Here is a 72089-nt window from a genome sequence, read left to right on the forward strand (position 1 = left end):
GCGGTATCAGTCAAACCGTCCAGTGTATTTGTGCCGTACCCAAAGTGTTCCCTCTTTCATGTCGAGTAGCTTTTCTGGGCACACAGGACTCGGGAAAAGCTGAGTGTTTGGCTAACGCTAAGCATCGCCAGTACTGCTGACAGTAACTTTCGGGATTGCATGCTCACCAATTTCACGGCCCGAGAAATGAAGACCAATTCACTTTATTCTTTTTCTGCTCCTGAAGGACTCACAGATGGAAAGCTTTTTCCTCCCCTCCTGTAATTGTTCTCAGGTAGCTTCCAAGAATGAATTTTAGCCGGCCCAAGTTTTCAGGGGATGCGCTCAGGCGGATGGCCCTGGATCATCATCATTAAACAGGCTCCTTTGTTTACGCAAAGCGTGTCGAATTAACACATTAGTAATTAATGGGGTATTGAGAGGGGCACTGCGGGCCCCGTGCTCGCTGCAGTTGGGGACTCGCTGTGCTATTCTTAGAGAGGTGAAATGAGATAGACGGGGTGCAGTGGAAGTTGGCGTCTCGGTCCGGAGCCAGAGCGCTGTGTCGGAAGTGTTATTGTCCTTGTAAATTTAAGCACGGCAAACGTCACAGCTCTACCTGCTCTCTTCATCTGGATATTTATGGAACAAATCCAGGCTGATTTCCTTCCTTTGGAGTAACCTTTCTAGAACCTTAGCCATCACACAATCTGCTGCATGCCCAATTGCTTAATATTTCAATAAATAGGCTCTTTTTGTGCTATAAATATAGAAACCATAATAGGTCACCTATATAAAATGGTTTGTAATTTTCAACAATCTGATTTCACTTGTATCTTACATTGCCAGAAATAATGTGGTGACCCAACTTCCATAGTCCTCTGAAAAATCACTTTGACCCATTTTAGATGTAAAAGAGTACATGTTCTCATTCTTTTCATTGCAAACAGCACAAAGGTTACTGTGCAATGTATTAGACTGTTATATCTGTGATGGTGTCTCAAGACTCCCTGCAATATGAATGTGGTGCTTAAAAAGATGTGGTAATTTGTCTGAAATGAGAGCTCTTTGATGATGATGCTGCTTGGCCCATGTGGCTCTTCTCTTCCAGACCGGCTTCGATTCAGACACTGATAACGGTTTGCATCCTTTTTAACTTTGCGTACCCAGAGCGACAGTAGAAAACCCTGTGCATTAAGGGCATTTGAGTTCAGTTCAGACGGATAGAAATCAGCGCCTCGATTTCTGTCAGCCACTCCGGAGCAGCGCAGCCCGCCGCCATACCGAAGGTGATTTTCAGGAAAGCGTACTGGGGGGTAGTGGCACCACGATGAAGCGAGGGAGGTGGCAAAGGAGGGAACCGCCTGTGAGCCCAGGCAGAAAGCGCAAACCCCCAAGGCTGAACACGCTGTTTGCTAATCCTGAGAAACACTTACACACCATATTTAAGCATAGCACAAGCCGCCAGTAACTCAGAGCGGGGGTGTGTTCTACTGCTTTTACTTTCGTACTTATGCCCCCAAGTCACAAGTCCGATGCTCTACCCGTTATGAGAACGATTTGCCCACCCAGAGACAAATAGGTGAAATCAGTGCTGTTTCAGTGCCGGCTCTGCCCAGAAATCCCTCCAGGCAATTCCTAGACTTATGCTCCTAATCAATGGCCCACAGGCATCCCAGCCTTTCAGTAATAAATCCTGTAGCGTTGGTATTTATTTGATTTCTTATTTTGTTTTGAAGTTTCCCATGGCGCTGTCAAGCACTTGGTGCGCCTTACATATTTCAGCCCCCGCCCGCACCCCACCCATGTCACCCCGCTGTATTATATTACCATAGATATTTTTTCCAGATAAGTAGATCAGCATTATTGATTTCAAAGAACCCTATACAAGTTCAACACATTAGTGTGTTTGACTTCATTGAGTAGTCTGCTGCCCTACAGCTTCTTGCCTGCTCTCTGGATCATTAGCCACGGTTTGCCGCTAAATAATGCAAAATGAACTGAGAAATTTCCTGTCAGACAGGACAACAAAGGGGGAAAAAATATTCTGCATTAATTAGTTCTAAACAAAGAATTAAATAATTTACCTGCAAGGTCCTGATTAAACTCATTCTACAAAGCTTTTTGTCGGTAACCCCTACAGAGAATACAGAAAGCAGAGGTGGAAGAAGCATTGTGTTAAAACAAACCTTCTAATCATTAATTTAATGCGCAGAGATGATGAAAAAAGTTTAAATATATGTCAATTCAGTTGCCATCGATGGCCAATCTTTTATTCCAGGGGGCTTTCACTGACAGTGCAGTAATTAGAATTTCTTTTTTCCTCGGCTTATCTCGCACCTGCAGAAGTGTCTGATTTATGCAAGTTGCAGCCGGGGCATTCAAAACGGGCCGCCTACGAACAAAGTGCACTTGCCTCGGATTTTGGAAAAGGACCTCATTCGTGTCTTGGGCTGGACACCACTTGTCCACGTAGGCTTACGGCCAAAAGGAAACTGTTACTTCTGTATTGGATTTCGACGGCGATGAGGGCATGTGACTATGTAACGGGGAAGGGGGTCGATGGTACATCTTGGCAGCTGTTGTTCCCTCCTCGAGCCCTGGTCCTCTTTGTGTATCTCTATCAGCTGCTCACTGATACAGCAGTGTAGCTGAGCCCCCAACCCGAGCAGGTGACTGCTTAGCTGGAAAGAAGCCCTTCGCTCTGCCCCTCCCCCCCCCCCCCCCCCCCCCGAAGCGTCACTTAGCGTCAGCACATAGAGAGGTGTGGGCTAGGGGAGGAGTCATCAAAATCGCTCTGGAGGTGGGGTGTTAATCATTTGCTCGTTCCCTGGCCAGCAATCGATTTACCAAACTTTATCAAGTATAGCCTACTTCCGCAACCGAGATTGTCAGAACGCTATGCATTGATTGACAACATTATTCCACAGAGAATCAGAAGACGGAAAAAAAAACCCAGAAAGCCAACAGTGGGAAGCCTGCAAAATTACTCCTAAACCGCTCAAGGAAGGGAAGACGATGCTCCTTACAAACAGGCCAAATAACAGGGTTAGGGCATACATTAGGGTATACCATAGACATACAGTACAATTTTATAGTATAAGCTACATAATGTTTGTATAAAGCACATGAAAAGTTGTCAAGGTACAGAATAGGCTAATCAGGTTCCAGTAACCCAGCTGATTGAGGCTGCAGATTTTAAAGGCTCTGTGATGACTACAGTGTTAGTCTATTGTATGGCATGCGGAAGCTCCTTTGAGCATCGCCTGGCCTGGTATCAGTGGTAAGGGGAGTCTTTTATACTATAGCATGCATGTTGCCTTACGCAAAGTCCACATTCATCTTTAATCTTTACTTCCTGCTGTTTCTTACTCATCACTTAAAAGGGATAATAATCGTATCATTTTAAATAAATGTGACTTGTTACTTTTTCAGCACTGTTTTGCATTTAAAATGTACAAAAGAATGTGCAGTGTAAATATGGAATGTTTTAGAAATGAATCCAGGTGGGGTGCGGGATACAAACAGTCACACTGTTTTCTCTGGAATGCTAGAAAAGAGGAAGTTACATTTTGCTAATCTTTACTTATTGAGGGAGGAAAAGCTGAACTATAAATATTTAAATTTGGAGTATCTTAGTTAACTTTCAGGCATATTGTAACAGTCTCACTTGACGGAACACAGAATCCTGTCCAATTGAAATAATTACACTTGTGCTGTATACAGAAATGTTCCTCTCTGATAAAAAAATGCATTTTACGTCCCATAAAATCACATTTCAGTGCCATTATGAGCTGTGTTTTAACAGCTGCCCAAGAAAAGCACTCTCTCCCAACCTGAAGACTGACTATCCTCATTAAATTCAAATTTCCCATTCACTGCAGTATCATTTTTCGTGTCCAAACTTTGCAGTACGTCCTTTGGTTTGTACAAACAAAAGGTTTGTAAGGTTATTTCATTACTCTAAAGGTAAGGCCAAGGCATCAGGTTGTGTGACTGTTCTGCTGATGCTCACTGCATCTCCTGCAACTGAGAGTTATTTGAGTAGGTATTTGCTTTCATATTAGAGAAAGATACACAAACAGGTAGAACATTCATGTAATTAAGATTCAGATTAACAAAACTGTGCTCAGGGCACATTTTCGTCATTTCTTTAATTGCTTCTCCAAGAATCATTTACCAACATGTTTGCTTATATCTGACAGCCTCTGTACTGGGCCAGAATCTCTACACACCTGCTGAAAAGTTAATTGACCTAATAAGTTCAGTATTTTTGTGATTCCTCTCTTTATCTTGCTGTTTATCTCTGCTTCATCTCCCAGCACCTAGAGCACATATAAGTGTAAGCGGCCCGGCCTTACTATAAAAAGAGAGAAGGTTAGAAATGGAGCAGGCCTCCGTTACATAAAGGCAGAAGCTGGCCTGATTTGAGGGGAATTCAGCATCATTCTTCATTGATTTAATTAACCATGCAAAATGCACAACAGCCTTCATCAGACAGCTAAAGGAGGCATCTCTGTCCCAGCTCTCTTTGAAAACAGTCGTTATAATTATCTGCGTTGCAATAATCATTTGTGCCGGAAGGCATAACACACAGTGCAAAGGAACGGCTTGCAATCCAACACCTTTCCAATTTTTGCAATATTTACAAAGACTGGTGTTTATTTAGGGGGGAGGTGGTGTTCTACTCATTGTTGAGTGTTAAATTACATGCATGCAATGCAGTGGGATTGAGTGCATTCTTATGATGCATTGGGGAACCAGATGCTTTTTCTGGTCCAACTCATTTTCAGTGGGTAGCGCCGTTTTTTTTTCCTCCTCAACAATTTAATTCTGAACACAAGCATCACAGACAAATTAACTGAATGAAAATTGCTGAGAGTAAAGGAAATTAATATAAACATAATATTTTTTCTTCTCTAAGTCTGTACAATGAAATGACCCTGAAAACGTGAGCTAATTTAACAGTCGAGCAAATTTAACTCCCATCAAAGCCATTTGTTTTGATGGAAGGTGTGGCAGACTCTGCCATCTGGGAAAAGCATAATCAGCTGGCATTTCTGTTCCTTTTGATGAAGCTGCATGCCAGGTGGTGATCTCCTCATAAGCCAAAGGGTCTTTATTTTAGTCTACAGCTATATGATGCACGGATCATACACTGAGATGGAAGATCCTTCTTCATTAGTCATCATGAAAAAAAGTAATAAATAGAATAGAAATATCTATGATATATAAACATGTAAGAAACAGGACACTAAAATCTAGATGTGGACATGACATATAAAGCAAAAAATATACAAACACCTGATTATGGTGGTAAAGATTGGACAAATAGGCAATGGTATTAAATAAACAGATGAGGGAAGTTGTAGGAAACAGTCACAATGGACTTTAGTTTCAGTTTGCTGATCATGAGATGTTGTGAGTCTACTTCAGAGACTCGAAAGGCTGCCAAGCTCAAAACAATAGCATAGAAGAAATGCCATTAAGCTCTGACAGATTAAGCAATGAACTAATCCGGTTTTGCAGTTTGGATAGGTCGCTATCTACACTATATTGCTAAAAGTATTGGGACACCCCTCCGAATCATTGAATTCAGGTGTTCCAATATAACTTCCATAGCTACAGGTCTATAAAATCAAGCACCTAGATATGCAGACTGCTTCAACAAACATTTGTGAAAGAATGGGTCACTCTCAGGAGCTGGTATCATGATAGGACGCCACCTGTGCAAGTCCATTTGTGAAATTTCTACGAAATATTCCACAGTCAACTGTTAGTGGTATTATAACAAAGTGGAAGCAATTTGGAACAACAGCAACTCAAGTTGTCGACCACGTAAAATCACAGATTGGGGAAAATGCATGTGCACAGCGTGCAGAAGTCGCCAACCATCTGCAGTGTCAATAGCTACAGACCTCCAAACTTCATGTGGCCTTCAGATTAGCTCAACAACAGTGAGTAGAGAAATTCATAGCATAGGTTTCCATGGCCGAGCAGCTGCATCCAAGCCTTACATCACCAAGTGCAATGAAAAGAGTCAGATGCTGTGGTGTAAAGCATATCATCACTGGACTCTAGAGCAGTGGAGACATGTTCTCTGTCTGGCAATCTGATGGATCTGCGGTTGCCAGGAGAACGGTACTTGCCTGACTGCATAATGCCAAAGGTAAAATTTGGTGAAGGGGGGATTATGGTGTGGGGTTGTTTTTCAGGGGTTGGGCTTGGTCCCTTAGTTCCAGTGAAAGGAACTCTTAATGCTGCATCATTTGAAGCCATTTTGGACAATTTCATGCACCCAACTTTCTGGGAACAGTTTGGAAATGGCCCCTTCCTGTTCCAACATGACTGTGCACCAGTGCTCAAAGCAAGGTCCATAAGGACATGGATGGGTGAGTCTGGTATGGAGGAACTTGACCTGCCTGCACAGAACCCTGACCTCAACCCGATAGAACACCTTTGGGATGACTTACAGCGGAAACTGAGAGCCAGGCCTTCTTGTCCAACATCTGTTCCTGACTTCACAAATGCTCTCCTGGATGAATGGTCAAAAATTCTCATAAAAACCTAAACCTTGTGGACAGCCTTCTCAGAAGAGTTGAATCTGTTACAGCTGCAAAGGGTGGGCCAACTCCATATAAAAGCCTATGTATTAAGAATGGGATGTCATAGTTCATGTGTGAGTAAAGGCAGGTGTCCCAATACTTTCGGCAATATAATGTACCTCTAGTAATATGTGAGAAATTCAAATGGCTCCCTTCATTATATATACTGTACCATATGCTTTAATGTCTGCCGAGTCTTGCCCTCTTAACTAATCAGAAAGACGATTTTCAAAATATCAACATGTTCCATGCACAAAAATATTAAATGCATGTTTTTTTCTTTTTTGCATGCTTCTCAGAAAGCACTTTGTGCCCATTCACCAGAGGGTGTTATTCAGTTTTTATCCCCTTTTTTCCCACTTTGGTATTATGAAAAACCTTTTTCGGGTGGTGCTAAAAGCGATGTTTGTCACAAAAGTGTTAACAAAATGTGGAATTAATATAATATTTATTCCAGCCTATCTGTTTGGAGTTTTCAGGCTTGTGAACACAAGCATAATGTGTGCTGTGGGGCAAACATGGTGGGTAAGGCGCTATATAAATGTAAATTGAACTGAAAATTTGTATTCATATTCTGCTTTTTTACTGCCTGCTGTTAGATGAAAAACTTCCATTAGAGGATGTTGTTCTCATTTTTTGTAAGACTTGCTCCAGCCAAGATGGTGACCCCGGAGATGGAAGGAGGACTTTGCTCAGAGTAAGAGCTTAAAAAAGCAGCAAAGAAATAAACAGGGAATCAAGATGGGTGTCAAGACAAGGGAATAACAAACAGAGTCAGACATCAAGATCTGTGCTGGTGGACCCCACCAACCTTCAGCCAAAAAATGGCAAACTCTGCCATTCTTTCAGGTGACACAAAAAATCCACACTTTTATATAAATCTACAAAACAAATATATTAGCAAAACCCTAAATAATTATTTGAAAGTACTGTGACAAGGACAAGCTATAATGAGGTTCCCAAAGGGAGCATAAGAGCCAGAGCTGCACAGAGCTGCCCGAGATCCCATTGAGGCCCAGGCTACGCTGCTGTTTACGTTGGCATGCCACTGGCTGCCATAACAAAGGAAAGGAGGAGCGAAACGCTAATCGACTTTTATACAGCCTGCAATGTTGCCAAGTGTAACTTAATTTAGCAAATTGGACAGCATTTTCGGGGTCTCCCACGGTGACAGTGACTACTTTCGCACACCAAGAGCTGCAGTCACAGCCTCACCAGCCAAAGACGTGTAAAAAGCCAGCCTGACCTGAAGACCTAAACATGTGGCAAGAGACTTTGGAGGGGAGGGACCTGGGATTTGGTTTGGGTAGCTGCCTTTTAAGGAAAGTGAGGTGGCATATCAGCAGGGTGGGGTATGGAGAGGGTGGGGTATGGGCAGGGTGGGGTATGGGCAGGATGGGGAATGGACAGGGTGGGGTATGGACAGGGTGGGATATGGGCAGGGTGGGGTATGGACAGGGTGGGGTATGGACAGGGTGGGATATGGGCAGGGTGGGGTATGGACAGGGTGGGATATGGGCAGGGTGGGGTATGGACAGGGTGGGATATGGGCAGGGTGGGGTATGGGCAGGGTGGGGTATGGACAGGGTGGGATATGGGCAGGGTGGGGTATGGACATGGTGGGATATGGACAGGGTGTGGTATGGGCAGGATGGGATATGGGCAGGGTGAGATATGGGCAGGATGGGATATGGGCAGGGTGGGGTATGGGCAGTATGGGATATGGGCAGGATGGGATATGGGCAGGGTGGGATATGGGCAGGGTGGGGTATGGAGAGGGTGAGATATGGGCAGGGTGGGGTATGGGCTGAGTGGTAGATGACCTACTCAGTCAAAACAGGGGAAAAAAAACATAATTCTCTATGCTGCACCTACTAGGACAGGGTTATTCAAATCAAGGTCCTCCAGGTCCGAGCACTGCTGGTTTTCCAGCCTTCCTTTACCTGTCAGTCAGGTGTGAAGCCTCTGACCAATCAGAATCAGCAATTATTAAACTAACTACCTGTGAGAACTGAAAACAAGGCCTGGATTTGAAATTGAGGTCCAGATTTGAAGAACCCTGTACTAGGACCTAGAAGGCCAGCAGCAAATTGAGCGACATCGGACAGACAGAATTATCTGGAGCTAGAAACACCAGCTTATTACAGACAAGCAGAAAGGGCCAGATGGAGACACATGATCCAAAGCTGCAGAGTCACCTGACCCTCAAGCCCCAGAATGAACAGCGGCCTCACAAGGCTTCTAAAATCACTACTTTACAGCATGGATACAGGCATTATGCTTGTGGTATTGTAAAGCTATTGAGTATATGTAAACTACACCAATGAAAGTCCCTTTTGTAAAACAGTAGAATGAATGACATGCTTTGAGAAATCATTGGTATTACCTTACTTGTCATTAGATCCCTGAATTGTATATAAGGTCATAATACATTATTAATGATAAAACACAGCTAAATCAGGTCAATACACTGACCGGATAAGGGTTTTTCTTTTTTTAAGTTGCAGTGCATTGGATTCTATAACATATTATAATGATAAACTGAAACATTTGAAAATAAACATTTTACCTAAGACAAACATGTATCAACATTTCCGCACGGAAAGCAATGCAGCACATTGTGTTCGCTTCTAAAAGCACATAGTGAAGAAACAGAGTAAAATTTCATAAGGTCATGGACACATCTGCTCCAAGGCTGCAGAAACCAGTTAATAGCATCCTGGTATCAAACATATTCGTCTGCAGGATAATCATACCACATCGGCGACTGAAGTACTTCAAACGGCCGATATTACAGAAATCAGCTGGCAATGATACGACAAAGGCCCTGCAGAGAAGCGCGACGGTCGGTGCATACCAAGCGCCAGCGCAGGCCCAAAGCAGCGCAGGCCTGTCTGCTACACCACCAGCCGAAGGGCCTCGCTTCCCGGGTCTGTGTTCAGCAGGAGCTTGAGGGTTGTAAACTCCGTCGTCGAAACTGGCTATATCATTTCTGTTTGCTTAATAGGATTCATTTTATCAGCAGAAATTGGAGCAAAAATGAGTTTGCCACATATCATGCAGTGGAGGTAATGATGATTATTTTCCAGTCATCAAAAGTAGGGTTGTTGCAACATTAATTAAACCTCAGAGCAATAAAAAGTAAGTACTTAATCTAGTTACAATGCATAAGAATGCAACGTCACATAGACAATACTGAATATTTCTTGCACAGCAGAAATTCTGCTACATATTACATATTAAACCACAAAAAAAGAGAGATTAAGAACTTTCAGTACAATGATAGCTTGGTACTTACCTCTTCCACATACATTATCAGAGAAATGATGCAAATTTGAAAGAAAGATCTGAAGAACATCATGTGAAACATTACTAGATATTGTACTTTTGGCATTAAAGTTTATCTTGTAGGAATTTCTGTAAATTATGTAACTTAACTGGGATTGCTATTGTTGGATAGTTAATTTCCATATTTCAGATGAACAATGGCCCCATATAACTATCAAACTTTTTGAGGAAGGTCATCCTTCCTGCATCTTGTGGAACGTCCATCACTGGCACTGTTAGGTCTGGTGTTGGATATGCCTCTTGGATCCACATCCACCAGCATCAGTGTCTTTAATGGTACTGCCTTGCAAAACCAACCTCCATCTCACAGTGATGGCACAGTATGGAGGATGTTTGGAAAAAGGCTTAAACAGCAGCTCCAAGTGTCAGCAAAGCTCCCCACGCTAGTGCATTGGTCCTCGGCGTGACCATCAGAATGCTCCTGGCCACCGCATCCAGAGCTGGGGCCTGTAACGCCTTACCTCGCCTTGCCTCACTCGACTTTCAAATTGTCCTCAGTGCAGGAGACTTGTCGTGTGATGCCCAATAACCCCAAAGTCCAGCAGGGGGAGGCGAGAATCCGCACTCGCCGAGACCTTTGGGTGGAGGGCATGGAGCGTCGGCGAGAATCCGCACTCACAGAGGCCTTCGGGTGGAGGGCACAGAGCGCCGGCCAGAATCCGCACTCGCAGAGACCTTTGGGTGGAGGGCACGGAGCGCCGGCCAGAATCCGCACTCACAGAGACCTTTGGGTGGAGGGCACGGAGCGCCGGCGACTATCCGCACTCACAGAGGCCTTCGGGTGGACGGCACGGAGCGTCGGCGAGAATCCGCACTCACAGAGGCCTTCGGGTGGAGGGCACAGAGCACCGGCCAGAATCCGCACTCGCAGAGACCTTTGGGTGGAGGGCACGGAGCGCCGGCCAGAATCCGCACTCACAGAGACCTTTGGGTGGAGGGCACGGAGCGCCGGCGACTATCCGCACTCACAGAGGCCTTCGGGTGGACGGCACGGAGCGTCGGCGAGAATCCGCACTCACAGAGGCCTTCGGGTGGAGGGCACAGAGCGCCGGCCAGAATCCGCACTCGCAGAGACCTTTGGGTGGACGGCACGGAGCGCCGGCGACTATCCGCACTCACAGAGGCCTTCGGGTGGAGGGCACAGAGCGCCGGCCAGAATCCGCACTCGCAGAAACCTTTGGGTGGAGGGCACGGAGTGCTGGCGAGAATCCGCACTCACAGAGGCCTTCGGGTGGACGGCACGGAACGCCGGCCAGAATCCGCACTCACAGAGGCCTTCGGGTGGACGGCACGGAGCGCCGGCCAGAATCCGCACTCACAGAGGCCTTCGGGTGGACGGCACGGAGCGCCGGCGAGAATCCGCACTCACAGATGGCTTTCGGGTGGACGGCATGGAGCGCCGGCCAGAATCCGCACTCACAGAGGTTTTCGGGTGGACGGCATGGAGCGCCGGCGAGAATCCGCACTCACAGAGGCCTTCGGGTGGACGGCCCTGTGACGCTTCTCTCTGAAATAAAATAGTGAGATGGGTTCTTTCCCAGTATTGAGTGTTTCTGAGAAGCACTGAACCGTGATGTTCTTCAGCAAAAATGTGCAGCTTTACAAACAACTGAACTATAAACCATAAGTTTTGATTAGAGGCATCTGATTAGAGCTTGAAAATGAAATAAAGTGCTATCCCATGGGCATAATTCACTGGCATTTGCTGAGCGACATCACATCCATGGGGTAATGGAAGAGAAGCTTTTTCACAAGTGACTTTGTCTTTTTTTCATAATGAGATAACTGGCATTGTGGAGGTGGATCATCCACACGGAGCTTTGTGGCTGCTCTTCGCCTGCCATCACAACAGTTCCTAAAACCACGTGCTGGCCCCCACTGGGAGCAAATGGCCCAATTAATAAGAAACTATCAGTAAATAACAGTAATTTCTACACATTTTGGATATTATAGATTATGTCAACATTTGAACTTATTAGCTGTTATCAAAATGGCAAATGTACATATCTTTATTTAGAAGTATGTTCATAAAATAAAAACTTTACCTTTGCATTATCACAGCTACTGCCAATGCAGTTTCTCGAACGCATTTTTACATTGTACTATAAAAGAATAGCTTAACTGCATCATCAAAGGTAAATAACGCTACTGTATATAGCAGTGCGTGCGCATTGAATACCGCTAATGGTGGTTTTGATTCACATGCATCTGTTGCTTCGGATTTCCTTGGGAAGTCTCGCTTTCTCCACTTCTCGTAAAATTGAATATAATTAAATCCGGACAGTGAGCAGGATCTTCCTTTGCCGCCGCAAGCATATTTCGCTCCAGCCCACTTCACATCCGTCGCCCTATCTAGGCTGATTGTTTGTTGTTCTGAATGTCGCGTATTTTGCCTATTCTCCGATCGACAAAAACTTTTTAATCTCACGATTAAGTTTCATTAGCGACGTTATTGCAAGCGATTCATTTATGATTGATAGTGATCTATAAAGCTATTTTTCGTTATTTTGAAATTCGAGTTCAGATAGAAAGCACTATAGCCTGCAAAAATTATATAATTGCAATATATCGGATGTATTTTTTGGCATATTTGTACTATATACAATTGTCAGTTAGATAGCCTATAGGAAATTTTACGTTAAATGCAGCAAATGGCTGAAACGTTCACGCTTTAAAACATTTAAACACATTTGACCAAGCCTGTGAACAATGAAAAATGTACAGACAAAATAAATTTATTTATAAATCCGCTGCGGTTTTCAATCAATCGGCTACACACACGTATTCATCTTAAGTGACCGGTGTCTGGAATAACTTGCCAAATCACGTACAAAACTAAGCGAGTCGTAGGTCCCGCCCTCGAGGGAAAGCTGCTACGCCTATTGGATGATACTCGAAGGCGGGGTTGGTCCCCGCTCCTATGACTGGCTGGGAGCAGATCAGTAATAATGTTAAATGCACTCTGAGGTGAACGGAGTTTGTCAGTGAGAAGCACAGAGAGGAAGGCATAGGTACGTGTGCATGTGAAACTGCTACTTCAAGGTCCTCAGCTGTTGATTTCAAAAGAAATCCCATATACTGTTCGATGACACGAGGTTTTTCCTTTTTTTTAAGAGAAAGTGCAGATCGGATCTTTCACTTTGTCCTAATCTCGTAAACGCTGGACTTATTCAGCGCAAGGGCAATGGCATCACAGAGGTGTTTTACCCTGCATCAATGCAGCATGCGAGGTGTTTGATCACACCGTAAAAGTCCAGTCGGAATACACATGTATATATCCCACATGGATTAAACATCTCAGAGATGACTGGCAGGGGAGTGATGTGATCCGTGAACTGGAAAACGCGTTTCTTTATAATCACACGGAAAGGACCCGGCAGGACCCGACTCATTGATATTGCAGGCATACTTTCTGTCCTACTTGTATACGCGATATAATATTTCACAGCCTGTGGCTCTGCGACTCCGATCAAGGAATGAAGGACACAAATAACTGATCAGGAATTTATTTCTTAAGGTAAGACATCGCCTAAAATTGTATTCACTGAAGAAATCCTACTGATTATTGTATGTGTGGATAAGTTGTCAGTGAATGCAACAGCTTGTAAAATCTTTCTTTTCTGTTGTGTGTGTGTGTTTCTTATTGACTATTTTTATTTGTGAAACTGACTGCTGAATATTTAAGAAAAAATTATGCTTAAGCATTCTCTATAATTACATTATAATGATATAATAATAACAATGAGTTGCTATTTGGCAGTAAGATTTTTTGGTGTTTGTATTGGAAGACATTTGTAATCGTCACATGTCTCTAAGACGGCTGAATATTATTACAGTTTAGCGTCAATCGTATATTATTAAGCATCTCCAAAGATATTTTTTTTTGCTAAACATATATCGTATTCTTTTCAAGAACGACATCCAGTCCCGGACGTGCACTTTATATTAACAAATACGCATTAGTATGCATTGCCATTAATGATTTTTCTTTCCTGTGCCATATGGTTTAAAAAACATGATGCTTGTGATCCTTTTGAAAGAAATAATAATAATTATGCATACTACTGGGAGCAATAGTTTTTTCCCTTTCTGTATATAAGCAAAAAGGCAGATTTATTCAATTTCACAAGTGTCAAATACGAGCCTGCTATAGTAATCCTACCGCCGTGCTTTTTGTACTAATTGAATCATGTTATTTTTCTGTTTATTTCAGAGGAGCGCTACAATAATTTCGTTTTGTGAAAGTCGGATTTCGGCTAAGCTTCCGATGAGAAAAGACGTTCAGCTGAATTTAAATTGGACACACATCACCCCCGCCTTTAATTGAAATAGTTCTGGGAAATGAATTGAATGCAAAAAGGCATATTTTGAGTAAATTGTGTTTAATTATGAGCGGAATGCCCCGTTTGATGGCAGTTAGATGTAGAAACTGTCAGCTCACGGAGCTAATCAACAGGTCGAAAGCGTGAAAAGGCATTGAAAAATACAAGCGCTCAAGTACAAGGGATGCATCTCTCTGTGCCGTTTTTCCTGTTGTTATGGGCTCAAGCCCTGACATTGAAGAACTTGAATTATTCTGTTCCCGAGGAACAGGGACCGGGAACCGTAATAGGAAACATTGCCAAAGATGCTCAAATTGGACCCGGTGAGAGGGGAAAGAAGTCCAACTTCAGGGTGTTGGAGAATTCAGCCCCTCATCTTATTGATGTGGATCCCGAAAGCGGACTGCTGTACACCAAACAGAGGATTGATCGAGAAACCATGTGTAGGCGGAACCCCAAGTGCCAGCTCTCTCTGGAAGTGTTTGCCAACGACAAGGAGATCTGCATGATTAAAGTGGAAATACAGGACATAAACGACAACTCGCCGAGCTTCCCGTCTGATCAGATCGACATTGACATAGCCGAGAACGCGGCTCCAGGCACCCGTTTCCCGCTAACAAGCGCTCACGACCCAGACTCCGGGGAGAACGGCTTAAAAACATACCAGATCACGCGGGACGATTACAACTTGTTTTCTCTGGATGTGAAATCGAGAGGAGATGGCACTAAATTCCCAGAGTTAGTTATTCAGAGACCTTTAGACAGGGAGGAGCGGAGCCATCATACACTCATACTGACAGCAACTGATGGAGGGGAATATCCAAGATCTGGGACAATGCAAATTAATGTCAAGGTTATCGACTCCAATGACAACAGTCCTATGTTTGAGCAGCCGTCCTACGTGGTAGAGATTCCTGAAAATTCACCCCCTGGGAAAGTGTTGATAGATTTAAATGCGACGGACCCAGACGAAGGCAGCAATGGGCAGATAGTCTACTCTTTCAGTGGTTACGCACCGGACAGAATCAGGGAGCTGTTTTCCATTGACCCTAGAACAGGTGTCATAAAAATTCAAGGGGAAATAGACTATGAGGAGAGTCCAGTTATAGAGATTGATGTACAAGCAAAGGACCTGGGACCAAATCCAATACCGGGTCACTGTAAGGTGACCGTTAAGGTTGTTGATAGGAATGACAACTGGCCTTCGATAGGCTTCGTCTCTGTTCGACAGGGAGCAGTCAGCGAGGCTTCCCCACCAGGAACGGTCATCGCCCTGGTCAGAGTCACAGACGAAGATTCAGGAAGACATGGGCAGCTCCAGTGCAGAGTGCTTGGGAATGTGCCCTTCAAGCTGGAGGAAAATTACGACAATTTCTACACCGTAGTAACAGACAGACCTTTAGATAGGGAGGTGCAGGATGAGTACAATGTGACTATAGTGGCCAGGGACAATGGAATTCCCCCCTTAAATTCGACCAAATCATTTACAGTGAAAATCCTAGATGAAAATGACAATGCACCCCGTTTTACCAAAACAGTTTACCTGCTGCAAGTGCCAGAAAATAACATCCCGGGGGAGTATCTAGGTTCAGTTCTAGCTCATGATCCTGACCTTGGTCAGAACGGAACTGTGTCCTACTCCATTCTACCATCTAACGTTGGTGATGTGTCCATCTACACGTACGTGTCTGTCAACCCCACTAATGGTGCCATATACGCTCTAAGATCGTTTAATTATGAGCAGACAAAATACTTTGAGTTTAAGGTCCTGGCAAAGGACTCAGGATCTCCTCACCTGGAGAGCAATGCCACAGTGAGAGTCAGTGTCCTGGACGTCAATGACAATGCTCCAGTCATCGTCTTGCCCCTGCTGCAAAATGACACGGCAGAAATCCATGTCCCCAGGAATGTGGGGGTGGGACATATCATCACCACAGTGAGGGCGGTGGACAATGACTATGGGGAAAGCGGTCGTCTGACCTACGAGATCTCGGACGGCAATGAAAAGAACTTGTTTGAGATAGATGCAGTCACTGGGGAGGTAAGGACCATCCACCCAGTGTGGGAGGAGGTAGCTCCAGTTGTGGAGCTTATAATCAAGGTAGTAGATCATGGGAAGCCAACCCTTTCTGCTGTGGCCAAACTGATCATTAAGACTTACACGGGACCTCTGCCAGAAGGTGAACCTCGAATCAACGAGGAGCAGAATAACTGGGACATGTCTTTGCCCCTCATCGTTACTCTCAGTATCATTTCTGTTATGCTATTGGCAGCCATGATTACCATCGCCATCAAATGTAAGCGGGAAAACAAAGAGATCAGGACCTACAACTGCAGAATCGCAGAGTACTCTCACCCTCAGCTGGGCAAGAACAAGAAGAAGAAGATCAATAAGAACGACATCATGCTGGTTCAGAGTGAGGTGGAGGAGAGGGATGCCATGAACGTCATGAACGTGGTGAGCAGCCCCTCCCTCGCCACGTCCCCCGTGTATTTTGACTACCAGACACGCCTGCCGCTGAGCTCCCCCAGGTCAGAGGTCATGTACCTAAAGCCCGCCGCCAGCAACCTGACTGTTCCTCAAGGACACGCTGTGGGCTGCCAAAGCAGCTTTACCGGCCCAGCTAGCAGCAGCACAGAGTCCCAGCCTAGCAGGATGTCAATAATCCAGGTAAGGAGCAGAACGTTGGTCTTCTGTCAGTCCACCTCTCATGTTCCCTCTCTCACATGCTTATGTATATACATACATACACACACACACACTCATGCACATATATATATATATATATATATGTGTGTGTGTGTGTGTGCATTTTTGGAAAGTACAGCAGCTTGACATTTCTGATCCTTGAGTTGCACATGAATATGTAAATGAATTATGTACATGTTTGTAAATTGCAGTATTTCAGTTTAAATTATGTTGTTTTTAAATATGTGTTTTTAAATATGAGTATGTCAGATAAAAAAAGAAAACTGGCATCTGCAATCTGTGCACATACATACACGCTTACATACATATATACGGCTTGTGTGTTTCCCGACTCATTCCTTTCAGTAAGGTGGTTTTCCAACTGTAAGAAGAAAAACTATATATATATATATATATATATAAACAGAAAATTCTTAAGGCAGCAGCACTTAGATTGTTGTTAGGACCCAGAGAAGGTTCCTGTGTTTTCCACATTTTTGGCTAATACCTCTTTGTGCAAAGCGATTTCACTAAGCCGCTGACAAGCAGCACATATCTGTTGTGCTAAGCCTGTTTTAAGTAATTTGGAATCTGTCATGTCAGACAAGGCAGAAATCCTGCTAAAAGCACTGTAGCCCAGGTATACATATACAAACTACAAGATTATGGGGTACAAAAAGTAATTGGGCTCTTTTTATGTCCATGCTGCCCCTACAAAATACTCATTCATTTCTGCTTATATTTTTAAAAAGTGGCTTACAGTTTTGTTCATTTATGGAGCTGGATATTGTACTGGTGGAATTTGGGTTACGTATCTGGTGGCACCAGCACAGGACTGGTCTATTTACCTTTTTTGGACTGGTCTATTTACAATACGCAAACCTGCTATGAAATAAACAGGGAATTTTGCTACTATAGATTTACTGTATTTAAGGTCAGTGAGTCAAATTTTTGTTATATCTGCTGTATAAGTAAACCAGAAGGACGAGTCACTGTGCTAAAAGCCAAGGAGATGTTTCTCCTTCACATAGCCGTCTGTCATGCAGCGACTCTCTCACTCTGAGCAGCAGAGTAAAACGGCGTGTTCCAGCACCCAGAAGCAGCCGTCCCCTGCGCACACGGCACACGCTCTCCTTCAGCGCTGGCAGCCTGCTATCATGTTTCTGAAAATGTTTAGACTACAAAAAAAAATGAAAATTCATTGCAGGTGATCACCTGTACCTGGGCAGACTGCTTAGGGCAATATGCAAAGGGGAGAAAGACCTTGTTTTCTTTTATCGATTCGTGCGTTTATCGTTAAGCGTGCGACAGTGGAAATGCGCAAATATGGATGCACAAGGGCACCTTGAGACTTTCCGGGCCCACACTGAGCCAGTAGTGACGGTGTATGGGAAATCAGATGTCCGGGTCTCTGACCCCAGCTATACTGCCCCCAGCTGGTCTGATTGAAATGCAGCAAGCAACAAACAGCATAGTTTGGGAAGAATTATTCATATCAGCAATTGATGGAACATAATGATACTTAATTCAGCTTATGGTATTACAGCATATTATTTACAGTTGAACCAATGTTAAAATTAAGCTTGTCTGGGATCCCGCACAAGCAATGAAGGGGATTTACAATCTTTTCAAGTCACATGCTTGATTCAGAATCGCAGCCCACAGCCTTTTGGCCTAATGTCAAATCTCACGCCAGTGTTGAGTAAATTTGCAAATTGCAATGTTAGATTTTTGTTGATTTATGTGAATGTTTTGCAATAATAGTCCTTACAAAGTGGTTCGAGTTTTTAAAAGCATGCAGGCATTTCTTATGCTATAAATTCCTCTTTTGTGAATTTCCCAATATTCAACAACAAGTATTATTAAATAAAATTATGTAGGGGATTTGTATCCTCATATTTCCATTAGTGCCCTTGTGTTTCCCATTGGGTGACATTGAAGACGCTGAAATAGACACTGAAATCAAGCTCGTACTGCAACATGTGAGGGGGAAAATAATTACTGTGTAACTGTCCTCTAGGTGGTGTCAGTTTTCCTCATGGCTAGCATGCAGTCCTCTTAGCTGCAGGCACACATGGTAGTATGTGGTTAATAGGAACCTCTGCTTTATGTAATTGCTGGTAATGATATATGAAATTATGTGCATCTTAGTGAGCCCTCGGGAAAGCTGCTCAGTAGTGCCACACTCTGAGCTACATCAGACGCAAAAAGGAACACAGCAGTTAAGCTCTTATCTGAAAACCATCCGCCGTTTATCAGTTCTGCCCGGCCAAGGGGTCAATCGACTCATGCAAGGTCAAGCTGACAGGCAGGTCAGTAATTCACTGGAGGACCTTGCAGAACTAGCAATTACAAGGCTCCGTTGATACCTGTGTTCAGCATTGCCACTGTTCTGTATGCAAGAACTGTCGGTGATCTCAGCCGGACAGTAAATTACTTATTGTATTGCATTGTACTTCTTGTATCTATTAACATTCTTTGCATTGATATGTACTCCTGCACTTTTTCACAGTTATCAACCACACCTGCATGCTTTATAAAGCATTTGGACTATATGTGACCATTGTCTCGCCTTGTCTTATCTCGTCTTGTCCTAACTGTGTCTGTATTTACTGTATGTATGAGAGCCACTGACAAGCGGACATGCATTCTCTGTGTGTGGGAGCATACTGGCCAATAAAGATGATCCTGATTCTGAAGGTTCCACGTGAATCAGTGAAGCAGATATCACCAAATGGGGCAAATCATCGATTCGACACAGCGCAGTCTCAGGGGGAATGCCAACATGATAATTTAATCATAGCGTCCCCTTTGGCTTATTTTCGGGTGTATTTTCTTTCTTATTTTAATGAAAATGAAAATAACTTAATATATTAGTACATCTCTATTGTATGTCTTTCAGTAACCAGCTGATATAAGTGTTTTTGGATGTGGAAAGAGGCTGTACTGTTCTTCTGGCCAAAATGTGCGCGAGAACAAGCACATGAAAAGAATGTTGTCTCCTCTTTAGTGTAAAAGCTACGACAGTTGTTCGATGTTAAAATAAATCTAATGGATCGTCCCCATTGTGTATGAGGACAAACAAGGCTGTTTTTAGGGATGTTTGCTTTTATTTTAATTTTTGTTTCCCTGGCATTTGTGTTTCAAAGGGAAAACAATTACAGCAGTTGTAGTGTTTGTGTCCCCGTGGTACTGCCATTTACGCGGGAGGGCGGAGCCTGTGCTGTGGAGGCATTGCTACAGTTAGGTTCCATCAAATACGGAACGCGAAATAAAGAGAGTCTCCCTCCATCATTCAGAGGGTTTTTTTTTCCAGTTGCCGTGGACATGGAACTTAACTGCAGCCCTCAGCTGAGGCGCAAGTTTATGTTTATGAGTGTCTTGTGCTGTATTACTAATGGTCATCTTTTATATAAATTATCAATAACAGGGAGATGGGCGGGGCCAGCCTCTGATGGCTTTGTTGGAAAATGGTTTGCGGCATCATAATTCTTTTTCTTCTTCATTATTATTATCATTATTATTATTATACAGGGCAAGTGGTTGTGTACTCTGCCTTAAGGGATCCTTGTCTTGGCATCTGAAAATGGAGTACTGGATGTTTTCTGAAGATGGATGGCTGGTCTTTAAAAATCAATTAGTCAACAAAATAAGGAATTAATTAAGAGTTGTGTTATCATTATCCTCTTGATCCTTGCCTCATTGTGGTCGGCCCATGCTTGTCCCCAATCAGATCTTGATTGTTTAAGGCTCTTAGAGATCATCATTCCCATCAACGACCAAGACATTTTCTTATTTAAATCATTAAAATCATTTACCACCATTAAATTCTCTTAATAGGTGTAGTCATCTAAATACTTGATCAAAACAATTATAGGTCTCATCCCAGCCACATTTTGTCTTTTGAAATAAGCAGGTTTGTGGACCAAAATCTTTTCTTCATCGTGGTATTGGTAAATTAATCAACAGAAATGCATTATTGTCATGCAGACTTTGCTTTACAGCAAAGGGTTTTATTTAGTAAATATACAGGTAGATGGAGGCATGGATGTAGAAAAGCGTAGTATCATTTTTCTTAAGTTCCTGATAATCCACAACACAAACATTTCTCATACATTTCTAAGCCTTGCTGTTTTCCTGGAGAAGCATCTATGAGTGAATGGAGGCCAGGCTTGAACTTCCTCATCTCTCATAAAGTAAAATCACGCTTTTTCTAAAAATTGTATATTTTGTAAGTGTACATACTCATATTATTAAAGAGATACACAATGCTTACTAAGAGCCAAGAAAGACCTTAACCCCGTTTTATTGGGAATTTTATTTAGCACAAAAACTAAAAATAAAAATCAGAAATGTTGTCCTTGTTTCCATTACAGCAGAACAGCATGATTGATAACACACTGACATTTCATTTCGTTTTATTGATCCCTTTTTTCATCCAGAGTGATGTTTGTCCACTGGACTCTAGCTGGCGCTGATGAGTAAATCCTACTACACATCTGTATGGCTCTTACCATGTATGACCTTCTAGCTGCTTGGTTATATGTCACCGTAGTCTGAAATTCCCAGAAATGTTGCTAAAAAAAGAAGGAAATTGTACATGGTTAATTTGAGACTGTGAATCAATTTTTTTTTTTGTAATGAATTTTATTTATTTAGTAGAGGATTTTGTCCAAAGCAATGCACAAATGAGGAAAGTCTTGGGTCAGAGCTAAGCTCAGCCTGGCTTTCTGGAACAGAAGGGGTCACGGCCTTGTTTGGTGGCCCAGCCGCGTTATGGTTACTCTCCCAGGCACCGGATTTCAGCCTGCGACATAGATCCGTAATGCGTAGAGCTACACTCCTCCCCACTCCTTCACCATTTATCCTAATATGCAGTGGCAGGTAACTCATTTCTAGTCTAGGTAAACTTCTGTTCAGCTTGCCTCGTAGCTGTCAGCATGTCATGTTGTTTAGTTCTCTTTCTCTCTGTCCATTCAAGCATTTCCTTTTGAAAACAGCAGAAGTTATCCGGTCGGATGGTATCCTTTTTCGATTGGATATGAAATAGAAGTTTTTCAGATAACCTTTTCCGATAAAGTAACCTTGTTATCTATCTATCTATCTATCTATCTATCTATCTATTTTGGCCATAAGTGATGTCTGTTACAACAAATGAACGTTATTCTACTCGTGACTCATCAGTCTAACTGTGAAAATAAGCATGACTCACTCACCATAACTGCCCATGAATATAAGTATGCAGTTATTTTGGTTTTTTTTTCTTATACTGAAACAGATATTTCTTGCAAAATTTTATGTGAAGGTAATGCTTTATGTTGCTTATTGACATTTCCAGACAGGTCATATGATCCTTTTGTGGTGGAGTACAGGTTTGCCCTGCCTCGTCCTGAGCCAACAGAAAAATCCATCACAGATCTGTTGGCTTCATTTCCTTACTGTTTTCCTTGTTTCCGTTCTTTTCCAAAGTTTGCTACGCATGTTGCAAGTTTAGCTCTGGCTCAAATGGATAACTGACATCACCTGGCATTTATTTTGTTTATTTGTTGTTTTTCTTTTGACGGATTTGTCTTCTTTCTTATTTTCCTATGGAGATGGTTATAATGTTATGATGCTGCTGATTGATAATATTGTAAACCTGACTCCTCATTAATGTATATAACTCAGCATTGCATTGCTGCTTCGCCACAGACTGTCGATGTAACGTTCATTCTATAACCTCCTTTGTTTTTGTTTGTTCTTATTTGACCTTATTTACCAAAAGAAGCAATAAATTCAAAGTCAAATAGGTAAATACAAGGGACACATCAGCTGTACTCACAACCATTGAAATAGCTTGCCTAAGATATTATCAATATGATGTGACTACACTTTTTCTTTGTTTATGAGTTGTTCAGATTTCTTAATATACATACTGTATGTATTGAGACAAAGGCTTGTCCAGTTACATAGTTACAAGAAGGGATCCATTAGTCAATATTGTTTTTTAAATCTATGTTAAACATTCCATTTCCCGATTTCACAATTTAAATATGCTGCACAGTTATTGCCAAATTATCACAGAAAGTGTTTTGGATTCCAGGCAGTGCTGAGGAACAGCAGAGGGTAAAAATCCTCATTCAGGTTGTTAAGGCTGCTGAAAGATTCATCAAACTCATTTAAAATGAAATAAAACAGAAATTAAAAAAGCACAATATAGGCAACACAGCTGCTAGTGTTTCTAATCACTCACTTCTGTTTAGAACCGTCGTTATTTTAGATGCTTACAATGGCTCATGTTGGTGACTAAGCAAGCCAGATTAGTGACTCTGTGGTGGTCTTGTCAGAGTCGCTACTTGTATCGATCCAGTTGTAGAGTTAAATTAAGTTCCTGTTTAGCAAAGACACTGAACAGGCTTCACCTTAAAGAGTCAGGGAGAAATGGACTTTCTTACTGCTTTAAATGTATAGGTATAATGTTCTCTCTGAGAAGTTCAATGTCTATGTAGTGTCATAGACATATATGGCCTAGTCCAGCTACAGACTTTTGCTAATTAGCAACGATCTCTCCATTAGAACCTGAAGCCAGAGCGTAATACTTCATTACAAGTTTATAAAATCAATTTAAGATTCATTTAAGGTTAGCTGGATTCATGGGGTCAGATTATCCATGATTGTGTGTTCTGAGGCTATATGGATCATTTTAAATGAGCCCCCCCAACAGTTCCCCCCCCCCAACAGTTCCTAAATGCTTCTTGGACTTTTAAAGGGATGGTGTACTGTTACCATGTCCATTTCACCAAGGCAGCGTTGAGTAAATCTCAGACACAGAAGTCGCCCTGCCATGAGGGTGGTATACCTACAAGACGGTGATCTCGCCCTCAGTAGTTTCTTCCAAAGGTTTATTTAAAATGCAGCATTGCACAATCGAGAGCTTCTTTTACGCTGCTGCTCCCTGCTCTGGCTGGCTGCCAGACGGACACGCCCCTCGTTTCCCCCATGACCGTTACTAATTAGCCCAGACATGCTCTGGTGTAGCTCTGCAGGGCCAAGCGGGACGGGGGGGGACGGGGGGGGGGGGGCAATGCTGGTAGCGGTGCCTCTTACTTTTGCTTTGTTTTGCTTTGTTTTGCTAATGGACAAACCAAATGGGCCAACGCTCTGCTCCCAAAAGAGAGTTTTTCTTTTAATTGTTAATTGAGAATAATAATTAAAAAAATAGAAATGAATTTGTCTACTGCTTGCATCCCTTCCGGAGAAATGCCCACCTCTGAGATTTTTATTTTCTAAGCATCTCTTTTGTTCAGGTATTTATTTGTAAGCCAATCAAAGACAGGCTGAGCCGGTTCAGATGGCTTTCATTAGCGTATAATTTCCTGGATGCTCTGCTTGCATTTGTGACATATTGCACTTGCACCTGTTGGTTTGTCATAATAATAAATTCAGAGAGGTAACTACCAGAGACTGTGACGTCTTGAGGTTCATTGTGCTTTATTGCCAGTTTATTTTATGACATTACTTTTTGCAAATTGTGAATATTATACTATAATAGTATAGGTGCACTAGTTTTATCAGTATTTGGGTACTTTGCCATCTGCGAATGTGTGACTGAATGGCTCATTAGGTAGAGAATCGATACCAGGTGTTGTTAATGAGTGGTGGGGTTAACCGAGCTCAGATTAGTGTAAAAACGGGACCCTTCGTCATCTGGGGAGGGCAACAAAAAAGAAAAGAAAGGAAAAAGTGAGGCTAAAGTGAGTTAATAGTTTGTGACATGACGTGATGTCTTGTCGCGATGATGGATTGGCCAGTTTGGCTTTAGCTTGCAAAATGGGTTCTGTCCTACCTTTTAGTTTGTCCTGTTGATAGGGTTATATTTGTGTGCAGTGTGAAGTGCATCTGCAGGGAGGCTCGTTTGTAGCAAGGGTGCTGCGCTCTGCAGCTCTGTTCTAATCACGCCCGTTAGGTCGTCTCCTGCAGAAGTTCAGTGGACGCTTCATACACATAAATATCCGCAGCCTACAGTCTACTTGGGTGCTCACTGTTTTTATCCCTTGGCAGTAGATCCTCTTCAAGCCATGTGCTGAAAGCGCGGCACGCTGTTATTCTGACGGACTACCACGTTCGCCGTGAGAGCCCCAACCGTGGGGACATCTGGAGCCTTGGAAGGGTCTCGAGGCTTCCTGGGGGTCTACAAAGGGCTATTGTGGCAGCACTATTTCTGTTTTGAGTGAAAAAATAAAAGAAATGCTCTTAGTTGATGTGAGTTTAGATTATCTACTTAAGTCATTACTGTACTAAAACAAAAAAATACATACATAACGTTTAAAAGCAGCTTTTGCCCTTTGTGTGTGCTCCTGTGGGGTGTCATTTTGTCAGTTTCTATTCCAGGTCAAACAAAGTGCTCAGACTCATACTTTTTCATTTTACGCAGTATCTACATAAACCAGAAATGAAGGAGGGTGGTGAGAGTAAATACCGAGTGAAAATACAGGGAAAAGTGGATCCCTTAATCCATTTTTCCCACTTTGAGGCTCGACTGCCACAAAAATCCAGTCATATCCATATGTGGGGAGGGGGAGGAAGCTGATCCATTTGGAAACTCCAGGTTCTCAGCGCCGGGATACAAAGCCTGCAGAGTATCAGATGGAAGTTGCTTTTATTAGGTTTTTGGTTGGGACTTTTAAGCTGTGCTCCTGTAACAGAAATTACCGGAGATTATTCTCCTGCAAAAATGCTAGAGCTCTTTGGAGATCCAAACAAACAAACCAACTCATTGTTTCATAATGTTCAGTTCAGACTGTTTTTCCAGCCCAGCAATGCTTACAGCACCGTTTGGTTGGGATAGAAATGTTTGGCTTAGAAGAACCTGAATTAGGTTTAGAGATGGTGTGTGATTTATTTTTAAACACAATGTGCCATTGGTTGTTTCTATACTGTATGTCTCACATTCATTTAACAGCCTTGTTGCTGAAGCTACCCCCCTGCACTGCAAAGAGTGTAGATGACCATAGTAAGTTTTCTAAGTTTTAAATAGGTTACATATGAATTTAAATAATCTTAATGGCTTTGCTTTTTTGCTCTAATTTGGTGCATGCAATAAATCATTACTCTGTCCAGAACTCATGTTTATTAAAAAAAATTGGAGCCCTATAATTGAAATGGTCCTAAAATATCTTATTTAATGACAGGGCTACAAACATGCTGGTGGATGCAAATGCCTCCAATGATATCTCTCTACTAACCTCTAATGTTATGGAAGCAGGTTAATCATTAATCATTTTACACTGTGTAAATCTTTTCTGTTTTTCTAAACATTACAGATGTGGCTTCTTATTACATACAAATCAGCTTATTACATCAGATCAGCACGGAGAGAAGATGTAATTGGTTCCACTGGCATCACTCCTTACTGCATGTCAGTCCCACATTCACAAATGTCTGCCCAATGCTAAATCTCTCCTTATGCGCTGAGAAATCAGCGGAACTCAAAAGGTGTAGGCTGTATTGTAAGAATCGGTGCTGATCTTTGACAGGTGGTTATGAAGCTGTTGTTTATTTCAGCGTTCCTTGTTTGGGATGGTTCATGGGGATAATTATTCCCTTTTAAGCTCCCCTTATTGGAGCTTCCAAGTTGCAATCTCTTGCACATCAACAATTTCATTGAGTGTAAAGCTTAAAAAGGCAAATTATCATCTTATGCAAAAATATTTCCTGGCCTTTCAATCATCAGACTTTGGTCTGTTACGATTCAAATTAGCTGAGAGTTCACTTGGGACTTGGGTTCCACATCCTTAGGTCATTACTTTGTAACATAGACTCCTCAGCTGGTTGTATCCCTGCTGTAAGGTTCACCTCTCACACTTCTCTTAATGGAGGCACATTGTGGTGGTTTTGGCAAAAATGCGGACAATGAATCATACTCTGTGCTATTGACATGTTGGGGGAGGGTTGTTAAAATGAAGCCTATTGATTTTTGTTGCTCTTCCTTATTTACTCGTGCTTGATGTGTCACTGTTGTCTGCGTATTAGGTGATAGCCTTGCAGACATCAATGTATCTCTTGGAACACTGTCCCTGGAGAACCGTACAATATCACCAGGATACAGAAAACCAAATTAAAGGGAATGGCTGTTCATTTCTGAAAGTATTCTGCTTGTTGTCTTTACGCGTAATATGTCTTCTCTTTTTACAGTTTCAGTATATAGTAATGGCTAAAGATTGCAGCCGGTTTAATGGAGGTTTTATTGATGGTAACCCTGCAGAAAATGTACAGAATTGTAAGATGCTGCAAAGTCTTCAAGTGTGAAAATCTTAGCAAAGGAGTGTTCTCAGTGAAGTAGATTAAATCAAATTAGGAATCCACCAGTGTTTCAGAAAGTGTTTAAAATTGCTTTTGCCAGAAACTCTATGATATGGGATATTTTTGAAGTGCCGTTTAGATGTAAAGAATGTTCCATTTATGTGTAATCTGATTTGAGACTCTTGGTCCTGCTGGTGGACACTGATCCATCTCCACTGGTCGACACCCCCTGCTGCTCCTGACTGATCAAAGAGCAAACCGTGCAGGGGCCCGCCTCCCTGCTTCACTTATCGTCCCGGAACCTTAGCCCTCCTGGTTTCCGTGGGTTATGGCTGGCTCTGATGCCCCCCTCCTCCATCTTTCGAGGGCTCCTTTGGGAGTTTTTCATCCTTTTCCTACATTACCTCCCAAGCTTTTCGCTCTCCATAAATAATCAGCGTAACATTAATTGTGTTCAAGTGTACTTGTAATGGTGTTGCTAGCTATGTAAATTGTTTCAAGTCTATTTTAAACCATGTTGATGGGGGCAGGGGGGAGGGGGTGGCTGCCAAGGGCATATTTTAAAGAATAAGGTTGAGCTAAACAATATGATTCAAAGATATGCTGTAAGAGGGAACGAAGTGTGTTTTTTCCATGGCTGAAGGGTAAATGGCAAACTCAAAATTAAATTGAATTAATTTAATTACTGACGGGGGAAAAAAAATAGGTGACTGTGAAATGAATGCCAGCCAGTAAGTTGTCATTCAAACTGATGCCTTGTTTGTGTAAAATGTGCATAATTGAGACTGTACAGCATGATGCCTTTCACCCTTGATAGGCATTTCCTGACAGTATATATATTGAAAAACATTTTCATTTCCTTCAAAATAAATACCATCTAGCGATAGCTGTCGGAAATGGGGGTGGATAAATGTTTATGAAACAGACATTAAATAATATAAATATAAACATAAAATGTACTATCATCTGATTTTTTTAATAAGAATGGCCAAGCTAGTTAAAGCCAACAGGAAGGCAAAAAGTCATGGAGTGTATTCAACTAGGGGTGCTTCCAGCCGGCAGCACCACGCTGGAATCCAGACCTGTGGGAGTGGAGGCTGTGTGCAGGCGAAAGGGGCAACTAGGGGGGCAAGCATCACGCACTGGCTGAGGATGTCTTTCATGTATAAATACACACACACACACACGCACATCTTTGTAGGGACACTCCATTCATTTCTAGAAGGAAAACTCTAATCCCTTAACCTTAATCATAAGACCTCAACCCCCCCCAATGTTCCAGCCAAAGTTACGCCCTTGTACCTGCACTTAGGGCTGTAGCAGCATTGTTTGACTACTCTCAGAACAGGAAAATATAATGGTCATGTTACAAAAGCTACGCCACTACGCTACGGGAAGGAATCACATGATTTACACACGTCTGCTTCTTTGTTTTATTCAGTAACAACTTTCACAAAAATGAACAGAAATAAGTGCAAAGTGTGCAGTCTGTTGCCAAATTAAAGATAATAATGGAATCAATCATAAAAATATGACTATATATCCAAACTAACCATTTCTAGTCAAGAAGTAAGCATCACTTGTACTAAACATACCATGGAGCAGAGATAAAACTTTTAAATAGTCATTAACTATACATACAGTTAACTATACAACTATAATACAGATCTGAAAAATCTAGTTTGTATGTTTTACTGACACAAAAAATCTGCACTGGTCTTACACACATGCACACTGCAGTTTGGCTGTTTATTCCTTCAGCATAAGGTACAGTAACGGTATTCCCACACGGCCGGAACGACAGCTCCGACACACACGGGCTGGTTGGATTACAGGTAGCCATCACGTGACCCTCAGGCCCTTTTACGGTATGTTGCACTAAGGCTGCAAGTATTTTACCATTTTTCCAGGCTAGACATATCGCTGACGGAATTTCAGATCAGATCTTACCCCCCACCCCACCAACCCCTCGATAACATGCAGCATTTTTTGGCATATATGTATATATACACACACAGTAAGTGGATTGTTTCGCTGCAGCTATTGTGCTTGTTTTTCTTTACAAAAATTCTCTGTGTCATTCCCTTTGCTTTGCTGTGAATTGTTGCATAGGAATGTGGTGTGCTGGGCGTTTCAGGGCCCTACTTCAAAACACACAAAAACGAGAACTGCAAATAAGCTTTGACGTGTCCTGATCTAAGAGAGCTTACCCCTCTCCACTCGGTTCCTCTCTGCTCCTTCATCTCCTCTCACCTGTATGAACTTTACAAAGGATTTTGTCAAGGCCAGAGGTTTGACTGGCCTTTGGATATTCCATCCTCCTTTGTGTCAATAAGTTCTTTCAAGTCCATTCTACTGTACATAGCTTTTTTTCCATTCCCAACAGGATCTTTTTTTCCTCTTGAATACCATCACCATAAAAGTGTTTCATGTCTGATAGTTTGAGTGCTAGTTCACAAAGCACTTTTCATTCCCACATATTGCTTTCTGAAGGAATTGCTGATCATTTCAGTCAAGAAGATAAAAAACGGGCACTTGCAGTTACGTCCGGGCAAGATTTTTATAAAACGTGTTGCTCTGAAATTTCTCTTTGAAGCTGAACGTACACTGATCCCTGTGTATCCTTTCCAGTTGTCTGTAGATGACTTTCTGGAGTTTTGCACCTTTTACTTTCTATTTTATTGGAAACGTGCTATTTTCTATTGTATACAAACAAGCTTTCAAGCATCAATGATTGGCTAGAGAGCATAGTTCTATGTCCAGCAAGTGTTTGGTGTTAAAGTTCCGTGGAATGTGTTGTCTTAGCCATCAAAGTAAGCAATTTGGAAACAATTCAGTGATGAACAGTATGCTTGTTTCTTTCAGTATAATTTGTGTATACTGTAAGTGTGCCATTTGCCCCAGTCTGAAAGACAAAATAGAACTACTACGGTAATGTAATAAAAACTATGAGACCCAGCAGAAAATTTGGGAATTCATCTGGATTTGCTCACGGACATTATTTGACTTGAGCAAGACAATTGGCCCACCTGCTGTTCTTTGTACAGCGTGAAAGCCTTCTGGCAATAAATTTAGAATGCAATTTATTAGCCTAAGAAAGCTGATTTTGAGGTTCAAACATACCTGTTAGTTCTTTGGGTAACTTTGCAAGTAAGGCGTGCTGTTATTACCAGTGAAGAGTGATTTCACTTTTTCCAAGTCTAACCATCATTTTAAAAGCATGAAGGAGAGTATTATGGCCTGTAAATGGCTGCACTTTAGGTGAGAAGACAAAACCACGTGTTGTACCTTCCAAAAGGCTGAACCCCTGCTGCAATAATGAACAAGTCTGAATTTTGAACTAATTTCCAGATTCTTCAGCAGCTACAGGCCTGCTTCTTCATTTCACCTCTTGAATAAGACTCCCCATGACCACATTCTTTTGCTGCGGTCATCTCGACTTTCTTAACACACATAGTTCAGCTTTACAGGGTGAAGGACTGAATACAAAATAGTCTTTTGAAGACCTTTTGTCTGAAGAAGCTGCAAAGACACCTTTGAAAACATTCTGGGTTCTAGATGTTGAAAGCTTCTTTTTAATCTCCTATTTTGACACAGTTTAGCAGCACAGAGAAGCATGAATGGAGTTCCTAGTCAGTCTCATAATCTGCACTGTACATGACAATCCCCACTATTGATTTACTCTCCTCTGGTTTTATGGCAAATTAAGTAAACAACAAACTCCAACATGGACACTTTGTTTTTCTGAAGATCACATCTGGCTTGATTTTCTGCTGGCTGTTCCTCATAACGCTATTAAAACCAAGTGTATCTGCTACAGCAAGTATCTTTATTGGGAGGCCTACATTATGCTTCAGAAATGTTTTTAAATCTTGTGGGGGGAGGTGACAAATTACTAAAACCTCTTTGGATGGACTCTAGCTGTGGTCCTGATCTGTCTCGTTTCTTCTTTTGGGTTGTCTGAGGTTTGTAAAACAGTATGAAAAGGTTAGTATTGATGAATAAACCCTGTCGTGGTCTGTGCTGTTTTTGGCCAGTAAATTTCGCAGATATCTGGGGGTGTTTGTCTCAGTAGGGTCACCCTCTGTATTTGTCATCAGAAGGTCACCAGTCTGAGGCCCAGTCTTGGCAGGATAGCCACTGTTGGGTCTCTAAAACCCATTAAATGGACATATATGTATATCCATACATATCGAAAGACACACAAACACAGATGCTCCCTGGGGGATGTTCTGATAAATATGTCGCAAGTCGAAAATATTCTACGGCAAAAATTCATTTTCATACACTACACCTAACCTACATCATACCCTATCCTAGCTTATACATGCTTAGAACACTTAGCCTACAGTTGGGTAAAATCATTAACATAAAGCCTATTTTATAATAAAGCATTGAATATCTCACATAGTTTATTGAATAATGAACTTAAAGTTAAAGATATAATGGAATTTGTGATGGCCTAAACAAGGACACCATCAAAACCCATGGGGTAGGCCGCAAAGGACAGGAGGACGCCGGGAGGAATTCCAAAAATACATTTCTTTTATTACAAAAACCCAAAATTCAATACCTTCCTCTTACAGCACCAGACGCACAAAAGGAGGGAAAAATTAAGAAGGGAACATATCTGCACACTTTAACATCAAACTCTGGGTGGCGTCCAGGATATACCTCAACCAAAGCCTCAGTCCCCCAGGGGCGTAATCAGCCCCCCATCCCCCACCCCCCCCCCGATGTCCAGCACCATCACAAGGGGGGGGGAGAACAGCGTTTACAGTACATTAAGCAAGCACAACACATCTCCTCATAGTTATCATTTTTAAAACGAGATAATACATGTAATTTACTTAACTACCAAAATTCAGCATTTAATTTAACCACAACACAAAACACACAAAATCCCCCTTTCCAACCTGCACCATATTGAAAAGTCCAATTACTTGGTCCCACGTAAAACATTCTACTGTGGTGAGGGGAGAATAGACAGGAGACAGCTTGTTCTCGTGAAAGAGAGTGAAAAGAAAAAAAGGAAGAAAGGAGCATATCCGGTTGCTGCTAAAGTGCAAAAAACTCTGGCCGGACGAAAAACACAACTTCAAAATAAAAGCACATCTGCCCTTGGAATTCTGAGCAACTAAGAACCCGTTTACACACCCGCTACACTACAGTATGTTTCACCATGGGTCTCTTTAACTGGTTGCACCTTCCCTGGTAAGTCTGAATGAACATCTGCAGAACAAAACTGTTCTTCACTCCATTCCCTGCATTTAACTAATCAATAAATCAATGTTGTACTAAGTACCATGGTGTCCGTTTAGTGTTACACCTTAGTCACATTTTCTTCAAGAACTGCATGACAACTTGGAGCGAGCACTTTGCCCAGGCAAGGGCTGTCTCAGAATTGAAATACCTATCATGAAGTCGAAATATCGTAACACAGATCATCACAGCACAGGGAGTGTGTGTGTGTGTGTGTGTGTGTGTGTGAGAGAGAGAGAGAGAGAGACAGAGAGAGAGTCAGATATACATCACATTGTGGGGACCAAATGTCTCCACAATGTGATAAACACCAGTTATTTTTTTTGGTCCCCACAAGGGGAAATTCAGTTTCATATAATTCTGTGACTGTGATCAGTTTGGTTACTTCTGGTTAGGTTTAGGGCTGGATAGGGGTTATGGTTGTTGGGATTAGGGTTATGGCCATAGAAATGAATGGATAGTCCCCACAAAGATATGACTACAGGTCTGTGTGTGTGTGTGTGTGTGTGTGTGTGTGTGTGTGTGTGTGCGTGTGTCAATGGAGTACATGGGGTATGTGAAAAGAAGCATTTCAGTTAACTGTACTGGTGCAAATGGAAAATGCAGGTTCATTTCAGGTAAGTCAGCAAAACCAAATCTCCACTCCTGTCCTGGCAAAACAGAAGCCTGTCCCTACATACGGCTGCTTAAGTATTTTTAAAGCTTCATGAACAAATTTAGAGGAATATCGACTGGACCTTTATGATATTTATGATATATCCAGCATAGCGTTATAATTCTTCTGGGTTGCTACAAACTCTGCCAGCTCAATAAATATGAACTTGATTACACTGTCAGAGTAACTCCATTAATGGGATTCAGACCCAGCATATCAACAGCTCAGGCATGTCATATTAATGGAAAGGAAAGACCCAAGCAATCATATTTGTCTCAGGTGTAATTTACAGGGGAATATATCCATAATATTTCAATAATTCCTTAATGTGTCTTTACTGGTAGTAGAGCCTATGCAAAGCATATATGTTTTGTAAGAATGCAGTTTGACTATTCTGGGTACACTTCATCTGTTCCAGCTAGTGCACTTTGGCTCAGGTGTAGATGCACTGGATTTTGGCTGTTAATTCGACCCTGCAGGCACAAGTGTGATACAGCTGACAGAACCCACTGGGGTATAAAACAATACCCTGGTTACAGATATTTTTATTATGCTACGTTTCTGCTTCTGGATACTTGTTGTTCATAAAGGTCATCAAGTTGTACTTTAAAAGCACATTTTGGAAAATTTGATACATGTCCTATTGAAGGGGAAGATTTCTTGATACTAGTTTTGCCTATACTAGAAGATAAAGTAGCTCAGTCACGCACACAGTTAACATCCTATAGAATGTCACTCCTCATACATAAAGAAAAGTATTGTAGGTGATTCTTTGCATATTCAGCGACGACTGGGGAAGTCACATCATTTAGGCTAAATCTCTTAAGCAGTATGAAATGCCATACTTTGTGTGAGTGCAGTTTCACATTCAATACTTATAATAATAAAACTGGAATATTATATATCAGTTCCTCCTCCCCCAAGTCAGATTAAGTGGTTCAATCTCACTCTAGCAGAGTCCTAATTTTTAAAATGGTTTAAAATAAATGTTCGACAGTCAGACAGGAGCACAGAAAATATGGCAGATTCTTAACCACTATACTGTCTGTTGCCGTAAAATCAGTTTTTAAAGTGTGTTAAATGGGTGTACAGACAGGCCGGTTACATTACAGCAGTGATTCTCAAACCAGTTCTCAGTGCGCCGATCACCACCATAATCATTATCACCACCACCACCACTACATCACCACCATCACTATTCTCAGTCACCGCCGGTTACCACCATCATCGATCACCAGTTTCGCCACACACCACCATCACCATTAGCAGTCACCACCATCGATCAGCACCATCACCACCATTGATAACCACCGTCACACCAGCATCACCATTATCAGTCACCATGATCGATTACCATCATCACCCCATCGATCACCACTGTCACACCACCATCACCATTATAAGTCACTGCCATTGATCATCACCATCACCGCACTCCGCCATCACCATTATCAGTCACTACCATGAATCACCACTATCACCACATCGCCATCATAACTACCGTCGATCACCACCATTGATCGCCACCAACATTTATCACCATCACCATTATCTCCACCATTTATCACCATCGTCAATTACCCCCATCGATCACCACCATCAGTCACCACCTTCAGTCACCACCATGTCTACTACCTGCATGTCTGAGTCAGGTAATCATGTGCTTTATAATTAGCTGACAAGTAAAATCAGATGTGTGGGTGGTAGAACAGAATAAGCATGCATGTTGGGGGTGGGGGCAGTGAACTGCATATTCTGGTTTATTCCAGTTCTCTGTTACATAGTAGCTTTCAGTGGATGTTGTCATTGTAGTATTCCTGTACATGTGTTTATCGGAGCACTATGGAGACTGCTATATTTAAGATATGCTCATACATCGCAGCTACACTTTGGGGGATTGAAGGAAAAATTGGATTTGGTGGCAAAAATGTTGTGTAATCTCATTTCACAGTTAGCTGCAAGAAGTAAGTGATTTTAATCTCGTGGTAGAGATTTCTATTACAAATTTATGTGAGAATGTTCTTTTATTGTTTACCAGACTGAGGCCAACATTTAGAGACAAATAGGCAGACATTTAAAGTTTCTGCCAACCTTAATTCTGAGTTTCTTTGTCCGTTAGGCTGAGCTGAATTACATATACAAAAAACAGAAATTTAAGTTGGAATCACAGCAGCATTTCAACTTCTCTAGTATAAAATAGGTATTTATATACATTCCAGAATATAAATATGTGGAATACAATTATTTATATCGCATTATTTTAAATATTTTAAATAAAGATATTTTATATATCTTTTCATGTTTCACATAATGTGGGCTGAAATTTTTGATTTAATGGCAATTAATAATATCCCACATTGCTGTGTTTCACTTACCAATACTTTAAAATTGTTTTTATAAGTATTTAGAAATAAAGCCGGGCCATTTATTTGCAGCCATTTCCAACAGGAAATCTTGTTGCTCTGTATGAGACATGCTATGGAGTGCGACACGTAAATTCTCTCCTTTCTCCTTCACAGACAGACAATTTTCCCGCAGAGCCCAATTACTTGGGCAGCAGGCAGCAGTTTGTTCAAAGGTAAGGGGCTATTAAATAACTTGATCAACCGTCGCATTTGCATTCTTGTCAGCATTGCTGTCTCCAGTCCTGTTTCACATGGATTCGGGAACGAGTTCGCAAAGGGAGCCAATCTCCTTTATTTTTCTGTTCCTTTTTGATTTTTATTCGGTTTTGATTTGCATGTTGTTTTATTCTTTTGTTTGCTTTATTTTATTTTATTTTTTTCCTTTTTTATATATATTTTAGCAGCTCTACATTCAAGGATCCTGAGCGAGCGAGCCTTAGAGACAGTGGGCATGGTGACAGTGACCAGGCTGATAGTGACCAGGACACTAATAAAGGGTCCTGCTGTGACATGTCTGCCAAGGATACCCTCAAGATGAAAGCCACCTCACTTAAGCCCCAGCATCTTGCACAGGGTGAGTTGCGGATCCCGTTCCAGCGCGCGACAGCTTCACAGAGGGCGGCCCTTTCTGGCCGTCTCCCATTCTCTCTTCCGCTGTCCTTTTTGTTTGGCCACTTCTTGCCCTCTTTTGTTTGTCACGTCTCATCCCCCTCTCTTTCTTTTGCCAACTATATTATCAGTTTATAAAACTAGACAGGCTTGTTACGATTGTATAAGCTCAGTCGCTAAAACTCTGCTGTTTAATCTCGGTTGGGGGCCAGAAAAGAGTAACATTCTTTAAAACTTTAATTGGGCGAACATGGAAAGTTACTTATCTTGCTGCGGACATGTCATGTACTGATCTGGAACTGGAAGATTTTTTATGAATAATGATTGTATCCACTGTAGTTTTTGCACTGATGGACAAGTCTCTTCCAAGAACCAATTCGTTTTCTTTTCGTTTTAGCTGAGCATTGCACTGAGCACTTGACTGCATCTCTAGTGATGTAAAAGCTTCCACTAAGCACTTTAGAAGTTGTGAATAAAGCTTCTCTATATTTATGATCAGAATGCTCCCAGATATGACATTCAAAAAAGGTAACGCTTTGTTAAGTCTGCTTGGTTTAATGGAAGAAAAGAATTATGAACATGTAAAAATGTGTGCCATCCACGATAACTACATTTTCACTGGCTTTTCATTTGAGTCCATTCGTCAGCAAGAGGGATTGGCCAATTATAGGTGGCCATATGTTTTCATCTCAAAATGTGATGATTAAATTATCGTCATGAATGACAGAGTTGCTTGAAAGGAGCACATTTAGCCTGTAATGGTAATATTCAGTGTAAAGAATGAAAACTATGATAATATGAATGTAACATTGGCAAGTAATAGATTTCTACTTTAGAGGAAATTATCTACTGATCTACTATTCTGGCAGTGATATAGTTAATCAGTTTCTTCGTTTTTTCCCAATGATATTCTGCTTCTGGTTCTCGGTCACCTGGCTGACTTCCAGTGACATTCTATCCAGTGAGAAATACGCTCATCCTTCAAAGCACAGACATGCAATTCATTGTTTGTTCATATTTTCTCCAGTTGATAAGACTCCAGTGCTGTTTTCGCTCCTGAGATATTTATTGCTGTGGGAGCTGGTACCTCGACAGTAAACAAAGTCATAAACCCGCAACTTATGGGTTTTAGCGTAGCTTAGGCTGTGCTCCTCCTGGCTGCTGTGTATACTGTAGTGTGTCGTTGGTACATTTTAAAAACTATGCTCATGAAATATTTACATACCCCAAAAGGAGGATTTCTGTCACTGTTCTGAGGCACAATGGATGAGGAAATCTAAGAATGTTGTCCTGTAAGGGCCATCGGTCTAGGTTTGTTTTTTTTTTTGGAAGGCATTTAAATGCAGTCACACCTTTCAGAAATGTAGTACTGTTCACTGTAACGTGCCATGATTAATGTAGACGCCTGAGCTGATGCAGGTGAAATATGAATGGCGGTGGGATTGCTATATTTATCTGGACACAGAATGCAGAATGTGTTCTGTAAACTCATAAATTAAAAAATAATCTTGGGAAGCAGTATTTTCACTGTGTGCAGTGAGCCCTGAAATGGCTGTCCTCATTTTTTAAATTATATTAATAACTACTTTATTTGAAGTAAAGGATTCAATCAGAATCAATCTAGTCTTGCTTGAAATGGTGCATTATATCCCGAAATGGGAATAGTTAGGGTGAATGTTCAGCAGAGGTACTCTTTATACCTTTTTGTTCAAGGTAATTCAAATAAAACTCCCCATTCCTTATATTATTTAAGAAAACCTTTTTCTGTTTTGTTTTAATGTATTTGTCTCACCAGCAGGTGGGCTTATTTTAAAATTGGATAATTATACTTTCAAATTGAGGAGAACTATTAGTGAGGTGATATTAATTGGTGATTATATTGCCATGAGAGCCTGAACTTCCTTGACTTGACTTGAATTTTTTTGGAAACTGAAAACTGTCCCAACAATATTAAGGTTTGCCACACCTGCTTCTTTCATCACACTTGTGCTTCTAGCCTTTTATCATATTTTCAATGTTAATATATAAGATTTTTTTCCAGATCCTTTGTATATAGATTGATCTGTCTGGCTGCAGAAGTTATTCTGTAATTACCAAGTTGCCATTAAAGATATTGGCAGATACAAGACATGATTATATATCAATGTGACATTTAGTGAAGCAAAAAGGGGGAAAATGGAATGAAAATGAAACAGTTTCTGTTCTTCGTGTGTGAGTCCATTTTGGAGCAATATTTCAGGTCTGTTTTCATGACATCGTTTAGCCTGGATACATGTTTGCAAGCTGCATTTTAGGTTCCCCTTACTGTTTGTTACGAAGCCTGGGCTTCGGATTTGCTGTGCATGTTGAGGATGCTGCAGTGTCCTTCCAGATTTGTGCTGTGCCTGGACAGACCCCACGCTGCTGCAACATAATGAGAAGCCTTTCAACAATGTCCATGTAATAAACAGTAGCAGCAAGCAGGCCGGCCTGAGCTGCACTTCCCAAACTGTCACGTTCGGCCGACCTGCAGGCTGTTTGACTGAGTCATGTGGCCCCAGCAGTCCTGCTTATGCTCTCCTGGAATAGTCTCTCTCCTAGACGGTTACGCAAAAAAGTTGGTGTTAAACCATAATGTGACATCACTGTTATTATTTGTATGGAATAAAAACAAATACACTCAAGCAAGGTCTGAAATCAAGAAACAAACTGTAAATTGTGCTGTGGCCTTATTATTATTATTATTATTTTCTCATTACTCAGTACTTTCTCATAACCTTCCCTTTTGCCCAACTAGCAAAGATCCCTCCAATTTTGACTCCCAAAATTAATACTTCATTTATGTGATTGATGTTCAGTTTTGAGTGGCTAGAATTCAACATGCTGGTAATCAAATGACAACAGCAGGAAGAAGCGTGATCTCTGCAGCTCATAGATGATTCAGAAAAGATTTTCAACTAAACTGTCGAAAAGCTTAAGGAAGCTGTCAAACATTACAGCCCATAATAATTCAGAAGGAGACGAATGTTCATCCAAAAAAGTAGACAAACTTCAGTTTTTTTTTTTTTACACCAACACTGAGCCACTGCAAAATACAGAGCTTTTAGGTTTAGGGTCAATGCACACAGTTTAGTCCCTTTGGACAGATGTGTGACATTCTCATGGTGGCATGTCTCTCCTGACCTCAGCTGTGATGTGTGACATTCTCATGGTGGCATGTCTCTCCTGACCTCAGCTGTGATGTGTGACATTCTCATGGTGGCATGTCTCTCCTGACCTCAGCTCTGATGTGTGACATTCTCATGGTGGCATGTCTCTCCTGACCTCAGCTCTGATGTGTGACATTCTCATGGTGGCATGTCTCTCCTGACCTCAGCTCTGATGTGTGACATTCTCATGGTGGCATGTCTCTCCTGACCTCAGCTGTGATGTGTGACACTCTCATGGTGGCATGTCTCTCCTGACCCCAGCTCTGATGTGTGACATTCTCATGGTGGCATGTCTCTCCTGACCCCAGCTCTGATGTGTGACATTCTCATGGTGGCATGTCTCTCCTGACCTCAGCTCTGATGTGTGACATTCTCATGGTGGCATGTCTCTCCTGACCTCAGCTCTGATGTGTGACATTCTCATGGTGGCATGTCTCTCCTGACCTCAGCTCTGATGTGTGACATTCTCATGGTGGCATGTCTCTCCTGACCTCAGCTCTGATGTGTGACATTCTCATGGTGACATGTCTCTCCTGACCTCAGCTCTGATGTGTGACATTCTCATGGTGGCATGTCTCTCCTGACCTCAGCTCTGATGTGTGACATTCTCATGGTGGCATGTCTCTCCTGACCTCAGCTGTGATGTGTGACATTCTCATGGTGGCATGTCTCTCCTGACCTCAGCTCTGATGTGTGACATTCTCATGGTGGCATGTCTCTCCTGACCTCAGCTCTGATGTGTGACATTCTCATGGTGGCATGTCTCTCCTGACCCCAGCTCTGATGTGTGACATTCTCATGGTGGCATGTCTCTCCTGACCTCAGCTCTGATGTGTGACATTCTCATGGTGGCATGTCTCTCCTGACCCCAGCTCTGACGTGTGACATTCTCATGGCGTGCCAAAGATTGTGTTCCAGCTTTTTCCTGCAGTCCAAAAGCATGCAGTTAATTGAATTGTATGTGGGAGTGTGCTTTTGATGGACTGGCATCCCATGTCCCTGCACTTTTTAGAACAGGCTCCTGGCTTTGTTGGATGGATGGATGGATGGATGGATGCATGGATGGATGGATGGATGGATGGTTGGACGGATGGATGGATGGATGGATGGCATGAGGGCCAGTAAATTTTTAAGTATCAAACAGCACTCCCCAGAATTTGTCTTAACCAGGCAGTTCTCCCAATCTAGCATGAATCCTACACGGAAAAAATGAACAAACTAAGCGTTTCTTCAAGAAAGCCATTGTAAATTCCTCATTTTAAAATAAGGCACGGGAATGATTATAGGAATATGTGGCAAAATATTATATGGTCAGGCTAAATAAATAACATTTTGGGTTTTTTTCCAATCATTGTTTTTCTGTTTCTGGTATACACCCAAGACAGACTGTAACCATGTAACCCTATCTACAACAAAGCACTGGCCAGATCCTGTTAGCGTGATGCTATTTATCGACAGGGTGATGTCAGCTTGTCAGGACAGAAGGGAAATAATGGATGGGGGCTGAATATAGGAAAATCCTTGAGGGGAGAAACCTGGTTCATTTTGCAGGAGATGTAAGAGTGGGACAGAGATTCAGGGCACTGACCTCAAGTACACAGTCAGGGTGGCACAGCAGTGGCATAAAAATCATAAGGTAGAGCCACTCGGATGCCCTGTTTCAAGCAGCATCTGACCAAGATCCAAGACTTCAGCTGTCTACCAGCAACCCCAAGATCCCCAGAAAGAATGGGCTGTTATTGCATAATCGCAATCTGCAAAGACTTACAGCTCTAATTAGTGGAAACACCCTTGGCAGCGAGTATTGACTTGGGGGGTGGTAAATATTTATGTAGGACCCCTCTCTTACTCACCCGGCTGTATCACAACAACAAATCAATTCAAGCAGCACACTGTCTAAAAAAATGCCAAAGTTAAAAGAAACCATTAAAATGCATCACAGTGAAAAGCATCAGATCAAAAGGTATCCGTACTGTGCCTGTAAAAACAATTTAATGCAACACAAGTTCAGAATGAACAAGTAGCCAGTACATGGTGTTATTTGTTCTTGCTGGGTTTTAACATTTACAGACTCTCTATATGGTATTTATGCATTTCACAAACATTTCCATGTCACATTAATTTCCAGTAATGTACTATGTCAAACATTCAGTACTGACAGTATCTTTATCACTACTTAAGACACTGTCATTGTGTCCTGATTAGAAGGCATTATATGACTGATCGATTCATTGTATACTGGAACTTTGTTGGTGATTGAGAAATACACTCAGAAATATAATACACAGCAGTATTGGAGCAATCTGGTGGTGGGTAAACTGACCTTGAAAGGAGCAAAACATTATTTCTATATATGGAAACAATATCCATAAAAACATATATTGGAATAGTTTCACATACTGTAACATCAGTATGTTGAAATATTGAGTCTTTTTATTGTGTTTGTGTGTATGTGATAGAAAATCTCCCCAAATGCTCATAGGATGAATATCAGATGCCTTTCAACAATGAAAAATAATTAAAGGATGCTTAATTTTTTTATTTAATCAGTAATTTTAATTTTAATTTACTAAACAGTTTGCATTGCTTTCCATAGCAATTTTTGATATTTTCAGCTCAACACAGAACTGAATGCAAGTCCTTAAAAAGTTGATAAACACATTTTGCAGATGTGTTTAACCTCAGAAAGGGCACGTAGGGTTGCTGTTTGGATTTTTATATAGCACGGATTTTGGAATGCAATTTAAAACAGTTTTAAGGTAATGAGATGATTTAATGTTAGGTATTTCCAGGGAAAACAATTTTGATAGCAGCTACGGATGTGTTTCTCCTGCTTCCAAGATTCTGGCCCTCCAGTTTTTAAAATTGCATGTTAATGTCATTTTAATTCAAGTATTGGGGCCAAAGTAGCAAAAAATGAGATTAAGCACTGCTTTTTGCAATTAAGTAAAATGAGGCAGTAAAGTACAGAAACTAGGTTAGCCTATAGTGACTGCATTAATTACCATATGTTCAAGAAAGCTGCCCAAGACAGATGATAATGCGTGTTTACATCTAATAGTTTAGATACATGAATAATTTTAAGAATAATTTAAATAGTTTGTAAGCCTAGCAACAATGACCATTAAAAATGCTTAATTCAGGGCTCAGGAAGATCACGTCCAACAAAATAGGAATAGAGATTTTTTATATTTTTTTTTGTGCACGCAACTCCATAGGGAAATAGACCTTTCCCAAGTGAACATTTGCAGTATATATTTACACTTCTAATTATTTTGTTATACTTCATGTCTTGTTTTCATTAGATGGTATGAAAAAGCAGCCTCTTGATGTTGTTGAAACATTTTTTTCCAGCATTTCAGTGTTTATTGTCTTAGGTAAATGGGCATTGACTCAGCATTTTGCTGTTTATTGTGTTAGGTAAACAGGCATCGACTAAGCACTTCTGGAATTTTGTTCTGCATTTTACCGCAAGAGATATGTAATATTTATTTGTCATATTTATTTACTGGTGAATATTTTCTTAAAATGTCACATGGTATAGTAACCGGTGTGCAAACGTGATAAGCATTAGCATTCTGCATCTAGCTCCAGGCCAGCACATTAGAAATCTGGTTTAACCTTTTCCTCCTAGTGCATTGCTAGAGTATGATTATGTGGTTAATTACCAAGCTGTTAGCAGTACTGATTAGGCATTACCGCAGACATAGGCATAGGTGAGGAGAGTGACATGCCGGCAGGGAATTGTGGGATACTGCTTGGATTAATCAAAAGCAGTCTATCACTGTGAGCAAACTTTTGTATTACTTACAATTTTTTAAACTTTCAGAACTTTATCTGTGATTAGTCATTTTGTTTGGAATATGGGCCTTGTGTGCATGCTTTCGTTCTGCAACATGACTATCCCTGAACACATTACTGAACACATTTCTTTGTTCCCCTACTTGCCTGCAAAGGTTTCGTGCTCCAGCATCTACGGATTTGTCTTTGCAATTGTCCGTAGCACTGTTGGGTGCGACAGTATAATTACAAATGGATATGCAGTAAAATGACAAGGATCCACATCATTGTGGAGGATCCCCTACAGAATCCAAGCTAAATATACCGGGACAGAAATGGTGTGCATTATATTTATCATCCTCGACACATTCAGGTCTCTAGTTTTCTATGAATTTTTAAAGTTTTTGGATGTAATTCAACATACTCTGTGGTCACATGTGACGGAGCCTGGAAATGCAGGACACACAAAGGGAGATTACTCTAATGCTCACTTAGGGGCACTATGCTGTTCCGTCTGTCTGCCATTTCTGCAATGGGTTATGCTTATTTTTACCACGAAGATGGAATGAAAGTCCAAAGTTTCATTATATGCAAACTTCAAGTGTTCAAGGTTGAAGGGGGGGAAATGAGTTGTTGCTTCCGGCTATTGAAATGTTATTTTTAATTTGTGACCCTAACCCCACCCTGGTTTTTTTCCGTTACCCTGGGATGACACCCTGTCAGTTTCGCCATTGCACACTTGTCTGATTATTATTTTTATATATTTATTTTCCTCCCCTCCCTGCCTAACTATGACAGTCTTATACCCGATTCGGCAATTCCCTCTGCATGCTGGCTGTCAGGCCGAGGAATCTGTCCAGTACTGTGTGTCCAGATATTACTGGAATAATTACACTCCTTGACTCTTTGTTTTGACGAGTGTCCAAGCCTTGCATGTCTGTCTATACAGCTGGTGGGGGGGGGTTGGGTGGGCAAAGATTGACGTCAGCCAATTCCAGTTTTTACAGTAACTAGCAGCCTAATTTGTGATCATAGACTTACAACAACCCTCCTAAGACACATATTGCCATTTTCATTCATTACATTTTTATGTCTATTTCACATGCATCTTGTGCTGCTTTGTCATGAGTGCAGCATCGCAGATTGCAGATTTCTTGATTGACATGGGTGTCTTTGTTGTACGCATTTCCTGTCCTGTCCCTCCCACACGCATCTCGGGGTGACAGTCCGACTCCTCGGGCTTCGCCTCCCTCTCGCTGCATTTGCATCCGAATGCCTGCCGGCTGCAGGTTCACCCCAGGGTCCGTAACGCGATCGTGGGCACAGAAGGAGGTGCTATTTTCCAACAGAAGGGTGGGGTGATCAGCAGTGGAGGCCAGATTCTCTCTTTGAGGGAGGCAGGGTGGGGGGGGGGATTCACCATCCCCTGTTCAAATAACAATAAACAGAAATGCATTAGACAGAAGCTGTCACAGGTGTGTACGGTGAAGCCAAGGAGGGATATTTACCTACTTGGCATTTCCACTGAGCCGAGCATATTAGCTAGCAATAATGGGGGCTTAACGTGGCTGTTTTGCATATGGCTAAAATTTAATTGAGATTCCACCCTAAAGGTAATAATGTACATTTACGGTGAGGGGATCGTGCGTCGCTTTCAGATGATCGTAATCCCCGTTTATCCCGGTAACTTATGACATACAATTAGCAGCGTCACGTGGCTGATTACCTTGAGAGCCTCACGTCTCAGGAGATGTGGGTTTAATAGGAACAACAATTGTCCAGCACTGTGCCCTTCTGTTACAGCTGGAGGTTCGCAGGGAGAATGAAGGTTAATTTGCAGCAACACAAATACAGTCTAATACTTGAAAACTGGATTTTTTGATTGTCTACTCAGACATGCTGCTTGTTGTGACAGGGCTGATGACTTGACAGGGCTGAAGAAGGTTTGATGCAACCTTGGGTATAAAACTGAGAAATCAAGCACAAGGCTTGTTTTATAATAACCGATGTCTCTTCACGATTTTATGTTTCTCATCTGTACCTTGGGGGGACTTATTATGGGATCAGGGTAGATAGCTAATCAAGAGTTCCAAGCAAGCAGAAACGCCTAGTAAATAGCAACAGCAACTAATGATCATCGGGGTAACAGAAGCAATTTGGCTTGTGGACGCAATATACTTCAGCACATGGCATCAATTAGGGGCTTTCTGCTTCAGTTTGCTGTTAATAAGCAATGAAAGTGTGCTCTGTAATGGGTCTGCTTGCGTTTTATATAACCTATATAAATGCAGACCCTATTCCACAATGCTCAGGACAGGGAGAACCATGGACAGGATGCTAGTACATCACAGGGCACATACATAATTTAAATACAGAGTAATCTAAAAAGCATGTCTTTGAATAATGACAGGAAACCCATCTGACGACAAGGCAAGCAGGCAAGATCTACACAGATATAGAGCTTCGATTTTTTTTGCATGTAAGCAAGTCTTAGGGGGCAGGTCTCTGTTCTTTGCTTTTGTAAAGGTTCCATGAAGCATGTGTTATCATGGGAGTTTAAGGGCTGCCTCACCATCTGTCCTGAAGATGGCTGAAACTTGTCTTAAAAAGTAAAAAATTTGACAAGATGGATAAACTTCCTGCCTGTCTGTATCTCCTTCAGATGTAGACTTTATTCTTCAAATCAGGCCCAGATGGGTATCTGCACATTTATTAACATACGGCTGAATAAAACAGCCGAAAAGACAAGTAGGCTACAAAACCCACGTCTTTTTGCTTTGAGGAAATGATGTCTTCAAATAAAATGACGCTTTTGTCTCTTCAGTTAATGTGTGTGAAAATTAAGAATGATAATGAGTCAGTACCCAAAAGAAAGCAGTGAGCCTGGCTTTGCATTAATTATAGTTTGAAATACATTTCGCATTAATATATGTTATAATTCTGAGCTGAGTGTGGGGCTGATGGCGTGACTTTTGGGCAGCGGCCTGCCTTCCTCTGTATTCTGTGGGTTCAGGAAAGTTCACACACGGTTTGTTGTAGAGATTTATCCCTTTCTTTGTGCTGCCGTAATCCCATAATTCCTCTGTCTAATCTGTGACCTTAATCTTACTGCTATGAACCGGATTATTTTACTAGAGGTTGTTTTTTATTATTTTTTTTCATACATTTTTGTATCTGTCTGCTTTTTCTCATATATAAACAACCACATTCTGGGATGGGTAACCTGTGCGTACACAGCCTGTGTGTATTATGAACAGGCTATGCTTTTAAAGTGCATGTCCTTGGTAAAAGCTGCATTTTGATCACAGTGTCTGTCAGAAATCGGCGTGGCGTCGACCCCTGGTCCGAGCAGAACGGTACAGTAGAGGATATTGATGCTAAATGCAAGTAGGGAAAGATGCCCGTGTTGAGATGTTGAGAGCTCAGATGAAAGGAGGTGAGTATTTATCCCTGATGCCGGCTGCTGACACTTTGAAGGTATACGCTCGGGCCCTGTGCGCTGAGAGCTTTGCCCCTCTCACGCATAGTGCTCCTTTCAGAGGTGCTCTATGTATCTTTAAGTAGGTCGGCTTTGGTTAGAAGGCTGTACAGTTGCATACAGTATGACTGTTTGTATGGGGTGCTGGGAGAGTTTGGTAATTAGGGCCCCCGTGGGGCTCTGCTTCACCTGCAGCCCCGCCCCCTTCCCAGGAGCCTTCATCCTGGACGGAGGCCTGAGGTCTCAGACATGTTCTATGCTGCTCAGCAGCCATATTGGCGCGGGCCCCGCGGATTGCATGTAGCCCGGATCGCATGAAGAAAGCGACAGGCTCGGTGTCGAGCAGACAGACTGTGGTGGCATCCTGGCAGGTCTGGGGAACGTGTTTACCTGAATATCTTAAAGGCAGGCTGTGTGCTTCTGTGCTTAGAGGTGGGGGGGGAGGGGGAATTAGACAGCTGAAAAGTATGCCTCTCCAACTCCGTTCATTTTGATTTACAAAATAAACATCATAATTATTTAATTATACATGAAATGTTTGCAAGAGACCAAGATTTCATATTAGCTGCTGACAGGTCGTGTTTAATTTTGCCTTCCAGTCTGCCGTTGGGCTGCAACGGTTTCTTGTACGATAACAAATAATGGCTTTTGTCATCTACTCACTTAAGTATCCTGCAGTTGTTGCCACGGCAATGGTTTTAGTGGCATTATTCCCAAAGGCCGTGTTTACAGTCAATTCACAAGAAAGTGAGGATTGATGCGTTGCTGCAAGAGCGGCACGAAACAGACTGCAGCCACAAATACCAGTTTTCTGTAATGCACTGGTTCTGATGGATTCCAGTAGCTTGCAGAACATCATGTCACAGCCCATGAAGATACACCGTCAAATAGAGAAAAAGCTGGCGGTTCTCCTAATACCTGTTGATTACTATCCAGTGAAGAACAAATTCGGAACATACAAGGACCATTACAGAGGAATATTGATTACAAAATAATAGTAGAACATATTCTAAAGGTTCCAGGCAGCTGAATAAAATGGCTGCACATTATTTATAAAAAAATCCCTTTTTCTGGCCGTCTTTTGAAGGTGCCGAAATGCCATTACCAGCCCAGTTAACACTTGAGGTGTGGAGGGCCGGACTGGCAGGATGGGTGGGTGCCCCCTCTTTGTACGAATCCGCACCACATTCCGTAATTATGTCACTGGCCAGTGTGCACTGCTGCTCCCATCCACACAAAGATCAATCACATATTTCCACTGCTCCCAGGATACTGTGAAATAATTACAGCAACCTTCACACATTTTGGACTGAACCAAAACAGGGGATGTGAAAAATCTGGTGAAGATCTGGGAGCTATGTAAAACTTCGGAAGCACCCTTAGTCTCGAGGCATTATCTCAGAAGATGGAATGTGTGATTAGGACATGCTATCTGAGATTCCTGACTTCCATGGACAGAGCTCGTAACTATGTCCGATATAATGTTTTCCTAAATGATCTGTCTGGCTTTATTCGCCCATCAAAGGTGTGCTATCAGGTATCACCTGGAGATTAGATTAGATGGAAATTTTCACGTCAGTTTTTTGTTAATTTAATTTTATTTTGCTTCCCTGCTGTAGCATGAAACACCAGACTACTGAGAAAATGGAAGGGTTGGGCGCCATGCTCTGTATTGCCTGGTGTAAAACCAGACCGGATTAGATGAAGGCTGCAAATGTTGCGAATGTTTTTGAGTCATTACTCCTCTATTAGGATGGAACAAAGGACTGCCTGAAAAAAATATTTTTAAGCAATTAGTTTCTCATTATGTTACTGAAAAGAAACAGAAAGACCGGGGAGAACTTGCCTGGGGAACCTCCAGGTGTGTCTTGCCCTCGCACCTGTCCGCTTCTGACGGTTATTATTGCTGCCGGATCCCTGCATTGGTCTTGTGCTTTGAGGACCAAAACCACATCAGAAGTGCAGGGTGATGCACTTAGTAAAAAGGAGGAGAAGAAAAAGCAAAAGACAAAGCGATGGACAAAGCAGCCCTGCCCCCCCCCCCCATGTGATCCCTGCTGTCTTAATTACAAAGGCTTAAATGGCAGATTAAAATGTCCTCTATCACTGATCTCACTTGTCTCAAATAAGTCTGCCGTGTGCTCAGCATCTCTCCAGGTAAAATCCACACCTGTGCCCCCAGCCGCCCCCCCCCTACCTTCTACCCTTGAATGTTAATTGTCTAGATTGAAGAGGAGGGACACACTGCGGCCTTCGTTTTTCTGGCCTTGTCTTCTTTATCTGCCTACTTATGCTGTCTGTCCCTTTTGGCACTCGGGTTCCTTTTAAAACTATAACCACCCCCCCTTCCCCCAGCCACACAACCACAGTAAATGGCTCCTTTGTCACCGTTGCTTTTAACAGCTGTCCTCGAGGTACACCTCTGCAATTACACAGCCATTACTGCTTGTTAGTCTCAGAAAAATGCGTCCGGTTGAGAAAATGAAATTACCCAATGTCTTCAAACACGGGTGTACGGATTTGTCCTGCTCCGACGTAGATCTCTCTGTGTTCATGAATCTTTCTGCGAGTGCCACAGATCAGGGCAGCAGCATGTAATAGCTACCTAACAGCTATTTTTGTTATTTTTGTTATAGTTTTTTAATCCTGTACAGGATTTAGGGAAAATGTAACTAATACAAGCATAATCTTACCTGTTGTGTCTTCTACCAGGAAATGTTTTCACTGATTCTCCAGTTTTTACATATCAGTTAGTTAAGTGGCAGATGTTACTGAAATAAAATGGTAAAATGAAGAGTCCCAGCAACAATGGTTCCATTGAGAATTTGCTTACTGTTTCATATCCTCGACATGTTGCCTAGTAAGCTTGATACAGAACAGTGTTTGTCCGTTATAATCAAGCATCAATCTATACATAAATAATCAATTTGACAAGATATAGCACTTTTTTATGGCTTCTAAGTCTTAGACTCAGTGTTTTTACCTTAAAAAAATGCTGTTCCATTTAGTTCTTGCAAAGTTCTTTTTTGCACAACATGCTAAATGATCTGCTTTATTTTTATGTATTTGGTTAGTTGACAATCCATATGAAACACTGACATACTCACTGACAGGGTGGATTATATACTCATTAGAGTCTGTTGGGTCAACTGTAAAATTCTGGCAATTTCCTGAACTTTTGAAGTACAAATATGTCTCACAGTTGATTTGATTTTTATTGATTCAGTTTTGACACTAAATCCTTATTTAACGTACCCTACTCATTTCTTCTTTATCTCACTCTTAGAAATCTGACGCATTTTCTGCAAACTCTAGGAAAATAAAATTGCCTCATTAATAAATGTATCCCCACAAAGTTATATATAGCATGTGACTCAGAGTTTGTCAGTGCGAGTATGAACAGCGTCTTCTTGATGTGCCCCTGAGTAAAAGCACTTAACTGTTTGTAAAACACAGAACAGCAGAAAGCATCTTGAAATCTAAGTAGCAACTGAAATATGCAATAATTTTCATACTTCATTAATTGATCAGTAATGCTTATACCATAGGCTCCTGATGCATTATCATTTCGTATTTCTTTTAAAATGACTGTACCTCAGATTCTTAAGCACTACTGTCTTGCATGAAAGAAACTTGGCCTTACTGTATAAAATGTGTGTGAGCACAAGCGGCAGAGACACTCCCTGCTTCATGTTTAGCCAACAACGTACCAGAACGCGGCCTGCAATCAGCCGCTCTCTGCCAAGATCGCGTCCCCACTGCGACGTGACACCTGGGAAACTTCTAAATGCGGCTCCATAAATTTGCACAGCAGAGGGGTAGCAGTAATCCCGCCCAAAGCCCATGTTCTTTCGACAGGCCCTCCGATCAGTCTGCCTGCCCCCGGCCTTGTCAGACGCTTCCGAGGCTGCAGACGGAGGCCCTGCTCACATCCCTTTGACGTGTCCCGCTGTACCTCGAGCACAGAGGAAATCCTGGGGGGCCGGCAGAGTCTGCAGCTCAGATGCGTTCCTCACATGTACCCCTCAAAAACACAAAACAAGACAGGGCTACAAAAGCTTAAATTGAACCAGCCATCTTGTACAGGGCACAAGCTAGAGGACACCCCGGACGGATGGCCGGACCACTGCAGGATGCACACAGACAGCTGGGGGGCGGATCCCCCTCCCCCCCCAAACCTGGAGGTGTGACGCTACAGTGCCACAATCCGTCATCACTCAGGAGTGACAAAATGGTCCTTCTCATAGGGCGTGTGCTTGTCTGGACCACATAACGTTTTATTGCATTAATAGGTATTGATTGATTTCAGCTTTTTGTGTTTATATATATATATATATATACACACACACACACACACGCACACACATTTTTTATGTGCTCCCCTCTGGGTAGGACTTTGAAGAACGTCGTCAGGCATAAGCAGCCATCGTCCCCCACTGTTTGGAAGGGAATATGTAATGAAAAGAACCTTTTGTTAATAGAAGACGTTTGTCCTTTTGGTTAGTGCAGATTCCCCTGGTGCAGTTTATTGCCTGCTGATGAGTTTGTCAGTGTGTATTGGAATTCATTTCCTCGCACTGGGATAACAGCTACTTAAACTATAGAATGGCTCAATCTCCCCTCTGATCAACGTAAAAGTGTTGTAGGTTGTGAGCGGCGGGTTCAGAGAGCTGACACATCTCATGGGTGATGCGCAGATGTATGCTTCTTGCGTGGAGCAAACCGTGGCAAACATGTGCATGGCAACAGGGCAAGAAAAAGCTGATTGGATCAAGCCATAGCTGGTTTTGCAGGGATGTATTCCGGAGAATAAGGACCTTGAACTATTTCTGTAAAAAGAAAATAAATCCATCTTTCTTTTCTTTCGGTACAAGCATCTGCAGAGCAGCTAGAAGACACACAGTGTTGCATTACAAATGCGGCGAATTGGGAAATCTTTCTGGCTGGTGGACATTTCGGCCCAATTAAGCTAATCTAAAACGATAGGCAGCCGCTGTGCGACGGGTTCTTAGAGGACATTCGGGTTGCGAGCAGCGCGGCAGCGGCTGTGCAAAGACGGGCCATCCCCTGAACACTGAGGGTCAAAGCGGCCATTAACACCGGAACGTGACCCGCTCTGGTGTAACTGAGCAGGTGGGAGGCGCCTGTCAGCCGGCTCGCTCGCTGCACGGCATCCTGGGTAAGCAGGTGCTCCGCAGCCTGTCCCAGATGCTCAGGGGCCGCATGCAGCTGCTGCTTCTCCAACGGACACGCGCCATGCTGCCCCAGCTCTCCTCATCAGGATGGCAGAGGCGCGGCACTGGCTGGGTTGGCGAGCAGCGTGCCCCGCTGGGTCATGCCACTCCAGGAACATTAGCTGCGGTACCCAGCAGCAGAGCCAAGGCGAGCACTGCGGCCTGGATGAAGCCAGTGGGCAGACATGGGATGAAGGGCACATCTTCAAGCAGCCTGTCCTTCAACCTGGTCCTTGCTGTATTACGGAAAGGCAGAATATGGGCGTTTGGGCCGCCAGAGGTTAGCCAGAGCGCTGTGAAAGGCACACATTTCACTTGTGAACATTTCAGCAGTTCAGTGTTCCTGTCTGTAAGATGACAGTTTTCTGATTAGTCACTTTTCAGATTAATCATGCTTTTATTTGCAGGAAAAGCTAAATTACTGCCTGTCTAAGAAGAAAATGTCAAGATTTCCTGCACTCGTATGTTTTAAATAAATGAACAAATAAGTAGATAACTGCATCAATATTCTCGTTAGTCATAAAAATTATATATAATCATTCTATGTTGTTATTACAGAACTAATTAGAGCAGTTTTCTAGCAAACAGGTTGTGCTGGACTGACCGATGTATTACATTTTTGTTACAAGTGAATGCACGCAGTGCACCTTCTTCAGAAAACCCCAGTAGTTATCGATTGCAGCAAAGTTTTTTTGGGCTGCCTTGAGCTGAGCATTGAACAGAGAGAGAAAATGAACTAAGTGAAGTTGTGACCCGCAGGAAATGCAAAGTTGCAGGGGGCAGGGGGGAGAGGAAAAAGTCAGGGCGGTGACATGTCTCTCAGCAGTCATCGGCTTTAGCCATGTCCAGTTGATTTTGGCACCATAATGTCACCTCAACCCCCCTACAGTCCATAAATGGGCTATACCAGGGGAGACAGCTTTGCCTGTCCACACAATTGAGGCAATCGAACAGAACAGAAGGAGGTTGTGGGCTGGAATACTCCGGAACCTGGCTTCTGCAAGCGCCGTGCTCCGTGGAGGAGACACAGGGTGAAAAACGAGATTCTAATGAAGGATCTGGCCGCAGCTCCTAATGGGTCTGTTTGTGCATTAGGCCGCTGCTCCGCCTTCGGGTTCCCGGTGCCGCTAGATCGAATGAAATGTGAGCGGCCCGCTTCTTTCCATGGAAGGGGGGCTTTGAGTCCTGATCCGAGATCGCATGTTAACAGGACACCCTTGGATCATTTGCTGTTACGGTTAGTGATGTTCTGAAGCCGTCATGAATGATTGGAGGATGCTGCCATATTTTGCGTTATGTCTAACATAAAACTACTTCCTGGCACGTCAATAAAGAGGAACCTGTTAAATGTCTACAAGCAATGTCTTTTTTCTTTTTTTTAGCTGAGAGCCTGCTGTTTATTAAACTCGTGCTTATAGCTACAGTACCTCCCCATTCTCTATAATTCAGATGTAATATTCCAACTATATGCAGGCGTATACTATGGGGAAAGAATACAATATACTTGTTTCATATTTCCTAATGTAATTTGTAGTGTATTAACTGTATGGCTCAAGGTCAAAGAAATACACAACGCATTAATAATCAATAAGCTAGTTCCTGTTTGAATACATAAATGCTCCGATATTTATTATTTATTCCCTGAAATGTTTTTGCTGAATTGACAATGAGTTTGAATGTGGAGGGTAAAATACAAAAGGGGAGTGAATGTAATAGACACAGCCCTATGTGCGACAGGGTGGAATTCCCAAGCACGGCGTCAGTGTCATACGCTCCCGAGAAAGCCGCTCTTCGACTTCAAAGCCCCTATACCTGGCTTGGGACCTGAGGGCGATGGGCAGGAACTTGGACGATTGGGGTCGAGACACTGAGTGCTTCTCAGCTAGTCGTCCATTCCCACGCTGGGTACTGAAGGACGAGATGCAGCTCCCAGCTGAACAGGACAATCCGTATTTTCACACAGGGATTTGATCATAAATCCCATTCCTTTTCATTAAGTCTGCACTGGGAGACCTCTCTTTCCCCCGTCGAAATACCTCAAAAAAATGGTCAGACTGCCATCCATAGTCTTATTTTACATCCTTTAAGTATTCTTCACTCCGTCCTCTTTACGGCTTACAGAACCGGTCCAAAGCAGTGACCGAACCGTTGACCTGTGGCTCACAGCGATTGCTGCGGTCTGTGATCACGGAGCAGCCAGAAGCATTAAAAAGAAGAAGAAATGCTATCAAAGTGTCCAAGCAGTAAGACAGTAAGATAAATGCGAAGCAGGTCACTTCTGTGCTGTAGCCAAAGGGCATTAAGCTTAAAGGCTGGGTGCATCCTTAAACGCTGCCATCATCCCGAAGTAATTACGGCTGTCTGTGTGGTGCATTTACACCCAAAAGGAAGGCAGTGCAGAGCCCTGTGTTGAAGGTGCATGTGTGGTTTAATGACCTCTCCGGATGTTAAATATGAAAAGTGCAGTACTTTGAAGGATCGTAGCTAAATAACTTGGTTTTGTGCCACTGCGAATCCTTCAGTGTGTGCACGTTAATATGTGCGATGACCTGTGGGTGTCGTGGAAGCCTTCATTGGACCTACGAAGGCAGTTCCTCTTGGGCAAAACAGAGATGCATCTCTGAGGAGTCCTCATGTCACTTCCAGTTTGTCATTTGCACATGAGGCCGTTCATGACGTAGAAGCCGTGGCTCACCCAAGAAAGGAGCACCTAGCCTTTGCTGTGACAGGCCGGCAAACAGCCAAGTTGCCCTGCCCATAAAGGCATCTTAAAATTCCAATCTAGAGCTTAAAAAACAGCAATTGAATACAAAATGTATATTGACCTCTCAATAGTTTAGTTGTGACAGTCTTTGAATAGTTATTTAGTATTGTCTCTCAGTGCAAACAGCGAACGACATTCGTATAAATGAGAGAGTATTGTACATGTTGATCAGTTGGTACTCTGATATGTTACTGTAACCAGTAACCAACCAAAGACTTGGTTCTTGTTACTTGATACTGATCTGCACTGCAAAGAATGAAGAATATTCTGTCGAAAACAAAATGCCTTTTGCCATTAGTAATGATTTTGAAACTGATGCTGATTTCTAGCGACTCTCAGGCTTCCCCATTGCTAGATCTGGATATTTTACTGGAGCAAGTTAAGTACTGAGATTAAAGAAGAGAAAATACCCTGCAGAGGCTTAAAAGGGCAGGCATCAAGTCACTTTTCCTTTGTCAGAACTCTGTGGCCCAGCTTTCTTTAATGCCGAAGCCTTGTTGGTGGTCAGTGTTTTCAGGATTTTTGGTTTGTAAATACCATGGTGGGGCTGGGGGACAGATCAGACGATCCGTTTATATGTAAGGTTTTTCATGTTAGTAGTGGATGAGCGCATTAATTCATATGCTTTTTATACAGCCGACAAGGCTGTATAAGTGTTTTTTTTTCTCACGATGTAATGTATCAAATACAAAGATTAGACTTGAGGTCAACCACCACATCTTAGTTTTGATTGCTGCTATACTTTTCTTTAAGTATTCCTTGTGTTTTCTCTGCACAGGATCAGTTGGACACATCAAATAAAAGTCTGAAAAAAATAACAACCCGGTTGTTTTTTCTCTCTTTTTTGAAATGAGATGAAAGGCCTGCACAAACAGAAACTCACTTGGTTATTCTATGTTGCTTGTCTGATTTGGGAGGTCTTCAAAGCCCCGTGACACAAATTTATGATACCAGTGGTGCTACTTTGCCAAAATGCTTCCCCTTCTCTTCATCCCAGTTCAGAGTATGTTGTGAGTTCTCTCTAAATTCCATCGTACATCGATGGTTAATACCAAAGGCTAAAAAACAGACCTTATTTACTTCAAAGAGTATGTTTTTCCTGTTTTTTTTTCCCTTTCGTTTACTTTATCAGTATATACAGCTATTTGTACGTGGAAGTGTATTGCATGTGACAGTCTGATAGTGTTGTGAAGACAGCAGGGATTAATATATGTAAAGTTTACTTGTTCCCTCTCTTGTTCCACAGAACATGAAGAGTGTGTTAATTGCACAGATGAATGCCGAGTGCTAGGTCACTCCGATAGGTGCTGGATGCCACAGTTCCCAGGAACGGGAAACCAGGCAGAAGGTGCAGACTACCGCACAAACCTTTTCGTACCAGCCGGGATGGAGACACTGTTGGAGACAGAGACCTGCGAGACCATCAATCCCAACGGGAAAAAGACATTCTGCACTTTTGGCAAGGAAAGGCGTGACCACACCATTCTGGTAGCCAATGTCAAACCGTACTTAAAAGCCAAGCGTGCCCTCAGCCCTCTACTGCAGGAGGTTCCGTCTGCATCAAGCAGCCCCACCAAAATGTGCACGGCTCCCTGTACGTCCAGCCAAGTTCTCACAGACGGAGGTGATGGCCAGTCGGGAAGCAGCCAGTACGGACCCCCGGACGGACAGTGCGTGTCACCAAATAAACAGCTGAAGGACTCGCCCTATCTGCCCCCCGACTTCATGTCCAAGACCCTGCTGGACGTCGCGTCCCGAGTCGGTCAGGACTCGTGCGAGATGGACTGCGTGCTGGAGCAGTTGGACCGTGGCACCTTTGAGCGGCGCCAGGATGCTGCCGATTCGGGCCAGGTAGCCCAGGACATTGACAAGCTCTTGCAGGACTGCCAGGGAGGGAACAAAGCCACATCAGTGCAGAAGTGAAGCTTAGAAAACTGCACACAAACACAGAAAGGGACAAATGCTGGTATTTCAAACAGGAGTGAACAGGACAAAGCCATTTGCAGTTAGAGATGGTGCTGTCCGACACGGGGGGTGTGGGGGGGGGGGGGGGGGTTTGAGAGGTAGAAGAACGGCTTTCTAATTCACATCTTAAGTGCCCACCAGCTCTAAACTTTCACCTAAATCGCCCCGACCATTCGTTCACATATGGCAGAAGACATGGAAGAAAGCATCCACAGAGATGTCTGCAGAGATAGCTGTTAATTGTGACAATCGATGTAAACGCAGAAGCGTTCACCCCCCCTCCCCCACCCCTGTGCGGTCTACGTGACCAAGAAACGTGTATCTTCTCATATTTGGTGATTATTGATGTTTGACAAGCAAAAAGTCGTCTTCTGTTCAAGTTTGGTGAGAAAGAAGAAAAGTTACCATTCTTCATCCACTATTAATAATTGTCTGTGTAAGCTGTGTTCCCTATTTATCTGATACATAGTACATTCCAGATTGGTGAATAAATAAAGAAAAGACACACATTGGTGGTTGTGTAAGCTACCCATTCCTCATGAGTTCCCAAGTATAGTGATGTCCACCTGTCTCACCCTCACACTTCCTGTAAATAAGGGACTTGTTTCCTCTGCTCTGAGAAGATGTGTAAGCCATGTGAAAGCCAAAACACTTTTGTTATTTTGTGGAAGGTACTGTATAATCCAGTTAATAACAAAAATGTTCCTGTTGCTTGTAAAAAATTGACAAAAGTTTACGTGCTGAAGTCTGGTGTTCATCTGTAAACTTTAGAGGAAACCGCTGCGACTTTGACCTGAAGCTAAAAGGGATGGTCCCTTTGCATTGTCACAACACACAGTCTCATCTAATGTATACAGTTTAATGTGTTTACATCCCAATAACATATACTATTGATTTATTGCAATTTCTGTGCATATGAGCCAAATTGTCAAGTGTATAAGAGCTATATTGTGTATTTTATTAAATTAATATATAGTTGTGTTGCAATATACATGGGCTTATATTGTATTTGGCAGATGTTGCCTAAGTAGCCGTCGAACTCTATGAGTTTATTTTCCGTTCCTCTGCTCCTCATTCCACAGGATTGGGTAGCAGTCCTTCCAGAGCAGAGCCTGGGGTACATAAACTGCTCAAACGCACGCGAGCCAACCTTCAGAGAAACAATAGCCACATGTGTAAGTCCGTCTCACTAGGCTAAACCATTCCAAGGCAGCTAAATACCATTTTAAATGTGTTTGTTTTTAAAGGGGATAACCTGACATGTGCAGTTCACAGCAGACCTCTGTACTCATGTCACAAGCACCACACGGGATCTACAGTTATATCGGAGAAGGCAGTCTTATTTATTTTTTTTTCTTCTTTTGATATATAAGGACCAAAATGGTTCCTTTTGAGCAGTTTATGTATTTTGTGTAAGTACTTTATCATGTTCACAGTTACTACACATTTGATCCTACCTGTAACCACAACTCCTGGTCTTATTTTGTACCTTTTTTCTTTCCTTTGCTAAGCTCTGTTGTAGTACGTGGAGCAGAATTTGCATTGCTCATTAAAATTGTGTACAACAAGGTAGATCATTCACTTCTTTACTTTCTCGCATTGACAGCATTCCTTTTGAATTATAAAATGAGATATCACTCATTTTACAACCTGTAAAAAATTGCAGAAAAGGCCCAATTTGAATCTGAATATCATAATGCACTATAAGAATATACATAATAGCCATAGAAATTGCATAGATTCTTGGCCATAAATGCTCTGGTGTGTTTATTATGGTTAAGCTCTATGCAGAAAAATAGCAAAATCCACTGGCAAAAATGATCATTCTGCAAATGCTCTGTAGTCCAACATTAGACTGATGAGTCTGACTCAAGTGATATGTGGTCTATGAATTCCATTTGTTTTTCAAAAAATCCCTTTCCCTCCAAATCCACACATATCTCCAAAAATATAGAATCCAGCTTGCAGGAATATTCTTCATGTCACGTCCTGCCCGCCACGTCCGCCTGACCCTCCTGTCTCCCCCCTCACGTGGCCCTCATGAGCCACGCCTGTTGCTTGTTACCCCTCGTCAGTCAATATATTTCAGTACCTGTTCGTCGCTAGTCTGGTTTTTTCCACCAGTCCTCGTGTTGCTTGTGTCCGTCCTAAAGTAAGTGTAGACCTCTTGGGGTCCAGTTTGTTTCCCTATTCTTGTTTTGCCAATAAAGCCCCTTTTGTTTTCCTGAACACCTACCCTTGAGTCCTTCGTCCCTCGTATTATGACACTTCAATTTATTATTGGTCTGTCTTTTTTTTCAGTGGGGGGGGGTATTTTATGTTGTCTTTTTTAATGAGATGATACGTCACAGTCAGCACCTTTGGGATATGGTGCGCTGCAACAAACACAGATCTCCATTCTGCAAAAAGATAACAGAATTATTTTTTTCTTTCTGCACTGACCATCATATTTTATTTAACTCCATATTTTATTTAAACTAGTTAAATGTGTGCTTTGGAGCTGGTAGCTAAAAGCCATAGTATTTGAATTTTGCTTCTGAGAGTGTCTTTACTGAATTTCATTTTTTTCCTTCATCTCTAGTGTATCCTTAATGTGATTCTACCCTCAGGCATTTTGCAACTCTTTATTGACATCATTTCAACTTGAAAATGTGGACTTTCTTTTATAATATTCTATAGTTTCATGCTTAGCTAAGGGTTTGTGTTCATTTTTGAGCCTGATAAGATGGGGGAATTAACAGTGGCTTCCAGTGGAGTGTAAGGCATGTCCCATTATTGTTGGGTTTCAGACTTTTGCTGTGTAGCAGAGTGTAAATTGGTGAAACCAGCATGTAGTTCGAAATCTAACATAATGTCCACCTCTTTGTTGACACACTTGGTGTTGGCAAGTATTAATGCTGTAGAGGATTGGCAATTCTGGCTGTGCTGATTTGGACTGTGGACTGAAACTCAGTTGAGATGCTGATTTCCTCGTCCCCCTTCAGAGAGCGGAGCTTTCGGGCCAGCAGGTTTTCAGGCCTCATCTGTCGGGCTCCGTGTCCCTGCTCATCACCGCGGAGGAGGGGCAGGGACAACGACACCATTGCATCAATGATCTCAACTGCTATCGCCTAACAGCTCTGTTTGACGTTATTGATCTTAAAGAAATAATAATAATAAAAAAAACAAATACTAATGCAGCTGTTTTCCTCTCATTACTTTGGAAGGTTTGTGTGATTTTATGAAAAGCTGTGTTTTCAGGACTGTATTTTTTTTAAACTTCCTTTGCACCAACAAGAACGCAGTCTTAAGAAAACAAATTATCTTTGTAATTTTCAGTTAGGGCAGGGTTATTCAACTCACGGTCCTCGAGGTCTGAGCACTGCTGGTTTTCCAGCCTTCCTTTACCTGTCAGTCAGGTGTGAAGCCTCTGACCAATCAGAATCAGTAATTATTAAACTAACTACCTGGGAGAACTGAAAACACGGCCTGGATTTGGAATCGAGGTCCAGAGTTGAAGAACCCTGAGTTAGGGGCTTATCTTAGTCCAGTGAGTGAACAGCGGAGGCGGGGCGACCTCAGTCTCCCAGTCAGGTGACTCCCGCATTACTCTTGATTGGTTCCACCTGCTTCTCATTCCCTTTTGTCTCAAAATATTATCATGATTTTTTGACAGTGGCTTTGGACCTGAACCTCACGTCAGAAATATACCTTGATGGTAAAAGATCCTGACATGTGAAGTGTTTCATCTGTTTCCTCTTCCCTTACGAAATGGTTAGTTAAATATTTCATTTAATTTTTGCTGCCTGTTTTTTCCGTCACTCTCATGCACCCTAAGAAGGAAATTTCTGTTAGTAAAACTAATCTTCCTTAACCTCCCATGTCATATAGTTCTGTTCGCCAAATCCCTCCAATCCATCCCACGTCAATTATCACTGTTGAAATTATTCCAGCATTTCTTCGGAGAAGTCAATGGGTCCTGGTTTCACGCTATGCTTTAGCTTTTCTTTTCTGGTGTTTCCATCCCACAGCAAGTTAGAATTTCCAGCTAGATCAATAGTACTTGCATAACTGCTAATAGCTAGTTCCTGCTAACACTGCATATTATTGATTTGCTCTGTCAAAGAAACATATACCAACTACATACATGCATTTATATATGAAAAATACTGCTGATATTTTATGAATAGAAATTCAAATGAAGAATATGTTGTCCCATCAATTTGGAGCTTATGAATCCGGAAGTATCTTTAGATATGATTCTGCACTCCCTAAGCTCTGCATTGAATAAGTTAGGGTTATGTAACATGGATGATGTTGTGCTATGTTGTTTTAAACAGTTGTTTATTCACTTCATGTACAAACTGGCAACTCTTTTAATGATTATTTCACAAACCATACCAGTTTTTTTGCATTTGAAAATAATATTAATGCACATTAAATTGGGAGCCAATGTTTTGACTGAACGAAAAGGCAGATGTGGAAGCACACAGCAATGCAGCATAAACACTGCTGAATGGTCCTGCATAGCTGGTTCTTCAAAGTCTGGCAGGAAATCAAAGGACATCAACTACTGCATATATATCAGGATGACGCTGAAGCAACAGGGGACAGCCGTGGATGAGCCATGTGAGCTGAGAAGGTATCTAAGTCTGTCGATGATGGCAGCCTCTTTAGAGTGTTCTACAGAAAATGAAAGCACCCTATCCAGCAATAAGCTAAATCACACAGCCAGTATGCATAACAAAATATTACTTGTTGTTCGGATTCTATTTTTATATTGGAAAACAGATCACAAGAAAGGCAACAGGAACAAAGAAGACAAACGGGATAGTAATCATTCCATTTTTAAGCAGCTTATTTGCTAAGTGGTTTGAACTGTAATAACTGTATTTAATTAAAAGTACTAAAATCATCATCCGTGCTTAAAAATATCGTAAAGGGCATCCAGTATGATCGACCAAAATAACATGAGTTTCAACACTGAGTTATTTTAATAGTCTCTTCTGAGCGATACCTCTGGAAAGCAGAGTCTCTAAGAAGCAGACCTAAAAGAACCGACGGGCAAGCCTGGGGCAAAAGCAGGAAGCGAGAACTGCTTAAAGCAAGGGGGAAAATACCTTGGAAAGAGGAAGTGAAAAAAACACACCCAAGGAATAAGAAAGAGCAGTGAAACACGGCCTTTAGCTGGGCAACAGCGGCCAGGGCTAGCGATAGGGCCACATTAACGCACTAAATGTGATTATTTTGAAGCTGGGTACTGTGGTACTATAACTGTAGTACTGAAGGTGTGGCTCTTTCCAACGTACAACACAACTTATACTGAATAATTTTTTTTATTTTTGACCCAGTTTACTAGTTTCTTTTGTATTTTTTATCATTATTTCCCTCGAATCTGACCAGGATAAGTGGTTAGAAAATTATTATTATTTCCAGAAATCAGAAGGAAACACAGGGATGAATTTTTGAAGAACATTAGAGGTGCCCTCTCACTATCTCATCTGATATACATTCCAGTCACTCACACCACAGGGTACAAGGAGTATGTGAACTGGAAGGGCAGCGCGTCTCTCAGAGAAGACAACCATTAACGCTGGAGGGGGGCTGAGATTCATCTAAGAATTGCTTGAAAAAAAATTCAGCCAACATACCCTGGCTGACTAATCCCTCCACGGAAATGATCCGATGCTACCGTTCCACATAAGGTCATAGTTAACAGATCGCAAAGGTCAAGTTTAAGCTGCAGTTTACTGCAGTAATTCATTGCATCATATGCCATTTAATACATTTGAAAACTGAGGAAAATAGGCTATACTTCCATCGGCGATTATGAATACCATTACTTGTATGAGAGGCTGCTATGTAACTGTATCTCCTTAGGAAACTGTTCTGTGGACAAAACAATAAGCTCGGGTTACTCACCAGCACCAAAACTCACATCTCAAATTTACCTGATCAAATTATTATTTGTTTAGTTAATTTTTTCCCCCTCCATGGCGGCTTATCAGCAGGATTTATCCGTAAACACTAAGGCAACGTGATCATGAGCTCCTCATTATTCCACACCCCTGCCCTACCCCCATAAAAATATTTGTGCAAGCTTGTGGCTTTTGCAGAGCGAAGCAAGACGTGTCTGTGTTATTGTGACAGAAGACAGGCTTGCCTACCCTGTGGGACGTGCACCCGAGGAACGCTGTGGCATGAAAGGAAGACGTGCCTTTTGAAGGTGCTCTGGGCGCGCACTGCTGCTAAACTGCTTTACACACAGTTTACAACGCACACCTACAAAAAGACATGCCAAAAAATCATGTGCACCCACACTGCACTGAACACTGAAGGTGCCGTAGAAGGTGTGCGTCTGACACTAATAATGGCTGCACATATTTATATTTAGTGCACTGCCTCACGTCTGCAGTGGAAACATTTCCAAAGATGTTGCATCTAGAAGAACATAAAAGTCACGTGTTTTCTCTGAAACTTTATTGTGTTAGTCTGTTCTAAATGTGAATCTGATTTGGAGATCAGACCTGGCTTTTTCCTGTGATGTCCTGTGTGATATTCCAAGCAAAGGTGAAATAGATTTAAGAAATCTGACACCTGAAAGGGTTTTCCCTGACATTCAGGTGCTGATTTAATAAGTGTAGATGTTTTATGACACTGCCTTTTGTTAAAAAATCTTTATTCATGCTAGCAATTCATTACCGCTAGAAGGTCCTCAAACTGCCGTGCACATTGTTTTCATTCTTCATATGGCCTAGTTCTTGCTGCAGACAGAGACAGGAAGTGAGGTCAACCCGAAGCCCTCGGCTAACGCACTATTCAGCGGCTGTGACTGACAAAGCCGATGGGCTGTAAAACCTGAATTCCAAATATCCAATCAGCCTAGAACCTAGCAACTTTGTGTTAGAACATGACCCGAACATGAGAGATGTATAATTTTGGCCATCTGGCTCAATTTAAAAGTAAATAACAGAATAACATAGCATCCTTAAGCCTAAGAGAATGTCAAACTCACAGTCAACCACAGCTTATCATGTGTCACTAAAATGAAAATGGTTTGTATTCCATTTGTTACAGAAATTCTTACTAAACTCCAGTCAGACTCAGCCTGATTGAACATTTAGCAATAAATAAGTAAATGGGGCTAAGTATTCTGAAACCTGTGGCTTGTGATGGGTTTGGGCCTGTAATCAAATGTCTGCATCCGAGACTCAAACAGTGAGCCTGGTACAGAATGACATTTGGAGTAGGGTGATACTTCTGTCCGGTAATAAAGGCTAACAGATATTAATGATTTCCGACCAGCCGCAGATGGGCAGATTTGGTTTAAGAACGGAATGCTAAATGAAAAGGTCAATAAACACTGAGGAAAACGGATGTGAAGTAAACAGAAGAATTCCATCACAATGGATTATCGTCTTTGGCACAGCGCCATGCAGACAGAGTGTCATACTAGTAATTAATGAATGATCTAATCCATACTCTGCAATCCAGTCTTCACAGGGCTTTATTAAATGTCACCTGCACTACCAGTTTCCTTTATATTTCATCATAAGATGAATTTAGAAGCATTTTTGAAGGGGGGGGGGTGTCAACACTGATGAGAAATCAGTCCTTTGATTGAGGATCAGGTACAGTTTTGTACTTTTGGCAATACTGGATGTGGCCTTAAACCCAACAACCCAACAATCTCAGCAGTAGAGCTGAGTAGTAGAGTAGAGTTGCTAAGTAGAGTTACTTTAAATGGGCTCTTTATCTTATTTTTGTAAAAAGTTTAGACTGATGCAGCTGAGCAGACTAAAACCTTAAAAGGGACTAAAATCCATTTAATAATTATATAGCAAGAATCCTCTCATTTAAAGCTCTCAATTCAATTTGCTATGTAGTAATAACTGAATGTCTCAAAGTAACATATACGTACGGTATGTTTAATGCAGTTTATCTATATATCTATATATGTAATGCAACATAGAATCTTCTAGAAGGCATGTCTCCAGTAAGGCATAATGAGTAATAACGGCCAGTTCACCAAGAGCTTTCCCCAAATACAGGTTTGGTAGCTGATGCCAGGCACAAACATTGCGGTTTGCTCACTGTAGTATAAAAATGCAACATAATGCAAATTAGGGAACATATCAGCAAAGAACTAAAGGTCAGTAAATATGAAAAAGGAAAATATATTAATATCACTAAAAAAACATTCCTTTAGCTGGCATGTCAATGCATTCACTATCTCAGTTGGACATAAACAATAGCATACAGTATATAAGTTCTATATTCTTTTTGGTAGCTGTGTATGTGTGTGACATTAACAGATCTGAAGCATGTGTTCCTGAACACAACCGAGCTCATGAAATGCTAATGAAAGTATTTCTAATGAAATGAAAAACCGTTATTGTTGACGTGACAGTTATATGATTGTCATATTGCTGGCATGGTTGTGTTCATGTCTTCAGCCTGAGTTTGCATTGGCTTGTCAACAATCATGTCCAATTAGGTCTTAACATGTTCTTTAAAAAAAGTCACGCGTAAGAAAAAGACCAGTAATTAGATTTGTATTATTTTTTAATCTAGGCAGTTATGCGGTCTCATCAGTTTCATTTGCTTTATCCACACTCCCTTACATTGTGACTGGACATGTGGAAAGTGTCACAGTCCTCGATGAGCTGCTTCATTCATTAACAGTTGACAGAATGGTGTTTTAGTGAGCTGCTTTCACGGTACGGTCCCTTTCTGTCATACAGCCGTGGAAAAAATTAAGAGACCACAGCACAGTCATTTCTCAATTTATGGTTATGTGTCATTTGCAAACTGCAGCCTGGTTCTTCTCTGTATCTCACTAATGAAATGCTTCTTCCTGCTTCTAGGAGCCTGATACATACTGACCTAGCAGTGCACTTTACACCTGCACTTAATGTTTCCCGTTCCTTTTGAAGGTCACCACGATTCATGAGAAACTGTCGAATAAGTTAACGGTCATCTCTGGCATCAGAAGGTCACTTCCGCCTTGTACCTGGCTGGTTTCTGCTCATTCCCAGTGTCTCCTGCTTCACCTTGTTTTTGTGTACTGCTGCCTTCTGCCAAACCAAGATTTAAAAATGCAGATTTGTTTAAAAATATAAAGTGGTCTCTTAATTGTTTCCATGGCTGTATGTGTTAGGGAGAGTAACAGGAGGTCTAGCACTAGGACCCAGGGCCAGAGCCTATGAAAGGGGTTTACCTGGGCCTTTCTTCCTGCATGGAGACGCACCTGAGAGAGCAGCTGTGGTGGTCAGCCTTTGTTTGGTGTCTGATTTAGAATCTTTGTTTGGTGAGGGATTAAACTTGGAGTGATTGCTTAGGTGCAACATCAGCCCTTTAAAAACAAGTTTTTAAATGGATACTACTAGAGAAGCCAATTGCTGTTTTCCCAAGCTTATTAGATTTTAGTGTGCCTTTAACTACTTGAGCAGGCCATTTCCTGCTATTTTTTTCTGTGGGGCTTCTGGCTGTTTGAAAGGGGGAACTGAATGGTAGAGTCTGCAGTAGCCATCTTGCATGTGTTATTTATGGTGTGGCTTGAGTCAGCTTAGCTTGCTTTGAGTAGGTAAATAGGAATGTTGTAGTCGGTTTGAATCCGTCTGTCTGTAGTGGCGCTTTATTTATAATTTGCCTGCAGTTCCCTTTTCTACATGGAGCTCGTCACTAAGCTGCCCGATAGCGCAGTCTAGCCCCACATTATTTATTTTCTGTTTCTTCATTTGTTTGTTTTGCTTTGTCTATTATCCATATACAGACACTCCCCGAGTTACGACGCGCCATGTTACAATATTTTGATTTTACGAAGGCAAAGGCTGTGATCATTCCATTCCTCCCCTTTGACCTGCATTTAGGCCCCCCATTGCAAATAAAATTTATATTTTTGGCTTTGTAGTTTCTGGCTCCACTTCACGCTGGGGCCCATGCATAGAGTAGTACCTGGTTACACTTACTTCTTATACCGCATTTACACAAGACTGTTACAAAGCAAAATTCTTCATACACATTTCTATGCAGAAACGGGACCTTGGGTAATTATTTTATATTCTGTTCTGAACCTGTACAGAATTGCAATAAAACACTTAATAATGAGCATGAAACGAGATCACATGAACTGAGAAGTAGGAAGGACAGTGAAGGAAATTTTCTTCGATTGAATGCCAAAGTAGACCCAATAGTATTAACATTTGACAGACTTTTAAAAATCCATTAAATTTAATTAATGCTACAAATATGTTTTCCTTTTACATTAATATCACTTTTATAGATCTTAATTTGGGCACATAGCTTCATTCTCAGTGGATTCTCTTGCTTTCAGTTATGCATTTGATACACTTTAATGTTTGCTTAAGTGATTCAATTCACGGACTTTTTCAAGGGTATGACAGAAGTAACCTCCAGGGATTTCATCATGTTCATCAACAGCCTAACAAAGGGAGGGCAGAGATAACATATTTGGTGTGATTTCATATTTCAAAAGTCTTGAGCATGAAAGGGAATTGTAGTTAGGTCATTTTTAGAAAAGCAAATGGAAAAGTTGAATGTTCACAGAATTTCAAACTTACCATAGAGGTGCCTTTACCTTTAATTGATGATAAGCATTTGGACAATAAAAAAAGAAATGCGGGAATGTTTAACTTTGTACCAGGATGTTTCCATATACGGCACTATATCTTCACAGCGTCGGGATTGGAGGTTTGATTCCTGACCTGTGTGTTTGTGTGTGTGTGTGTCTGTGTCTTGTGACAGACCGTTATTATTTCTGCCTTGTATCCAGAGGGATGTGCATCTCCGTCAATCCAAAACATTAAAGATACATATAAAGCAGCTACTATTGCAACACGATATGATTCAGCCATATTGCGATGCAGTGCGAATCATCTGACACAATACAATGCGATGCATCACCAGACACGCTTAGGGGAATCAATCTAAATATAATATCATTGGTTGGAAGTTATCGGCCATATTTCTAGTAATAAAGGCACAGAGCTTCTACTAATAATTATATATTAATGTAATCCTGGCCATTTGCTGCTTCCTGCTCGATAGCTCCAGCGGACAGAGCAGGCCAGGCCTGGGGCCCTCCCCTCATGGCACTCTCAGCTGTATTTTGGTATGTTGGTGATGTGATGTGGTGAGGGAGGTGCAGGCCAGGCCCAGGACTGTCCCCTCATGGCACTCTGAGCTGTATTTTGGTATGTTGGTGATGTGATGTGGTGAGGGAGGTGCAGGCCAGGCCCAGGACCGTCCCCTCATGGCACTCTGAGCTGTATTTTGGTATGTTGGTGATGTGATGTGGTGAGGGAGGTGCAGGCCAGGCCCAGGACTGTCCCATCGTGGCGCACTGGGCTGTGTTTTGGTATGTTGGTGATGTGACGTGGCACGGTGAGGGAGGTGCAGGCCAGGCCCAGGACCGTCCGCTCATGACACTCTGAGCTGTATTTTGGTATGTTGGTGATGTGATGTGGTGAGGGAGGTGCAGGCCAGGCCCAGGACTGTCCCATCATGGCACTCTGGGCTGTGTTTTGGTATGTTGGTGATGTGACGTGGCGCGGTGAGGGAGGTGCAGGCCAGGCCCAGGACTGTCCCATCATGGCACTCTGCTCTGTTTTGGTATGTTGGTGAGGTGATGTGGCACGGAGAGGGAGGTGCAGTCCAGGCCCGGGACTGTCCCATCATGGCACTCTGGGCTGTGTTTTGGTATGTTGGTGATGTGACGTGGCACGGTGAGGAAGGTGCAGGCCAGGCCCGGGACCGTCCCGTCGGGGCACTCTGCTCTGTTTTGGTATGTTGGTGATGTGACGTGGCACGGTGAGGGAGGTGCAGGCCAGGCCCGGGACTGTCCCGTCATGGCACTCTGCTCTGTTTTGGTATGTTGGTGAGGTGATGTGGCACAGAGAGGGAGGTGCAGGCCCAGGTGTAGCACAGCAGCAGTAACTGCAGTGGCAGTCTGACTTCAGGTGTTCTGACCCAGCGGGGAATGCATTATGACGGAGAGGTGGGTGACGGTGAATACAGTCTGCAGGTGAATATGACGTAAACAACAGAAGTTGCTTTTGCACAAAACAGCTTAAATCTGCAAGCAGGTATGTGATAAAAGATACGGCCTCCTGTGGTCTGGAAGCATAATGACCCCCAAAAATATTAATAACACCAGTTGTTCCGTAAATAATTAATACAATTTCAATAAAGCAATATGATTTAACTCGCTATTCTACATTAATAAATCTGACTTTGCTGATGCAGTACATTAGGAATGATGCATCCCACATTCATCCCAAATTGTATCCGGCCTGTTTTAATCAGGGCAGTCACTGCATGATGTCTCATGCCGGTGCACCGATGTGAATCAGTGAATCTTACCATCCCTAATCCTGAGAGCTCTGGCATAAGCTGCAGTTTCCTTGTGACCCTGCACTGGAAAAACGGTATCGGGACAGTGAATTATACCGGTGCCTGTAATAAATCATTCAGTCTGACATGAGAATCTCTTACGACATCATGTGTCTCTGCAGTACTCTGCATAAAAATCCGTCCTGCTGCTGCTCCCTTGCTGCAGTCCTGGTGCTCAGTGATCTTCGTACACTGTCGTGTTCTGAAGGTACCCAACAGCTGCGTGACATGGGCAGGAGGATGAGGTCACTGCTCTGGTATCACGCACGTCTGCTCTCCCCTCCGATTACACGCGTCATGTCGTCCTTCGGTGCCCTAATTGTCGGTGGGGTTTGCGTAAGCGGTCAGCCTGGCTAATTATCATAGATTAAGCACTTGAAATAGCCGGTGGATTTTTGCATCAATCTGAATATGCCCACTGCAACAAGCCAGCTCTGAAAACTGCATGTGTGCCCAGTTTGGAATAGGACATGTAGCGAAATCCTGAGAAAAGACAAACATTTGTCTGAGGACTGAACAAAGTCGGTAAGGACTCTCAACATTTCACGAGTTTTATTAAGAAAAGGAGAAATTTTGCACTTGAATCCATATAACATGAAATTATTAATGAAACTTATTCCCAAGGAATGATTGAAGGTTCAATATCAGCATTTAAGAGTTCTTGTAGAAAGTTTTCTTTGATAGGAAAGAAGAAACAGAATACAGTGCTGCAATCTTAGACAGTAAATTGTATTAATTTTAAATCAGCTTAAACAGCAGCCATGGGTGTAAATCTGCACGTGATGTCAGGTACCAATGATACAGGCATTTTAGGGCCGATGGTAAAATTAAGAAATACTGAAGCAGAAAATGATTCTGTGTTAATCAAAATGATTGTCACAGTTGATTGCTCTTTCGCTGGAACTGCAGGAATCATTTTCCAGCACATTATTCATGTTTTAAGTTTATTAAAACTGGCATATTTATAAAGATTTTGCAATATATCCAATTATGGCATAAAGCTTCAGTAAGTTTTAGACAGAGAATTATGGAAAGAGTTAATGGGGTTTTCCTGTCCTTAAGGTTGTCATTGTTGAGATTTTGTTGAGATTTTTCTTTATGATTGTTCTGGATTTTTTTCTTAAGCCGAACTGAATGTCATGAGCAAAGCCGTTAATGATTTTTTTCCACAATGTATAGTTTTCATTTTCATGTGGGACTGCAGCAACAGCATAGTGTTGAACACTGAGCAAACTCTTAAATTGGAAAAGCCACACGACGTCCTGACATGGGAGATGTCTGCCGCTGCAGACGGCCGTCTGCAGGCTTTGGCAGGAGGTTAGTTTGGCCACCTGTGAAATGCTATTCTGCCGTTTGTTACGCGCTGCTCAGTGAGGGCTGCATACTCTCTGCCGTGTACGCAGTCACTGGGAGAGGGACATATGCCCTGCAGACACACTTACACCCACCACCTGATTTATCACAGTGCACTCACAGTATATACAATAGGTCTTTTTCTCAGCTCACGTGAGACCAAAGCCTTATATTTTTAAATAAACATCATAAGGGATGTTGTGTGACATTTGTTTCCAACAATCTGTACAATCTAAAACCCAACAGTTCCTGGGACTTTTTCCTGAGGTACTCCTCAAGACCAGCCCTGATCGCTCCTGCTGGAAAACTTTCTTTGAATCTTTGTTCTTAACGTCACTTTTAAACTTTTTAAGTAACTGCTGCCAAGACATAAAACACCTGACATGAAGTGTTGCTAAGTTAAAAAGAAAATCTCACTTGGAGAAGTCTGTCTGTCGGTTTCCTGGGTGGATATTTATGCTAAACATGCACAATTCTGATGTGTTTACATGGTAAATTCAAAGCAAACTGGCTCCAGGATATCGGCTGCTCTTTCAGGATGAGCCCTCGAAAACCGATTTGCATAAAACCTTTGATTTGCATAGATGACTGGCTAAGAAAACACCTGCTTTGTTGAGATTAAAGGAGTCCATTTGTCATATTAAGCCGAATTACTCTTGTTTGTATCACCTGTTCAGTTCTTTCTCGCTCTGGGATGGGAATCATTTATTTTTCCCCACAATATATTCTCAATCTTTTATGTGGTGGGTGACCATCATTTAGTATCATCCATCCATCCGTCCATCCATCCATCCATCCATCCATTTATCCTGGTCAGGGTCGCCTGAATCTATCCTGGGCACAAGACTGAGATACACCTTGGAAGGGAAGCCAGCCAATCACAGGGCACATACACACTAGTATTCATACTCTCTACTAGGCAGTCAGCCTATAGGACACCAATTAGCCTGTGGGTTGTCGGAGGAAACTGCAAAACACAAGGGAACACGTGCAAATTGCACAAAGGTACTGCTGAAATGGGATTAGACTCCCACCCTTGGACCACCAAGTCACCCTTTTGGGTTCTGGGTTTTTTTGTGTTTCTTTCATCATCTTTGTGGCCTGCCTGTGTTTGCTCTATGCATTTAGATCCGTACTGTGTTGGATTTGCTTTTTACATTTCTCTGTACCTGCCTAATGACCAACTGCATGATGTGGACTTTGCAAACAAGTCTGTAGATAAACAATTATGCTTAACAATTCTGTAAAAATTGGATAACGATCCTACAAATGAACCCTGGTACGTTATCACAGTTGATCCTCTCTTGTCTCATCATTACCAAATTCTTCACTGCATTATGAATCCAGTTGAACTGGAGCCATGACTGAACCATCAGCAGGAGAAATTGGCTGAGCTGATGCTAGCTTAGAGAGCCAGATGCCTTCCTGAGGGCAAACACGTCCTGTGAGCATCACCACCTCATCAGCTCCTGGTCTTATAACCACTACTGCTCTCAACCAGCTTCCTTCCATTATGTTCACGGCTGCCCCTGTTAGGTGTGACAGTAATTCTAATAGATGTAAGGGTTTCTTCTTCTGAGATATTCCAAACTGTCAGAGAAATATCTACTTTGTAATGTCACTGTTAACAGGGAAAGCTCTGGAGTGACGTAATAAGAATAGCTCCTTATTGGCTTCTGAGACGCATATCTACAGCCTTTTTTTGATCATCTCTCTGCTGGCTACGGTGTAGGTGCTCAGCTATTCAAAATAAGGCAGGGGAATTACGCGGCCTCGGAT

The 72089-nt window shown here is 42.2% G+C and overlaps 1 protein-coding gene across 2 annotated transcripts; it reads left to right on the top strand.

The window, feature by feature from the left end:
• Positions 1-12913: 12913 nt before the first annotated feature.
• Positions 12914-58134, top strand: LOC111851519 (protocadherin-17-like). Of its 2 annotated transcripts, none has more exons than XM_023826525.2 (5): positions 12914-13449; positions 14146-16925; positions 35661-35719; positions 35948-36120; positions 55846-58134. In XM_023826525.2, exons 2-5 carry the CDS (start codon positions 14439-14441, stop codon positions 56520-56522), a joined length of 3396 nt encoding a protein of 1131 aa, XP_023682293.1. In that variant the 5' UTR covers positions 12914-13449; positions 14146-14438; the 3' UTR covers positions 56523-58134. The 2 variants fall into 2 exon arrangements, with proteins under 2 accessions (XP_023682293.1, XP_023682294.1); XM_023826526.2 differs by having other exon boundaries at positions 35951-36120.
• Positions 58135-72089: the final 13955 nt, after the last annotated feature.

The sequence above is a fragment of the Paramormyrops kingsleyae genome, chromosome 16 (genome assembly GCF_048594095.1).
Source record: "Paramormyrops kingsleyae isolate MSU_618 chromosome 16, PKINGS_0.4, whole genome shotgun sequence".
NCBI classification, from domain to species: domain Eukaryota; kingdom Metazoa; phylum Chordata; class Actinopteri; order Osteoglossiformes; family Mormyridae; genus Paramormyrops; species Paramormyrops kingsleyae.

Bases quoted from the DNA above. Each gene is read 5' to 3' on its own strand.
- LOC111851519 (XM_023826525.2), top strand. From the start codon at position 14,439: ATGCATCTCTCTGTGCCGTTTTTCCTGTTGTTATGGGCTCAAGCCCTG. The intron at 35,720-35,947 runs GTAAGGGGCTAT...TATATATTTTAG, and splicing joins AGGCAGCAGTTTGTTCAAAG to CAGCTCTACATTCAAGGATC. The intron at 36,121-55,845 runs GTGAGTTGCGGA...CTTGTTCCACAG, and splicing joins GCCCCAGCATCTTGCACAGG to AACATGAAGAGTGTGTTAAT.